The 72089-nt window shown below is 43.7% G+C and overlaps 3 protein-coding genes across 6 annotated transcripts; all 3 read left to right on the forward strand.

Annotated features, from left to right (window-relative positions):
- The first annotated feature begins 10806 nt into the window (after positions 1–10806).
- tlx2 (T cell leukemia homeobox 2) lies at positions 10807–20248 on the forward strand. 4 transcript variants are annotated; one of them, XM_067247884.1, is made up of 5 exons: positions 10807–11841; positions 16575–16796; positions 17180–17417; positions 19133–19313; positions 19866–20248. In XM_067247884.1, the coding sequence occupies exons 1-5, from the start codon at positions 11358–11360 to the stop codon at positions 19875–19877; spliced, it is 1137 nt and encodes a 378-aa protein (XP_067103985.1). In that variant the 5' UTR covers positions 10807–11357; the 3' UTR covers positions 19878–20248. The 4 variants fall into 4 exon arrangements, with proteins under 4 accessions (XP_067103985.1, XP_067103986.1, XP_067103984.1 ...); XM_067247885.1 differs by having other exon boundaries at positions 17183–17417; XM_067247883.1 differs by lacking the exon at positions 19866–20248 and having other exon boundaries at positions 19133–19349.
- A 3257-nt stretch (positions 20249–23505) lies between these two features.
- On the forward strand, positions 23506–35413 carry npm1b (nucleophosmin 1b). Its single transcript, XM_067247545.1, has 11 exons — positions 23506–23563; positions 23849–23931; positions 24305–24424; positions 24729–24822; positions 25052–25149; positions 25712–25779; positions 25880–25955; positions 27565–27657; positions 32191–32286; positions 32382–32456; positions 34287–35413. Exons 1-11 carry the CDS (start codon positions 23512–23514, stop codon positions 34338–34340), a joined length of 909 nt encoding a protein of 302 aa, XP_067103646.1. The 5' UTR covers positions 23506–23511; the 3' UTR covers positions 34341–35413.
- Positions 35414–47290: 11877 nt separating this feature from the next.
- On the forward strand, positions 47291–56954 carry fgf24 (fibroblast growth factor 24). Its single transcript, XM_067247435.1, has 5 exons — positions 47291–47410; positions 47567–47603; positions 52376–52553; positions 54890–54996; positions 55927–56954. The coding sequence occupies exons 1-5, from the start codon at positions 47379–47381 to the stop codon at positions 56197–56199; spliced, it is 627 nt and encodes a 208-aa protein (XP_067103536.1). The 5' UTR covers positions 47291–47378; the 3' UTR covers positions 56200–56954.
- Positions 56955–72089: the final 15135 nt, after the last annotated feature.

Below are 72089 nucleotides of genomic sequence, written 5' to 3' on the forward strand. Positions count from 1 at the left end.
GGTGAAGCGTTTCATCAACATTGCTGTGTCACTGTTTTGTCCATTAAGATGATCTTCCTCGCCATCAGTTTCAGGTAGAGGTAATACAACTCAGGCAGAAGATTGTACAGAGATAACTGGGCAGATGAATGGAGGCCCAGGGGGGGGGCTGCTCATTGAAATCGAGCCATGATGGTACTATTTGTGTTTCTCCAAACACCCTCAGCCTGGTCCTGGGATTACTAGAGACTGACTTCAATGGCTGGAGCCTCATATATCTGCCTTCCCATCATGCTGGTTGAGGGCTTTCTCACATCCTGGGAGGATGAACTTCCTGATCTGTATCAACCAGGTAGCAAGCCACACAGAACACACACATACAACACTAGGTATACAACTGGACTATATCTGGACTAAACCTGGCCTATACCTAGACTAAATCTGGACTATCCCATACCTGGACTATCCTGGACTATACTAGGACTATACTATATCTGGATTGATTTTAAACATGTATTTTAATTATATTCTTGTTGCTTGCTTTCCTACAGGTACACTCTTGCACTTTTGAGGTTCATGTTGTTTAATTGTAATTTGTTTAACTACATGCTCTTATGTTTCTTCCCATTGGCACTTATTTGCTTTTCACAATGTATGCTTCATGTTTTGGCTGCCCGCAATGTTTTTTGGGCTATCTCGTTGTTTATGATCGTTGACCTATGCAATTTTGGAAAGCTCTCTTTTGGAAGTCGCTTTGGATAAAACCGTTTGCTAAATGAATAAATGTCAATGTAAGGCCAACTTGGACCACTTATTTCTGTTTGGATGCCATTCATGGAGCCTGTCTGGTAGTAAACGGATGGTATATTTGCTCATTGTCACTCCCAACACTTGTAAAGAATAAGCTTCATTGAGCAAACTTGTGTGACTATCACATCAAAGTGAGTGATACACCTCTCAGTCGCAGTTTGCCAATCCCCTCACGTTCGACAGCTGTCATCGAGTGAGCCGGAGGGTGGTGGAGCCGAGATGACAGGTGGAAGAGAGCGGTAGTCGGAAAGGAATGAAAATGGCACAGCCCTGGACTGCATGGCGACAACACGTTTCAAGAGGCCTGATAGCTTGGCGGTGCAGACAAAAGACGCAGTCCAGACGCTTCCCCTTCAAGTGCTCTTTCCACGAGTCACTGCTGAGCTCATCATAGCGAGCCGAGAGAGCAGCGGTAGGAGCCTTCGGACTGGTGCTGTCCTGTCTCTATGATCGTCTTCTTGCTTTGGCTTTGCCAAGACAATGGCAGATGGGAATGCATAAATATTAGCTGGGAGCCTGGACGTGTATGAACCCGCAGTGAAAAGTTCAACAATGTCACGCTGCTGTGACTTTGTTGTCGTCCTGCCCAGTCTCAGGTGGGGCTTTCTGTGTCTCTCTTTGAAGAGAGTGATTAATTCAAAGGGTTCGCAAATTGCGGAACAAATGTTTCTCTTAATAATCCTTGTGGGTTTAACACAAAAACGAAAGGATTTTTTAAGGAATTAAAGGCTTTAGTATTTACTTGAATTTATTTTAAACGTACGCCTAAGGTATAATGTCTCAAACGGGATTTAATTACGTGGGCGAAGATAGGCCAATTCAAATATCATTGTGACAATTTGTCCATATTTTTTTTTCATAGAAGCCAGTAAATGGGCCTGTTGAAAAAGTCCAGTGTAGGATATGCCCAAACACCTGCAAGAGCTCTTGTTATTGAATGACATGAAACTAAATTTACATGAAACTTAGCCAACCAACTCATTTTAAGCCTGGACATAAATTTTACTTGTGTCCTTCATAAGGAAGTAGCATATCTGGTTTCTAGGAGGTTCACGTTTTTACGTAGTTCCATTGAAGCTAATGAATTTTCCTCCTGGAAGTCCCTACAGGCTCGACAACGGAGACATTTCACACAACATAGTGAAAACAGCGGCCACTTCACCCCGTCTTAATCCAGATATTTCAGTCTTGACACTTTTATGGACGGACAGTCAGAGAAGCATTGAAGTTGCACTACAGTGGAACAAAACAATCCCTTAGCTACAGTAGCTAGGAATTTAGCCATGGTGGAAAGACGCAGATGTGTAAGATCACATTTCAGATGTGTGCTGATACACCGATAGCTCAACAAGCCTCTGCAACAACTCTTTGGGGAGGTATGTGCCTCATTTTAGCTAGATAATACTGATTCATTACTGATTCATTGAGCAATGTCTGGTTATATGCATTATGCAAGTTTACGATAAATGTTGAATCCTAGTTAGAAAGGGATTTAACACGACAGCTGAGGATGAGGTATGGGCATGGCTGACTTGTCTACTTGATCATGGACCTGGAACGTCCTCGGCACTAAAATCTAGTCACTACAAGTGGATTGACCCCTTTGTAACGGGAGACAGAGTTGCACTGTGGAATTTACAAACTTTCATCTCTGGAGTCAAAACCTTTCATCGCAAACGGCTCAAACGGTGGATCTGCTGTCAGGGAAAAGTAAACATGCAACAACAGGCACTTTTGCGTAACAGAAAACTTGTTTGGAATCACACATATTATAAGATCTCTTTCAAATATGAAGAAACAATGTTAAATGGTTAAAACTCAGTTTTATATAAGCCTATATATTTAAAAGAGATATGGAACAGTAGGATACATCCACACTTGTGGTGTAGCCTATCTTAATCATAATCCTAACGCAATTACAGAATTTGGTTAGATAATTAATGTTTATTTGCCACAAATGACTTGTTGTTTCCTGTGAGGTTTGTTTGTACAGGTCACCTAATGAAAATGTATAGCAGAGGTTAAATATAGAGACACAGGAAACTCAATAACATTATCTTCCTGTCCACCAAACAGAATATTAAGACATATTAAAAATGCAAGTTGGAACTAGTCTGCTCGTTACTTAACCTTCTTCATCTTCCAATAATGAACAACACTCACACTCTGGTTTTGAAAGCATCCATTTTGAGGATGATTTGAGAACGTACCAGAAGCTGTTTATTCGAGAGGTAACTCGGCCTACCATTCTTACTCCAGCATCTATAAAACCCCAATCATTTCTTCATTAGGTCTTTATTTGTTTCCACCAGTTCTACTTCAGGGCTAACAGAGTTTATTTGGGTACTCTTAATTACAAAGGGGAGACAGTGCATCCCTACTCCTTCCTTCTTTATAAATGAATCACAATCAGTAGGCTACTCCTGAAGGGCACAGACTGCTTGCTTAGAGTTGGTCAGTGTGCTCCTGATTGAGTTTCCACGATTGATGAAGTTGGGAAACACTGACCAGGTCAATTTGACCCCACTTTGTTGTGCACTGATGAAGTTGTTAGATTGTGTCTTAATGGCAGTTGGTGGAGGATGAGTCTGAAGGATTCCTTTCCTTTGTGCTTTTTTTAGAGTTCTACCTGTTTATTAAAGGTTGCCTGAGGGCAGAGAACTCAGACACTATAAATGACTTACGGACGTTTTTCTGGATTGCAGTTTAGTGGGCGCTGTTTGCTGCCGCATCTTTTCATTTGGCTGTGTGTTATTAGACACGGTGATGAAACACACGCTCGGCTAAGTATTGGCGGCTGGAGGATGAGTGTGAGGGGATGAGACAGAGTTAGTCAGCCAGCAGATACTAGCCTAAGTTACACCACATCTTTATAAGAGCCTTCACGAAAAGGTTTTTGAAGGATTCCTAAATTGGGAAGTATAAATATGAAAGGAACAGGGCTATCATGTAATTTGTTAATAAATGTAATGCAAATCTTTGACTTTTTTCAAAAAATTTAAATTATATTTTTATTGTTAACTATTACACATTCATTGCTTTAACACGTATCATATACAAGTCACAATAAAACCCAGTAGGTGAGCGAGCCTTTAAGAGATAACTCGTTCACAATTGATTACAGGCATTGAGTGCAGAGCACATTAATTTAGTTTAAAACCATTAAAAGAAAAAGAATGCTTGGGCTTGCAAATGGCAAACTACAGTGTCAGAGTCTTGATGTATGATGGCTTATTACCTCCTCCTCATTATGATGAATAACATAGGAAGAACCCTCCATTCTGCTCCACATGGAAAATGTAATTATCTTCCTGTTTGGCTCTACAGCAGGATTTCAGTCTCGCTGCAGCTCTCAGCATGGAACAAAGACAGAAGATGCAGGAGCCAGTCTCCACCACATGAAGTGAACTGCCGCTTATGCATTCTGTTTCCTGACAGCAAAATCATATTTATTTCAGATTTCCTCCACCTTAAGCCTTTATTAAATGGTCTATTGACCAAATAAATATTGTTGTGCAACAGAGGTCCTTTCGGTTTTTATGAACGACAGCGGAAATGGCCCCTCTGTTGGTGTGACAGAGAGGGCATGGGGGCTGTGGGGTGGAGGGGGGGTGGGGGGCTAGGGGGGTGCTCTGGAGGGGGCTGGTCGTGGCTGGTGAGGGGTGGACGGGGGCTGGGAGGGCTGGACGGGAGGAGATTGTGAAAGAAATGGAGGGGGACAGCACGCTGTCGTCTAACTGCACCTGCGTCAGGCACCTGTGAAAGGGACATTAATAATGATAGCTGTCATTAGAACGGGTCATATCCCATCACATTACATCCCGGCTCGCCCTCTGTCCTCGGCACCCTGCGTTTTTTTTATTTACAATTCATAACCCTATAAATCTATGCCAAACACACTGTTATCATTCATTAGACTATTCATAGCTAAAGGTCTCCAGATTAGTTGCCTTGTGGTGACAGTAAGCTAAGCTGACGTTTAGCAGCCTAACAGTACATAGGACTCTTTCAGTGTTTGCTGTTTGTTGAGAGATCAAGCTACTGCCTATTGTACAACATAAGATCATGTTGACTCTTCGGACTCATGGGAAGCAATGAGAAACACATAGAAACAAACTATTGTTTTCAGCGCAGCTTGATCCTCAATTACGTTGCTTAATTGATCAGAGGAGACAGTGTCAGCTTGTGTTATTCTTTAATTTGTGAGATATTAGGTTGAGTAATGTCTTCCATGTTGCTCATTCTCAAATACTTACTCCAACTGCCGCTCCATTACATCCTGTGGTGTTGCCCTCATTAGGCCTAGACCTGCTTAGTTGATTTCTAAAAACCCTCTGAAACTCTGGAGTAAGAAAAAACTGAGAGAGAGAGAAAGGAATGAGAGACAGAGATGGAGAGAAAGAGAGAGAGAGAGAAGAGGAATAGGGAGAGGAGGGAGAGAGAGATGGACGGCAGAGGAAAAGGAAGAGGTAGGGTGAGGGAGGGAGGGAGGGACAGAATAATGAGAGCTAGAGATGGAGAGAGAGAGATACAAAATAGAGAAAGAGGGAGAGAGAAAGATGGAGGGGCAGAGTGAAACAGACAGAGAGGAGAGAGAGAGAGGCGCAAGGCTTTGTAATAATGATGTGTCCTCAGGCATCAGGACTGCCTATCCCTGTTCTATCCCGCCCACTGCCCATATTCTCTCCATCTCTCCTCCTCCCCTCTCTCCTCCTCCCCATCCTCCCTCTCTCTCCTCCTCCCCATCCTCCCTTTCTCTACTCCTCCCCTTCTTCCCCCTCTCTTTTACCCCGCTTCATTCCCCTCTGTCAACCTGCCCTTTATTTGGTTCTCACAACAGTAATACATGCTGTTTCTGTGAGATTTCACAGAAAACCTTCAGAAGGAATTCTTAGCCTGGGAGTTTACTGCTGGAATCTCAATCAGAATAAATCTGACAAACGGCACTAAACGACTTCACAACAATCAGGCCACATAGACCAGAAGCCCATTCTTGATTGAAAGACTATTTATTTATTCTCCCCCATAAGGTCTGTAGATTTGGTCCACTATATGCTGTCATTCAGAATGTCTTCCTCATTTAGGGGGGGGGGGGAGGGGGGGATATAGGGGTGTTGGGTGTCCCTTCCCTCTGTGGAGGCTGGCTGGCAGAAGGGCCCTCAGGCTAAACTCCTGCCCCAGCACCCGAGGCCCTGGGCTGGGCTGACAGCCGGCTGGTGGCAGCTCAGCTCCGTGGAGGAAATTCAATTACTGCTCGTTCTTCTCGGTTTGTAAACAACACAAAGCCAATGATACGGTCAATTACACTTCAATGCGATGCATGTGTACAACAGTGGAGTCACTGGAGTGTCTTGAAAACCAAATGGTGGCAAAGCAGTATGATATGTTTGGGTGGGAGGGTAGAGGGTGATATTTACTGACACACATGCTCCTGAACTGGTAAATGCGATGGTGGTTTCTGGGTTAATGTTCCTTGAACACTTAAATTTTGTAAAGGTGCAGACGCATTAATAATATATGCATTTTGCTTTTGAGGTTTAAACATGTCCCCTTATAACTACAAGCAAAATCAAATGTAGGACCTAAAAACAATATATACAAACGTCTAAATGCAAGGAATCCAAAAGAAGTCCCCCCAAAATACACATCCTATTATGTGACTTTTTTTCTTTTGTGTCATAAATCTTAACCTGTGTGAACTATGATCTAAAGTAGTTTCATCTGTTTATTACACTGTCATAAATTGCGGCAGCGAAACCTCAGTTTTACTGATAACATAGAAGACAGGCTCCAATCCAAACTCACTTATTTATTTCTCCAACATTTCAGCGAATAATTAAACTCACTGCATGTGAACACAATCGATTTCAATCAGTGGTCAAATAGTTTAATAAGAAATATTGCAGGACTATTCTATAGCCAAACTAGAAAGAAAATCGATAGTTCACTTTGCTACACTTTAACAGAATGCTAGTTACCAAATTGTCTAATAGTGGTATTTTATTTTAAAACAATTACATGTTTATGTGTATATAATGTTTCAATGCAAATAACTTGTTTGTCAATTCTTAAAGTTGTCAAGGGCTGTGATAGTTTGTCAAAACCTCGCAGGATAACAACATTGCTCGGTGTCGCTAAATGAAATGCATCCATTCCTCTATTAAATCACGATGCTCGCAAAAGGGAAGTCTAACACGTCCAGAAATACCAGTGAGCTATGACAGTAACCTTTTCATCTACCAGGTGCTTAATGCAAATGCTGTTGAAAACGAATACTACCAATAGGCAGGCTATAATACCTATCTATTTAACTTGTTTAAAAAAAATGTCCTTATGATGCCTAGAAACGCTTGAATAGGGCTATTATAAATATTAAAACACCTACATTCTGAAATCAACTTTTCACATGTATCAATAATGTTGATAAAAACATGCCACGCATTTGACAGGATATAAAAAGCATCAAAAAAACTGTGATGCCACTATTGTTGTTCCGGCGAACACAAATAGGCCTATACTTTGACTGTATAGGCCCCAGCAACATTAACAATAACAACAAGCCTGTGTAACAATAACGACAACAATAATGAAAAATCATCATAATACTAATAATAGCTACAGGCCTTTAACAATAACATTGCCAAATATATGCATAATTAAGATAATAATGATGATATAGATAGCCGACTAAAAGTTCTGAATGCTGACATTTAATGTGCTACTTGGTCTATAGCAACAACATAAACTATTTTTCACCTACATTTCTTATTTTTTCTTAAAATGATGACTATTTACAGCCTCTTTCCACATCCTTTAAGCAACTATATTTCCAGTAACCTGTCAAAGTACGATTATAAAACTGATCCAAACGGCTATGACAAGATCACCATCGCATATTTAACCAAACAAATACAACGTATGCTTCGCACGCCCGAGCCTGCGTCTTTGTTCGCTCGTCGAGTGGACTCATGCAGTCCAACCCGTCCAGTGTTGTCTGTTCTGCAGGCGCCAGGTTAACCCCAGGGACATGGGAAGTCAAGGACTGAAGCTCGAAATGCAGAATAATGTAATTCTATCTGGTCTGAATTCAACCTAATTACAGCAGAAAGCAAAACAGGCAGAGAGGCCTGAGAATGCAAATAGGGCGGGATGACAGGCCCATCAGCTTAATGCTGCACATGCTAGAGTGGAGAGCTTCGGAACAGAAGCAGAGAATTCTGGGCGCGAGTCTGAGTGACGCGAGTTAATGAAGGCGTCTTTCTTCTGTTTTTCCAAACAACGACGACCGAGATCCTTTAGAAAACAAAGTCATAGACGAATTTAAATGGTTAAATCCAATAAATTGTCAAATCAACTTATTTGATTGCATGCAGCCTAATGTGTGTATTTACAGGCTATTCTGCGCTATGGCCTAATTTTTATAGCCTAAGTTAATCCAGTTCAATTGAGGCATATAGGGTATTATTCGAACGTATACCCATTTAAACTGATGGTTTATTACCCATTAATAAGTCATACCTTATTATAAGGAATTCATAAGAATTATGAAGAAACGCAAAGCTCAATTAGACCCATTTGATAGAATGTGATGTTATTTAACCTCCAGAAGTTTTTCCACTGTAAAACCAGACGCATTCGCTAATAAAACGTTTGAAATGGTAGGCTATTTGTTGAAATGATTAGGCTAACTGATCACACAACGTGTGTTTAGTTTCAATGTCGCATGGTTTATTTGTCATCCTGTCATGCATTAAAACCAGCATTTGATGTGTTTCAGTGCGCAGACTCATCTTCACCCTTCAATCTGAAGGTTCCACACACACGTGCACACGAACACCAGCCGCTGGTAGGTCACTATTATTTCGAAGAGGCAACTGTGACAAATTCCTTTTGTCTCCAGTTTGCCGGTACTTTATTACCCAGACGAGCAACACTGCCTGCAGATAACGATTCATCACGCGCTTCGGCCCAGCATTGACATAGCCCCGGGGCACCGAGCTAAACCTTTCATATTGCTTGTGAGGAGACACACGCACCAAGCAGCTTGCGAAGGGGGTGTGCAAATTCGAGAGAGGTTTTGATTAGATTGGTTTCAGATCTTAAGAGGCACCATTTTTTTTGTCAAGTTCAAATATCCACTTCTATCTAAGGGGAAAAGTTGAATGGCAGTCCCATGAATTCATATGTGGCTAAGAGACCATAGAACGATTGCTGAGTGCCGGTTTGATTGGTGCCCTTCATCTGCCCATATCTCAGCTTTAAAACTAGCCTATACATGTTGTGTCTAATGAGTTTGATTTCAGAATGAGCTCTTAAATACACCTATAATAAAATGAAACTCGAGTTAAATAGCGTTAAGTTGTCACGTTCAATAAGGAGAGTGATTCTTACTGTTCAAAATGATTAGAATATAACGCAATTAAACGCTATACCGTTTTGCCTGTTCCTTGAATTGGTTTTGATGTTCAGCATAATTTGCTTTTGGCTGAAAGGATAGCCTACCATAAACGAACACCGTTCGAAACGTTGGAAATCTCATTTGAGGTATAGCCGGAAAAGAGAACTATAAATAATGTTTTTTCAAAATCTTGTATGATTCTTTGGGTCATCCGGATATCTAATATGAGAAGAGATTAATAATGATCCACAATCTCAATTATCCTTTTGGTGAGCCGCGTGTAAGACTATATTTCTAAAGCCAATAATTAGTTTTAGTCTGTAAATCGTCATTAACACGTTGTACACTTTATCCTTATTAATTCCTGTGCTTTCAGAGCTGAATTGCTAACTACTTGCTTAATATTCCATTTACGTTTATGACCTTGGCGGAGACACGCAGTCGTCGTTTCTTTGGCTCTTTGCTGCCAGGGTTTAAGAGTCGCTATTCAGAAGGAGAAGAAAGCCTCTATCGGCAATTGGGGATAATGTGTAATGCATCATGATCATATTTAAACATTCATTTTGCTACACTGACAGAACATATTTTCAAAATGTCCGGCAACATATAGGCCCTGCTGTCCTTTAATGTGATCAGGCAGGTTTAAAAAAGCAGTGGGTGATCATTTTTATTTGACACTAGAAATATCGGTCCCTCTTCATTATATTCGATCACATTTAAAAACAAACACATCTAATAGCAGGGTACGTTCCCCCTACCCTGGTCCATGCACCATTATTGATATAGCGTTGAATTCACACAATTGATTTTTATGCTTCCCTCTAGCCAGTTTGTGCTGCTGAAAGATATCTTTATTCGCACGGATACTGAAATAAGTGTGTAATAAAACGATGATATATTAAATTCGTTTTCCCTGTGTTGCGGTTTTATTATGAGACATTCTTCAATTTTATTGAATTGAGACCGGGTAATCCATCGTGTTGCTTCAGGGAGAGAAAAAAAGTTTGAATAATGTGGGGTAACCGACGCATGCGTTTTGCATGATTATTTAATGTAGGCTATGCAGCATAGGCCTACTAACAGGCGAGCCACTGTGGTTTCCTAAATCTTATAAGGGCTGGCATTACAGAACTGAGTAGCCTACCCTTGGCCTGGTTATCAAAAATCAACACCTTAGACTTATTTCACTACTGTAGGCACATCTTAGTAAAAGCACATTCAGTAGCCTAGTCATCTACCCAACGTCCTTGGTCCATTTGAAATGAAAAGGTAATTAGACATATAGCCTAGCCTACATGCGTTCATGTTTAACAGGGTTATTCTAGGCTATAAGCTTTTAATTTCGTGTTTCTATATAATGTTGATTAATGTTGATGTTCTGTTTTTATTAAACAACGTTTCTCCACTAAAATATGTTGTGGCATCGCCGATAGTATTCCCCAGCTTGTTATGAGGCGCAAGACACCAGCTAGAAAATAGCTGCGGGTTCTTTAAGAGATGGGAGCGGACTACAAAGGGTTGGAAACGCAGGGGCCAATAGTTGACCGAATGGTAGGATTTATGCAGTAGGGGTATCTCACCTGCTGAAAATCACTTCTAGACACAGTGGAACAGGACAATCTCGTGCTTTCCCAATTATTATTCATGTAGGCTACAGAACGGTTAACACTTAATTTAGTTTCGTCTTTTGATACGGTGAGGTTGAGACGTCTGTGCCCTCTGTTTTTGGAGCTCGTGCAGACTGTAGAGCACCGCCAGTGTCTTCGGGAGAACTTCGGAAGTCCCCAAATACGGATTTAGCTGTAAGTAATCGGAATAACAACTTCACATATCACCATTTATCCCCGTTTTGAATATGCCCAAATAAATTTGATGATGCAACCGGGTGCGGGATCTGCACTTCATTAGCCTCCAGTAGCTGTGTACCGATGGATTATCAATAACCTAGATAATTCAGCCTACCAAAGCATGATTTCGTCTGGACAAATAATGGAAAGGTTTTGGATGGTGTTTGTCACGTAGACTACGTTTCAAGTAAGTTTTCAGGCTTCAAAAAAGGAACATTTTCGCACACGTGGGCATCATTTAGTGCCTGTTATTGCGCCGAGGGAGACATCATCCACATCAGATCCTATACTTCTACTGAAACACTGTGAGCGTCTGTGATACAATGAATACAACAATGGAACACACTGGGATAGAAGAAGTGAACCAAACGCACCAACCGCACGAACCTATCAGTTTTGGGATCGACCAGATTCTGAACAGCACGGACCAGTCGAGCAGCTGTATGATACCCAACCGAGCCAGCGACACGGATTACCCAAACGTTTACACCAATGGGTACAACAGCGTCTATAACCCGGCTTGTTCCATGGCTGCCGGACTGGCCGGTTCTTATAACGTGAATATGAATATGAACGTGAGCATGAACATGAACGTTAACGTTAACTCCGGTAATGCCGGAGGTGTTATTAGGGTGCCCGCTCACAGACCGATGCCCCCTGCGCCACACCCGCCCCCTCCTACCCACACACCTGGCCTCGGCACTGGCCTACCCACAGTGACGACAATGCCAGGTATGGGGAATGCGGCGAACTTTACTTTTCCCTGGATGGAGAGCAGCAGAAGATTCGCAAAGGACAGATTGACTGGTAAGAATAAATATTAACATGGATCTTTATTTTTATTTTTTTATCGGTAAATATTATTGAGACTGCGCAGATTCAGTCTAAACCTCGTAGGTTTTAGCCTAATAAAACGGATATATAATGTTATTGTGGTCTATGTAGTTAAAATTGAAAAAAACATTTAACCATAATCAATTGGCAAGAGTAAAACATTTTGTCTGACTATTAGTCAGATTCTCTTTGATGGAGTTAAGCTGTGGGACTAGGAATTTAATTGATCAAGAACTTGAACGAGAAGAAAAATATGTTATGATCTTTTTTTGAAAAGCGGGTGGACAGAAAGGATAGCTAATAAATATTAGAGGATATTCATAATGATCATAATCATAATAACGACATTCAGCCTCATGTTCTGACAGAAGAGAGTGAGAAAGACTGAGAGTGAGAAATGAGGTCAACAACGGCTTTATGAAATCGCTCGGAAAACAAAAACGGCATTAAATATCTTAGCAAAGCAGAAAAGCAACACAATTCTAGGTAATAGCCAGCAGTAGCCCACTAAAGTACGGTATAATAGCCTATATAAAATAATAGGCCACTGTTAGGCTATAGGCTCTTATAGTCCCAAATCATTGTTATTTGGAGGATTCATATTTATTAATATTATTGTTGTTATTATTAGTAGGATATTAGGAGTAGTAGCCTACTTATATTGTTGTTGTTATTATTATTAAAAGCCTATTTTTGTTCATTTCGTTATTGTCCCTAACCCATGAAAACACGAGTTGAATATATCTTTAGATCCAAAGGGCATTCAAAATGAACACACTTGTAGACCTGTATAGCATATTAATCATTTACGCCATTAAATAGCCTAACTTATTTATCAATGACGTAGGCCTAAGAAGAAGGAGCCTATAGCCCTAAAATAATAATTCAGGCAAATAAGAAAAACGATGACAATATGACGCGTGTAGCCCGTGTTCCTTCCTATACTTCTCAGTGATTTTATCGATGTGTTTTTTTTTGTCTACAAAATAAAATAAAAAACGTGTTTTTGTAACGAATACATAACAATGCATCACATCAAACCGTTGACCATGCAAATCATAAAGAAACACATTAGCTTTTTATTCACCGCGGTATCTGCGTTAGCCATCAATGCTTAGGCCTATTTATCTAATGTTTCACATGTACACCAAAAGTCACTTTTGTACTGAGCTGACGTTTGTTATAGTCCTAATGTTTTTGATAATCATTTCATTTAATCGTCATGTGTTGTATTATGGACTAGTGAGTGTGTTCATGACCTATATGGTGGACAGACAGAGACAAGGAGACCAGTAGGAGCTATAATGTGGCCTCCACAGTTTTGTTTTAAAGTAAGACGAGAAATTAATATGAGTAGCCTAATTGAATGGGCCATATCGTAAGATGGACTATTTCGAGTGTATAACCTCACCCTTGCGCGAGCAATACAAGTTCTCACATGACGTCACCAATTTCAAAATGAAAATGAAGAACATCATGGATCGGCCTGCATTAAATATTCACAATGCTGTTCCTCACCATTAATTATTCAAACCAGAGAACAATATGTCAACTGCAAAAGATCCTATGTAAATATGCTTATCAATTTTTATTCATAGTCACAATGGGCCTCTCGTTTAAGTTGTTTCATTTTGGTGTAGCCTAGGCTACCTAGACCTATAGCCTATATTTTCGACGCTATCAATCACAAGCACATTTTTTCCGTTGTTTAAAAAATATTTTTGTTGTAATCACACTGGAGTGACTCTGAGGCTATCCGTCAACATTATTGAGAGATGAGACAGACATTTACTAACCCCATGCACGTGAATCTACCGACTAACGAATTGTGAAATTTATGTCGCCAAGTGCAGTAATAGGCAGGACGTTACAACCACGGGGCTGTGTACGTGCTGCACTGTAGGCTATTTTCGATATATCTTAGCTTGAAATAGATGTAGACTCATTTAAATGATTTCCACACACAGGCCAGCGCCAAGTTTCACCGCAAGTGTCACCGCATGAAATGAAACGGTGAACATGCCTCGCCTCGGAGATGCGATATTCACAACAATCCAGACATATCAAGGATAGACTTTGAGGCGTTGAAATGGAATAGGCTACCGCTGGTTTTTATGTTAATTGACTTCTTGGCAGTTTGCAGTTTTGAAGAGGAAGATAAGTCTATAAACAGATTTATCTGAAGTCAACAAAGAGACAGACGGAAAATCCACACGCAGGCCTCCTAGCAGGCCCCCATAGGCTATTAAATGATGTGTTGGAAACGTTTATGAAGAAACAAAAACAATCGTATGTTCAATGTTCTAGGCTTTTCTAAATGGGAGTAAAACTAACGTTGGGACTAAAACGTTTCTTATTATACAAAATGTTGACATTTTACATTTACTAGGCTTCCTTAAACTGTTATTTCCTTTTCCACTAATGTTCTCTTAAGTACATTAAGTACTACATTATGTCAACGACAATTAGGAAATATTAACACCATTTAAGTGGCCCTATTAAATAGGAAAATACCAGTAAAACACTCTTGTGAAAAATATGCATCTGTGTCATAATTCTGAATAATGGTATGCCTTTAAATTACTGCATAAGCCTGTTTTTTTTTTAAGCAATGGGGACCACCACATAATATTATATTTGTCAGAGAGGTTTAGCTTTCTCTCAAACATGCTCTCTCAGTTTCTGTGACAGCGGCAGGGATCCCTGCTTTGTCTCATAGTATAATAAATAGCAATATATGTTCATGTTATATTTCAATATCCCTTTAAGAATCCTTCATGGTTATATTTATTAGATTGCTACAAAGGTAATATCCGCTAAGGGGAAGAGAAGCGCTGTCACAGTGAAGTGTTATTAAGTATAAGTGGTTTTATTATAAGCCCCATATTCTCTGCGGTGCAGCTTCTTCGTTTTTGATATGCTTATGTTAAATTGTATTACCCAGGCAACAGATTTAGGATTCTTGGCCATTTCTTTTGTCATTCCACGGAGACCACAATCCTCCTGTGGACAACAATGTTTTCCTCAACAACAGTATTTGTTGGTTCATGTTTATGTGAAAAAATGTGGGTCTATGATATTCTGCTTGGTGTTGATGCTCTTGTGTGTAATATATTAGTATGCATTATTATTAATCAGATGCTCTGGGTTTATGGGAGTCTACTGCTACATAAACAATACTGGGATGTCATTGGACCAACTATAGTAATTATTTTATAGTAAATTATAATTGAGATGAGGTAAACACAAGACTTTGTGGCAACACTTATAATAGTGACCTTGGGACTTGTGGTGGAGCATTCTGTAAATCTGCCAGTTCTGTCTTCTCAATTCAGAGGACAAAATATTGAGCAAGTTCCATAGCAATCATTATTATTATGTTATATTATTATTACACCTGCTAGGGAAAAGTTCCTTGTGCTCTTATTTAAGGTTCCTGCTTTGTATTTAATTAACAACCGCACCAGAGATTTCCTAGCAAGGTCAAACTGTCTCGTGTATTTTCCACTGGTCCGCATGTCGCCTGTTTGTGTGTTACTGTTGGGTAGATTGCATACGAACGTGCTTGTATGTGTCTGGGCCATTAGCTAGCTCACAGATGTCTGTAAATAGACGTGTAATACCATATTATCTGTCTCCAGACCAGCCTGTGGGGCATTGAACAGACAGGGTCTAACCGTGTGACCTGCACACTTTTGTGCAAAAATACTGTTGATCAAACACCATCTAGTACTTTGTTATTTTGTGTATTGTTTTCCATGGTAAATATTTTAATAACAAAATTAGTTACTCAAAGTGTCGTAAAGTGTTTACCCTGCCGTAAAGTTTTATGAGTTAATGTCTCTCGTTTTTACGTGGAGATTTTCCTAACTAAGTAGCGTGTGTATATGCATGCGTGATCGTCCTGCATTTCTGTCTATGCAGGGCTTGTTGTGCTATTGTAACAGATGAGTTTTCAGGCAACTGAACTCTCAACACAATATCTAGAGTTCCCCATGGGGGCATCTTTGCACATGTTTCTGTTTCTGCATTTTAGCTTCTGGTGAGCCCGCTGACTAAACAACCAGATAAACACACTGTAGAACAACCGACAAACAGCTTGAGAAAAGCAGGAATGATGCTAATATTAGGAGGCTTCCAAGAGTCGTCCTGGATGAGGCTTCAGAGCGGATCTATAGTCAGAATATTGTATTACAAGGGAGGAGTTTGTTTATCCAAGCCTGACACAATGGCCAGTATCCGTAGATATTTCATGATAGTAGTACCTCCAACATAAATACCATTGCAATAATCCATCAGTAATTGCTATTGTCTGTTCATGTGTGGTGTATACTGTATATATGTGCCTTTACCTGCTATAGTAAAACCACCGTCACTAAGACAAAATCCCAAATACTAACCTGACTGAATAACAAAAGTAAAGTAACATCAACGAGGTCGCCCCCCCCACCCCGTTTCCCTGTGTCCCCCTCCCTGTGCTCCTGGGACACCCCCCCCCCACCACCACCACCATCCCTCCCTACCCACATAACCCCCTCTCATGCCCCCCTCCCTCCCTGTGCCCCCCTCCCTGTGCTCCTGGGACACCCCCCCCCACCACCACCACCATCCCTCCCTACCCACATAACCCCCTCTCATGCCCCCCTCCCTCCCTGTGCCCCCCTCCCTGTGCTCCTGGGACCCTGACTGTGTCTCCCTCTCTCCAGCGGAACAGATAGAGGACAGCCAAGCAGGAGAATCCGTGGGCAGGCCTGGGGCCCCCGCGTCCTTGCCCGGCCTCTGTCCCATCCCCAAGGGAGACATCGGCAGGGTCCCTGCCTGGAGCTCTATGGAGACGTTAGCCAAACACTATTACCCTGAGCTCGCTCACCTGCGAGACGCTGCAGGCCCACTCGCAGACTATCCCTTTCGAAAGGGCACATGTCCAGGTGAGTCTTTCCCTGGTCGGGTCGTAGGCAAGGCCTGTTGTGTTGTTTACCGGATAGAGTAGAGCGGTTGGGTAGTCATGGAAGCACGTCTCTGGGGTGTGGCTGAGAAACTGCAGGCGAGGTATTTTCTGTTTAATCGAACCATGGACAGGGCTGCGGTGTTGGCGTGGTTGAAAAAATCAAGGTAGAGAGAACATTTAATAACATAAAAGATAACTAGGTTGGACGACAAAGCAGACTGAACGTGACGATATCCTTTAATGGCACATGTTCCTCCAGGGTTTATAAACATATGGTGTTTTTTTATTACGATTTCTATAAATACGTGTAGGTGTTTATTGTTTACATATCAGAAAAACATTTCTGTTTCTCTTCCTTTTTAGCAGCTTTATCACCGTTTTCCGTGACTCGGCGCATCGGTCACCCGTACCAGAACCGCACGCCCCCCAAGAGGAAGAAGCCTCGCACCTCGTTCAGCCGTGTGCAGATCTGCGAGCTGGAGAAACGTTTCCACCGCCAGAAGTACCTGGCATCTGCCGAGCGGGCCACGCTGGCCAAGGCCCTGAAGATGACGGACGCGCAGGTGAAAACCTGGTTCCAGAACAGGAGAACCAAGTGGAGGTGAGGTCCTAGCTAGGTCTAGTGACTTGACGGAAGTGCTTTTTCACTCCTTCCTTGAGCGTTTAGATTTTTTTATTTGATCATTTATCAGACGCTTTATCCAAAGGTGTAGGTTTTCAGTATAGTAGAACATTTTCGTATAATTGGGCTTGAACCCTGGGGAAATGCCTAGCTTTTGCTGTTTTTGACACAGATAGACAAAAAAGAAGCTAGAACTTATTTTGCTTAGCGTGGATTTCACTAGTTTTTTTCAGACCAATTCACTTGACCAAGCACAATTAGTCCAGCTCTTAAAAGGCCTTCTAGAAACTTGCTGACTTGCTGATATTGATTCACTCATCTGGATTATTGAGTGCACTGTCCATGGCAAACACTCACTCCTCTAATTCACTTCAACTGTTGTTTATAGTCATCTTCAGATAAAAGAGGGGGCAGTTGAATTGTGATATATTATATTTACCTTACATTAAATGAAAAAACTTAAATAAGTAAAATTAAATAAGAGTATATAAAACCATATATATTTTAGATAATGCTGCACAATACATTTTACCAGTTTTTTCCACCATTTTTCATCCGATTTTTCCACCATTGATACAAACACTGTTTCCATGCAGCTTAATGACATGACAAAAATAACCACTGAATTGGCTAACCACTTTTCAGATTTGTTAGTTTTGGTGTGATTCATGTTATAGGATGTGCATGGAGAATGAATCTGTGTGACAGGTACGCTGGTTACGATCGTCTGATCAAATGAACGGCAGAGGAATCACATTACGCTGATGTAGTTAGAGAAAATGTGTGGCTAAAGAAGACAGCATGGTGTACGAAGGAATATTTGAGAGGTGTGTTTCTATCTCTGTTTGACATGCAGTCCTAAACATTATACTGTAATGTTGTTTATTGGACGACCATTTCGGCCTAGTAATGCTTGTTAGGTTAATTCATTTAATCTATAAAGATTCACATAGTTTTAATAAATATGATTGATTGTCGTAAAGTACAAGCATGTGCTCTTGTTTGAGACAGGATGTAGAACAAGGTTGAATATAAATTGTTTGTTTAGTGTTTCAGTAGTTACACCTTAGAACTGCATATAAACCAATGTTTTAATAATATGTTGTATGCACCCCAGTTTTTTTTTCTTACAATATACTGTTAATTGAAAATGTTCTACCTTTTCCACCTTCTGAGAAATATATAGCGTTTTTGGTATATGTGCATATACATACATCTATGGCATATTAATGTATTTTGGTGTCTTATATTTCCAAAGTTCCCATTCTGACTTAATGCTAGCGTTAGCATCACAGTGGTTTTCAGAAGAATATGTGACTGCCTCCCCTCAGCTGGGGACGGGTATAGCTTAGCGGTTAGAGCACTTGTCTGCAGATCAAGAAATCTCAGATTCAGATCCCCCCCTGTGCTGCAAATAGCTTTGGATAAAAGCGTTGGCTGAACGAACACCTTACGACTGGTACTGTATGTTTTGCTCCACCGTGTGGGTTCAGATGGCTGAGCGGTTAGGGAATCGGGCTATTAGTCCAAAGGTTTACCGGTTCGATTCCCTGACGTGCAAAATTACGTACTGTCCTTGGGCAAGGCACTTCACCCTACTTGCCTCGGGGGGAATGTCCCTGTACTTACTGTGAGTCGTTCTGGATAAGAGCGTCTGCTAAATGACTAAATGTAAAAATGTAATGTGTCTCCAGACGACAGACGGCGGAGGAGCGTGAGGCTGAGAGGCAGCAGGCCAACCGACTGATGTTGCAGCTCCAGCAGGAAGCCTTCCAGAAGACCCTGAGCCAGCCCCTGCAGCAGGACCCCCTGTGCCTGCACAACTCCTCCCTCTACGCCCTGCAGAACCTGCAGCCCTGGGCCGACGACCACAAGGTGACCTCCGTCACCTCCCTGGCATCCGTGGTCTGACTGCATTCAGCGTGTGTGTGTGTGTGGGTGTGTGGGAATGCAAAACAGTATGAAGGCACAAATATGTATTAAATGTTAGTCTTAAAGGCACAACTGGGTGGGCCGTTAGAGTAACCACTCCCATGTAGATGGACCATGGAGAAGCCTGTGTCTTCAGCCTTAAGTTGATGTTCAGAGACTGGTGGATTACGGGACAGTCAAAACCCGTACAGTTTGTTCTGGACTGTTTGAATGGACGTTGTCGTATAAAGGACCTACCGTGCATCGTTAAGGACACTGGGGAGACCTTTAAAGACAACTGCACTGTTTATATATCTGTGAAGACCGCATGTCCTCTTCTGTAGAGCACACTGCACTGTGTAAATCTTCTCATTAGAGACATTTTGAGTCTGTTGAAAACGTTGTACGTTTGTTTACACGCTAATGAAAAGGATGATTTTAATCTTCTGCTGTTGTTCTGTCAGAACTGAACATGTCATTTTCTTACCTTACACTAGATTTTCACTCTCCCTTCAGCTTTCGGTGTAGAGTGGGGACCACGGTTAACCTTCCCTCCCAGGGATCTAATGGATACACGCTAACGATGCCCCTTCATGAAGACTGTCCTGTTGCCCTGTGAATCCCCAGAGGACAGACTCTGACCCTGCCATATGGCAACATGGATTTGATCTCCTTTTTTTTTTTTCTTCCCCCTTGCTTTTGACTTTATACAACGTAGTAATGCATGTTTCAGACATTTGTGTGCACTTGGAATTTGCCATTGAAGTCACCAGCCGTCGATGTGGATTCTCTCCTTCCTGACTGCAGGCTGGTATTATGGGATGTCTGCACAAAGATTTCTCATATGCTACATTTAAAGGTGTTTTATATTAAATAATATTGTGACTTTTTGAAAAGATGATCAATATGGAGGCTTGTCGTTCTGTTGTCGAGTCCTGTGGTTTGTTTCACCTACATGTTGAGGTTGTTTCCTAACACTGGAGCCTGAAGGTTTCGTTTCAAGAGTTGTTTGTGAACCATGGCCACCTACACACCAGACGGCTGTAAACACAGATAATCATTCAGTCTAAGTCATAACAAAAATGTCTTATCTCAGTGCTCCTATCAAAGTTAAATCTTAAGGGAAGAGGCGCTGAATAACTGCTGTTTTATTGTTTGTTAATGAGACTTCACACTTCCCATGAATTTCATAATCTACAGAAGGAATGCAGTAATGCTTTGTTTATAATGGGATTGTCCTCAAAAAGAAAATACATAAACACTACCATTGCAGATGCCACAGTGTTTACTAAATAGAAAAGGAATACATTTAAGTATATACACAGATTAAACATGTAACATTTGAGAGACCCAAAACAAATACCCAGGATTGTTCTGAAGAATTGCTCTCAGGAGTAACTCAAATCAAGTACCGTAAACTATACAGCAACTCAATCGCAAATAGGTTCAACAGTGGTAATGTAAGCTTAATGTAACAAATTCAGAGGGAAAATTAAATATTATCTTATGATGTGATTACCCGGACAAAAATTAAGTAAAATGTACAGGCCTATATTGTAGGCTACATTCTCAAAAAGTAGGTCAGTGTTCCTTGGTGAGATTCATTCAGAATCATTTGCAAGCGGACTGATAATGAAATATACAACTCTTTCACGCCCACACTGAGCTGGCCTAAAGGGAGGGACATTCAATAATTTACTATTTCCTGTTTATAAATCCGGCCAGATTCAGTATTAATCACTATTGGATAGAAGGAATTCCTACACCTTACTGTATTTACACAACATACAGCAAATAGGCTACATTAACAAGCAATCGTCAAGCTGTACGTGGAAGACATCAGTCCTCTGACGTTAGACAGTCTGGTTCCAAACAGCTGTCTGCGAGGCATTTATGAAGACGGTGTTTAGTCAGTTTGGAAGGGTCTCGCCTGGTTGAGATCGTGTCAGTGGCAGGCTGTTGTCCAGGTGACGCCTACTCAACGCTCATTTCCTCTGCAGAGACCAGGGCGCTCTTTCATCCTGGTGTCTCACACGCCATGCAGACGTGACTTGGCCCATTTTACAGAAATTCCTCATCCTTACCGTTTTCAAAGCCGTGCATTGTGTTTTGCTACAGGTGCTTAAAGTTTTTTTTCTTTTTTTTCCCTCTTCTTTATCCACCCCGAATGTTTTCCTCAGTCTAGGTCTTATCCTTATCCAGTGCGATGTCACCACACAGAAATAGCAACGGCATGACGTTAAAGTATATCAGACTTCCTATCTGTTTTGAACAGGGCACCAAAATACTACATTTTTAAAACGCTTCGTTCTATTGTTTCCTTCTGTCCTCCACTTAACAAGAGCGCTTCCACAAACTGAGTCTTCCTGAACAAACTTACGTCGGCCTAGCTGTAGTTACGTGCTATGAGCTCTACTGGTGCATTTAGACCTAGTTTGGAAATGGATTGCCAGTTTAGCAGTAACCTTATGAAACAGCCAAATCTAAAACTATAAATGTTTATGGTTTGATTATACATGGGTCTTTGTGAACAAGTAATATCTGGCATTAAAGGCTGTTTTATTTGACTGCATAATAATCACAGATTTGAAACGGGAGATTTGGGCCTGGTGGATAAAAAGTCAACGTACGCCAAAGTAAAATACCCACAGCGGTTGAGATGTGTAACTAGATAAACTCAACCTATGGACTGTCGTTCAAGAACATAATAGCCTAGCTGTTTTTGTTCAAACGGGTATTATCACATATGTGGTCCTATATGTGTTTATTGAGAACAAATATAGATAGGCCTAATGATTTTTTAAATTATTATCTCTCCTTACTTTTACTAAATTAAGTAATATAGGCTAGTTGTGCTTGTGCGACATGAATGTGAGTGTCCTTCCGGCTCATTGCATAAAGGAAAATGCCAGTCATTATGATTTTATGTCATAATGTCAGTCCCAGTAGCCTTTGTATTCGGTTATTCATTCAGTGCAACCTGATAGTGCCGACATGTCTCAAAGAGCGCCGGGAGGAATCGGCGTTGATTGAGTGCAGAGCGAAGACCACGTATCACCTGAAAGGAAAGGCTTTTGAAACAAGCCAGAGCGGCCTTCGCCTACACAAACAATACTTCAACCTGGAGCGGTTTCACGCATGCATGCAGCCTAGCCATTCTCTTTAGATGTGTAGTAATACTACTGACATCTCTTTGCGCAACACTTACGGTTTGAAATGGGTCAGTCACTTTTAAAGTGGAAGGGTCTTTGTTGGCTCTTAGGAGCCAAAGTCATTTTTCACTATGGAGCAGCTTGAACGGTTATGAATTAAATCAACTGTGGTTGACCCATACAAAGAAAAAACAAACAATAGTGTAACACGTTCCTGATTTTTTCATAATGAACAATAGGCTATATTATTGTATTGTTCCTTTATTGTTATTTTAAATGCACGGTCTAAACAGATTTATGCTAGCACTTGTAAAAAGATTTTTTTACGACAATACGAAACCGCCCTCTAGTGGACATTTAGTGAAAGAAGCAAAAACAATTAGGCTACTGTTTGGAATGGTACTCTACCTGCTTCCGCAGTTTTTGGATTTCTTCCTCCATTTCACCCCCCGCCCTGAAAGACAGGTCAACTGCAGTAGGCTCGGGGACTGTACAGTAGTCGTGGTTACAGGACACATCCATTCCACCCTCGCCATCCACGTTCTTGTCCGTCTGATTTGTGCAGTTAGCCACTGGTCTTTCTCTTTTCTGATGATCGAAAACAGTATTCTAAAACGATCGGTAAATACTATTAGCTAACAGTATGCACAAGCTAACAGTGATAATCAAATTAGCTGTGTTCAGTGATCATTGAGGTTGGACGCGTGGGGAACTGTTGAGTTGACCGGAAGTAAACAGACGTGTCGTTTGTAAAAGGATGAACTTCACACTACATTGTGCAAGTAGACATGCTATTTCAGCAATCCCTTCTAAGATAATCCATTGATTTAACCGGTGTGTCAATAAACTTTGTGGAACTGAAGGTATAGCTACGTGTTTGCGTGTTAAGCGAGGGATTTGTCTGATGCACACTCCAGAACACAAGGTGGCGGTAGTATACAAATAAGTCGGAAACCAACCACCGTAAAACAAAGATGTAGTAGAAGAAGAATACAAAAATACGAGTAAAGATGGCGGAGGACAACATACCAGATTTGAGCAGACCTCAAATTTATTTATTTGGTGAGCACGTCTCTCCTGACACACTTCCAATTTAGTGCACAACCATAATTATTTGCCAAATATTCGCACCATTCAAAGTCAGCAGTCAGATATCCATCTGAAATCACTATACTGTAGCTTTCGATAGTCTTAATACCCGAACTCGCGCCAAATACGCGTTAGCTAGCAATCAATCTGCAAGCTAAAAAACCCAGTCAGCTAGCTGTCAAATGAAACAGCTCGTTTTAAAATTGTTGATAGTACTCTGTATTTTATAGTACTTACGTTGTTATCTGTTCACTGTAGGTTGTACACTCAAATCGGACAAAAAGGAGTTCAGAGTGGAGGTGGAAGATGTTGATGCGGACCATCAGCTGTCACTCAAAGCAGTAAGATTAAAAACGATTCTTATCCCGATGCAGTTTAGTACAGTGCAACATCTAATAGCATAACGTTATAAAGTATGACATTGATTGAACTCCATTCATCCATATTTTGTTACACATCTGCCGATTTTTACGTGTCTCACATTTGAAAGAATAACCTAATCAAAAGAAAAAACCCAGTTTGTTCTATGACATACGACCCCATTCAGATGAACGTCTTTAAAATAATCTAATCTTTCATATTTTCATTTGGAATCGTTGCTTCTATTTGAAAGCAAGTGGCACATGCTGTGGGCAGAGTTAGCTGTCAGGGGTGGCATGTTCCAGCAGGAAGGAACACACAGGCCTGGAGGAAACAGCTGTGTTGGTGTTGCAGGTGTGTCTGGGCGCTGATGCAGACGACCAGTTCCACACGGTGGAGATAGAGGGGGTCACATACGACGGAAAGACTGCCAGAGTCCCCCTCGCTGTCTTAAAGCCTTCTGTCCTTCCCAGTGTAAGTGGATCCTGGATCATCTGGTGCTCTAGACGTTTCTCTCGGCTTGCTTTAAACTGAAAACCTGACTGCATCTGAGATGTAGGAAGGTTTGAACCAGACTGATCATTACCTCAGTTTTCAAATGTGCTGCTTTCTGCAGAGCAAGGGTTCAACTTTAGATCATAACCTACTATTAATGGACTCATCTAGAAGGACTTTCTACATGCACTGTGTGTGTATGTTTGGATGAAAGTGTCTGCTGAATGAATCGCATGTCGGCAATGTCAATGTAATTCTGTGTTATTTCCCCCTCGTGACGCAGCTGAGTTTAGGAGGATTCGAGATCACTCCTCCGGTAACATTTCGTCTCCAGTCCGGCGGTGGCCCCGTCTATATCAGCGGACAGCACTTCGTCAGTGAGTAACCACTAACTGTTGCATGTACGTTCTGGACTGGTTCTGAACCGGTTCTGGACTGGTTCTGAAGCGGTTCTGGACTTCTCTCCTGTCTCACCCTCAGCTCTGACCTGTCTGTCAGTCCCAGTGTAGTGACCCTGTCTCACCCTCAGCTGTGACCTGTCTGTCAGTCCCAGTGTAGTGACCCTGTCTCACCAGTCTCAGTATATATACCTGCTCTGCCCCTCAGGTGTGAGAGACTCTGAGGAGGAGGAGGAGGAAGAGGAGAACAACTCGTCTCCAGTGAAGAGGCCGTCCAGCCTGGCGTCAGGGAAGAGACCCGCCCCGGTGAGGAACGCCGCTGCACTTCCTGTTAGAGCAGCCCTGGTCTTAATGTCATGACACACGCTTATCATCACGTTGCTGCTCTGAGCAGTGTGTCATCACACAATGTATTATATTACTGTGCCGTCACCATATGTAGGTCCTATCAGGCTATTACACTATACAGTGTGTTGTCGTGTTATCATACTGTGCAGTGTTATCGTGTTATCATACTGTGCAGTGCTATCGTCTTATCACACAGTGCAGTGCTATCGTGTTATCACACAGTGCAGTGCTATCGTGTTATCACACAGTGCAGTGCTATCGTGTTATCATACTGTGCAGTGTTATCGTGTTATCAAATAGTGCAGTGCTATCGTGTTATCACACAGTGCAGTGCTATCGTGTTATCATACTGTGCAGTGCTATCGTGTTATCATACTGTGCAGTGCTATCGTGTTATCATACTGTGCAGTGCTATCGTGTTATCACACAGTGCAGTCTGTTCAGCCTCCCAGACTGGGTCTGGGGTTGGGTCCTGTGTGGGATGGGTGCTGACAATGCAGATGTCCACTTTGCCTTCCAGAAAAAAATGAAAATGGAATCTGACGATGATGATGATGATGATGACGACAGCGAGGAAGATGATGACGAGTAGGGTTCTCCTCATCGCAGCGGTAGTGTCCACATTGTTTGAAGATTGGCAGAGAGTTCTTTAAACGGAGCATACGTTTCCATGGTTTGGTGTTTACAGTGATGATGACGAGGACAGTGATGAAGAGGAGAAGGGTGTGAAAATGCAGAAGAACACTGCCAAACCCGTCAAAAAGGTGAGGCGTCATCTCTAACACCGCCACTAGATGGCAGGTCAGACAAGGAATAGTTAGTGGGTATATGACTTCATCAACAATGTACAGTTTGTCATGTTATTGTGTTGGTTATTTCAGCTTTCATATTTTAATTTTGTACAGTTCTCAACATTTATTTTATTTAGTAGCACTGCAGTGGTACTAATGACCAGGTGTCGTGTTTAATTTAAAGGTATTTGACAGTCTTAACCCTTGTTCATACACGTGATGTTTAATTTGGAAATTCATTTATTGAGATGATCGTTTATTTTCGTCGCATTAGACGAGGTGCTTTGAGCCTCTGAACCGTATGACCGCCCGCCATTTTGAGACACGCACCACACATTGTCATCTAGCTCCTGCTCTCCCCCACCTGGTTTCAGAGCCTAAACCACAGGGTCTGGTGGTATAATGATTGTATTCCTCCTCTGTAATCTACCTGAATGCACCCCGGCTCTCTCAGGCTGGGCTGGGCTGCATGCAACAGCAGACAGGCTGTGATGGGGCAACACACACACACACACACACACACAGACACGTCTAGGGATGGGAAAATATCCTACTTCCTCTCCCGTTTCCTTGATGCATCCACGTTCTGCTCCCTCCTCCACTGCCAGGCCCTTCTTCTCATCCTCTCTTCATCCCTCCTCTCTCTCTCTCTCTCTCTCTCTCTCTCTCTCTCTCTCTCTCTCTCTCTCTCTCTCTCTCTCTCTCTCTACCTCTCTCCCTCTCTCTCTCTCTCTCTCTCTCTCTCATCTGTTGTGAGAAAGTCCCCCGTTGCACCTGGCCTCGTCTTTGAACATTGTTCGTGTGAGACTATGTTTGTGTGTGTACGGCTGTGTTTGTGTGTGTGTGTGTACGGCTGTGTTTGTGTGTGTGTATGGGCGTGTAAGGCTGTGTTTGGATGTGTGTGCCTGCCTGGTTGTGATTTGAAAGACAGCGTCCATGTGTGAGCTGTGCCAAGCAGAGATCAAAGCAGGGCAGACAGACATACCTGGAACATGACTGTGCCTCTTCCCCCATCCTCCCCCTCCTCCCCCCCTCTCTGTCCTGGGGTTAGGGTCTAACCCTAACCACACACTCTCTCGCACACTTCTCCTGTCCCTCTGTGACACAAAGACTCTACCTCTGTCACACACACTCTCTCCTGTTGTCAAACACAATCTCTTCCTCTCTTTCACACACTCTCTCTTCCTCTCTCACACACACTCTACCTCTCTCACACACACTCTACCTCTCTCATACACACTCGCTCTCCCTCCCTCCCTCTCTCACACACTCTGCCTCCCTCTCACACATTTTCTCCCCCATTGTCGCACTTAATCTCTCTTTATCTCACACACGTGCTCTCTCTCTCCCTCTTTCACACATACACATACACACACACACACACACACACACATACACACACACACACTCCCTTATACCTCCATTACACCCTCCCCCATCTACCCATCTACCTACCTATCTCTCTACCTATCTCTCTACCTATCCATCCATCCATCCGGGGTTAGGAAAATGATGTTAACAAGTTAACTTTTTTCGGACTTCCTGTTCCTGGTGTGTCACATGATATTCCTTTGTCCCACAGAGCACAGAGCCTTTGGGGAAGAAGCCTAAAGGTCCTTCGAAGCAGAACGGCTCTCCAGGAACACCAGGCTCGGCTGCTACACCCCAGGCCAAGGTAGGAGCTCTGAGGCCCTCCTTACCTGTGAGCTTCAGGTGGAAGGAAACACCACAGCTGTTCACAGGATATCAGGTGACCGGTGTTGGGGGTGGGGGGTGATGGAGCAGGCTCTCTCCTTACCTCTCACCTGTTGTCTGTTAGTGGCATGGGCAACGTATAGTGCTTAACAGAACTCTTTCAGAATACAAAGAGTTCATATTGTATAAAATAGAAATATATATACAGGAAAGGTAGAGTCAGTGATTGGCTGAAGCTATTTACGGAAGGTAACCCTTTGTAGAAGGTTTCCGTTGGCGTATAAATGGTTGCGTTTTCATTCTGCGGGAAAAGGTCATGTGATTCCACAATGTACTTTAGAGCTTAGAATGCATACAAGGATTCAAAAGACTTGTTTGTGGTTAGGCAATCCCCAGACCAGTTTAAAAGCTGATTTGTGGCCTGGTCGTAAAAACAAAGTCCTTAAAACCACATGGTGTCTGTCGGCCAGTGTAGATGGAAGGTTGCAGTGCTCTATAAAATAAACGGAGTTAGAAACAGTTGTTTCTCCCTCCAGTTTTCCTCTGTGAAACTGTTCAGAGAGTGAAATGTATAGAAACGTCAGGATAAGACCAAACATTTCTTGTGTTTAAAACGTAGTTGTTACGAGAGTATTATTCGAAAACGTTTTGAAAAATACCTTTTAATATTCCTATCATCAATGCACGGTCATGGAATAACTTAAAGGGAAGACGTACAGTACATGATCGACTTTTTACTGAGAACTCTTCACCTCAAGGTCCATGTGAGAGCACCAGCCAGCATGACTCTCTTCAACTCTTCAAAGAATGTGGTGAATCTCAGCAGCAATTAGCTCAAAGCGATCGTTAATTTCTCAGGTGGAATGTGTCGGACGACGTCCTTACGAACCCTAGGGTTGACCTCTCCCTCCGCTGAGCAAACACCCCTGACCTGTGAGCACAGCAGGAGTTAACCTTTGACCCTGCGTGCCTTACGCAGAGGGGAGTCCCTCAGGGTGTGTGCGAGCGCTAATTCTGTAACGGCCGCTGTCCTGCCGCTACAATGCTGGTTGTTAAAATGCTCGTGGGGATTATCCGGTGGGCAACGACCCTAAACCTGACGTCAGTTAAACTCCCCACCACACCTAGTCCCGAACCCCTCATCTCCCTCCCCCTCCTGACCCCCTCCCACCTCTCCCCACCCCTTACACCCCTCACTTCCTGGACACACCTCCTCCCAATTGCTCTCATTAGCAGCGTTTGATGTCTGATGCTTGGGCATGTCTGGGGCAGGTCGTTGTCCTAGTTACCCCTCAGTAGTGAGCATGTCTGGGGCTGGTAGCTTTTGTCCTAGATGCCCTAGAGGACAGAGACAGTGCAGGGGACTGGCCAACTCTGTGCCAGTACCGTGTTTCTCCCCCATCGACCAATGTCCTGTTCTGGTTGTTCTGTGGGGTTGTGAGAGGGAGAAGTGTGGATCGGAGGTATTTCCCAATGGAGTGTTGTGATTGATGGACTCTGAGGTAACGTGAAGCTGTTAGCTAGCTTCACCTGGGCTTCTTCTGCAAAGACAGGAGTCTTCTGGTGGCTGATGGTGACAGATTGATGTCCAACTCAACAGGTGTCTTGTCTGCCTGTTCAGTGCAGGGTTCAGGGTAAATCTCTCTAGTTTTCTGTGGTTTCTGCCTTGCTGTCAGCCATGGAGCTAATACTTCACCTACATACCACACGTCTTCAAGGTGAAGTTTACCTTAATACCCCAATCTACCTTAATACCCCAATCTACCTTAATACCTCAGTCTACCTTAATACCTCAGTCTACCTTAATACCTCAGTCTACCTTAATACCCCAGTCTACCTTAATACACCAGTCTACCTTAATACCCCAGTCTACCTTAATACCTCAGTCTACCTTAATACCCCAGTCTACCTTAATACCTCAGTCTACCCCAGTCTGACTTAGTAGTCCCAGTCTGGAGTGTCACAACTATGTGTTTTAGCCAACGCTGATCGGAGACAAGCGATTACATCAAATGATAGCGTGCAGGTGATTAAGCCGGGCGTCCTGTGCCATCTGTAATCAGTGTCTGGGCCAGATGTAGGAGCGAGTTGTCTATGTGTGTTTATCAGCTGTTCCAGACCCACAGCTGGCCCTGGGAGAAACACCCCCTCCATACGGAATACTCTGGGCTTCCTGGCTAGGAGCCAGAGGCATGCACCAGTTTAGGGCGTGAGGAGTGTGTGTGTGTTTGTCTCTGTGTGTATGGGTGTGTTCTTGTGTCTCTTGTGAGAGTGTGTCCGTCCTCTAATTTTATACCTTTTGATCTGAATGAAAAAGCTGACAATATGTTTAGAGGGAAGAGAAGATGACTGTGGTATCCAAAGGAGTTATGGCCTATGCTTGTATCCACTTGACATCATTTGACTTAAGAAAATACATAAAGTACAACAAGTTTACTACAATCACTCTTTCTTTAAAGCATATCTATCTCACATAGGCTTCAGCACTTCTAGTGCACTTGTCTGGTGCATTGTGGGTACTTGGAAAGCACCCCTCGATTTCTCTTTGGACAGTGTTTTCTACAGAAAAGTAGTCCTCAAAATGTAAATACTGAAGTATTCTTAACACAAATTTAGTTGTAATCAAAAAGTGGAAAGATTTGGGGTGGAGAAGGGTGACCAGAAGTCTCTGAACTCAGGTCAGTTTAAGCAGGTCAGCGTAAGCAGGCATCTCTGTTTCCTGCAGCCGTCAATGAAGACCTTAAACCTGGAGCGGATTCCAGCTTGGCGTGGCATGTAGGGACAAGCCATGTTTGTTGTAAAACATGGTCTTGGCGTGTGTCGTCAGTTACAAACACACCGCTAATAGAGGAGCTCTGGCCTGGGCTGGATTCACCTGTAGCTCTGCTAGCCCCATGTTCTCCTCTAACCTCAGCCTCACACCTGTACCTGGAGCTCTGCTAGCCCCATGTTCTCCCCTAACCTCAGCCTCACACCTGTACCTGGAGCTCTGCTAGCCCCATGTTCTCCCCCAACCTCAGCCTCACACCTGTACCTGGAGCTCTGCTAGCCCCATGTTCTCCCCCAACCTCAGCCTCACACCTGTACCTGGAGCTCTGCTAGCCCCATGTTCTCCCCCAACCTCAGCCTCACACCTGTACCTGGAGCTCTGCTAGCCCCATGTTCTCCCCCAACCTCAGCCTGGAGCTCTGCTACTCTGGCATATCAGAGCGAGGAGTTGTGGATGTGAAAACTGGTGTGTTCATGTGTTACCGTGAGCATTTGAGGAAGACCTCAAATGTATATTCATGAAAAAATCCCTCTCCCACAACTTTTCACCTGAAAGCATTATTTGAAAATATATACACAAAGGTGGGCAAAGTAAAAATGTCCATCGTTCTAAATATATACTAGTTTGAATCCTTTCAACTTTATTGCCTCTTCATGTGCTTATGCAACGTAAGCAACTAGACAACACTGCCACACAGCTCGGTTTCCTACTCTGGAAGGGACAGCGTGAGTAACTGAAAAACAACGTGAAAAAAAGAAACGTTTCTCTCCTCTCGACAAACAACCCTGCCCCTTTGTTGCTCAATGTCTTCTGTGTCGGAGTCTGGGCTTGCCCTGCTGGGAAGCAATAAAAGGATAATTTGTACCCAACATATTTGTAAAAAGGTGGTGTAATTAGGGTAGAATTTGCTGTCCTTCTTTTCTTTTATCCCTTTCCAGCTAGTTGCTCACGCGGGCTTTGTAAGCCCTGCCCACCAGACTGAATCGTTTAACACAGGCTGCAGTCCAACTCTGGGCCCCATCATCGTCTCCTAGACTAGCATCCCCTGGACTATCATCCCCTAGGCTGTCATACCCTGGACTATAATCCCCTAGACTGTCATACCCAGGACTATAATCCCCTAGACTGTCATACCCAGGACTATAATCCCCTGGACTATAATCCCCTAGACTGTCATACCCTGGACTATAATCCCCTAGGCTGTCATACCCTGGACTATAATCCCCTAGACTGTCATACCCAGGACTGTAATCCCCTGGACTATAATCCCCTAGACTGTCATACCCTGGACTATAATCCCCTAGACTATAATCCCCTGGACTATCATCCCCTAGACTGTCATACCCTGGACTATCATCCCCTGGACTATAATCCCCTAGACTATAATCCCCTGGACTGTCACACCCTGGACTATCATCCCCTAGACCAGCGATTCCCAACCAGTGGGCCGCGGTCAACTAGTTGTCCATTATGGTAATACAGGTGGACTGCCAAACCAATGAATGAATGAAAAATGAATCAATATCAAAATCTTTATATATATGGTTGGTAAATGATTAAAATCGTTTTTTCCAGAACTTTACTGCAACATTTTTTTCACCCTTTCAAAACTTTGTTTTAGTTTTGTTTTTTTACTTTTTTTACTAAAAAAATATATTTTCAATTTCCAAACTTTTTTGGAAGTAAACTGTCATCCCCTTTACTGAACACCCAATTAACATACATTTTTTTATTGAGTTACAGAAAATGGGGCTGGCGAAACAGAAGTCTGGGGCAGGTCCTTCTGGAATTCTCTCTCTCCCTGAGGTCAAGAGCAAGCTGACAACAGCCGCCAAAGAGGTAACATCAGAACCAACAACTCTTTCATGGCTCTCTTAGAATTAAGATTGTTCTGTTGTATGGATCACATGTTGTACCCTTCTGTCTCTCACCAGGGAAAACCTCTACCCAAGACTGAGCAAAAGTTTGAAAACTTTGCTAAAAGTTCTTTCAGAATCACAGATAAAAAAGTGAGTATTGAATTATTTTTCAATGTCATCATGTATGAAGTGATATGATGTATAATATAATAATTTATTAAATTATGCATTTTTCTAATTTAATAAGAACCTACTTTTGATAGATATACACCCTATTGATGTCACAGCAGATCCACATGATTGCATTAGGCCCACATGTTTTCACACAAATTACTTTCGTCCAGCTTGTCCATTTACAATAGCCGCTAATGCTTTGTTGCAGAGAGAGAGTGAGTGAGTGTTTGAGGTGAATTATGTTAGCAGTATAGGTCTCTGAGCTCGGTAGAGATAGAATGGGAGTGGAGCTGTCGAGCAGTGGTCTTCCTCTGATTTACCGGTTAGTTCTCTCACAAGTGTGTCTTTTGTAGCTCTAATGAAGGGACAGGAGGTATGTGGATGGTACCAGTCTCCTGTTCAAGGTCTTACACCAACACAAGAAATATATTTTAAAGATAGATTAACGGATTTTGTAACACTGCAAAGACCCCTGCAGTAGTAAAAAAAAAAATCGAAATAAAAAAATCTTTATTGTGAGATTGGTCATTTCAAAGCGCTTGGGCGTTTTGTCCTCAAAAAATCTTCTTGATGTTTGAAAGTTTCTTGTGTTATTTTCTGAAATCATTTCAGCCAAAAGTAGCATATCAGTGACGCACACCAGTGTCTTCAGCCTTGTTAGATGAATCACCAGCTACATCACACCCCATAACCCCCCTCCCCGTGCCCTGTGTCATCATGCTCAGTGGTGGGATGGGGAGGCAGGAGGAGGGGGGGAGGGCAGGAGGGGGGGAGGGCAGGAAGGGGGGGAGGGGCAGGAGGGGGGGAGGGGCAGGAAGGGGGGGAGGGGGGGGGGAGGGGGTCTGGAGTTAGTTTTTCATGTTTGTAGGAAACATATGTGTACGTGTTTAGAGTTCACAAGACCAGTTTAAGATGTGTCAGACCTGTGGCTCTCGTCACACACTGTAAGGGTTTACTATTCCCCCCACCCAAACCCCTGTTCTACCCTACACATTCTTCTACACGACACCCCTGTTCTACCCTACACATTCTTCTACACGACACCCCTGTTCTACCCTACACATTCTTCTACACGACACCCCTGTTCTACCCTACACATTCTTCTACACGACACCCCTGTTCTACCCTACACATTCTTCTACACGACACCCCTGTTCTACCCTACACATTCTTCTACACGACACCCCTGTTCTACCCTACACATTCTTCTACACGACACCCCTGTTCTACCCTACACATTCTTCTACACGACACCCCTGTTCTACCCTACACATTCTTCTACACGACACCCCTGTTCTACCCTACACATTCTTCTACACGACACCCCTGTTCTACCCTACACATTCTTCTACACGACACCCCTGTTCTACCCTACACATTCTTCTACACGACACCCCTGTTCTACCCTACACATTCTTCTACACGACACCCCTGTTCTACCCTACACATTCTTCTCCCCCTACACCCCTGTTCTACCCTACACATTCTTCTCCCCCTACACCCCTATTCTACCCTCCACCCTGGTTCTACCCTCTACCCTGGTTCTACATCCTGGTTCTACCCCCTGTTCTACCCTCCACCCTGTTAAACTCTCTGCTCTTCAAGCAGATGTGTGAAAGCATGGTATTGTAAAAGTGAGTCATGCATCTCTGTAATGCAACACGTCATTTACATGCTTTATAATTAGTCTTCTCTCTTTTTTTTCTCATTCCCTCCCTCTATCCCTCTTTTTCTCTGTTCTCTCTTCTCGCTCGCTCTCCTCTGTCTCTCATCCTCGGTCTTCCTCTCTCACTCTCCGGTTCACAGGTGGTTAAGGACCTTTGGGGCTTTGTTCAAACCTTGAAGACAGAGAAGAAATAAGGTTAATTCTCCAAGTGGATAGTAGATCTGTGAAGACTGAGGAGTGAAATCAGGCTATGGATGGTTTGGAACCACTGTGTTTGGTTTCACATGACACAGAAGTGCAAGGTTACTTATGTTTCCTAACAGACTTAAGGAAATGAACAAATACATACTTGTTTGGGTTGTAGACGTTATTATTTCTTGCTTTTTCGCAGTTGTTAAATTACATTTTAAGATCAGTAAGTGAAAACTTTGTAAGCATTATAAATATGATTTTAATCTGAAAACCACACTGACATCCCAAGGAGACAGATGAAGAAAGGGAATAGAACCGTTGTGTTATGTAATTAGATTGTACACACTGAGGCAATACACACTTGGCCTAATGTGGACAAAGTCTGATCTAAAAAGTTACACAAATCTGTATTTTTGCTATATAGATTAATGTTGATTTGCAGAAGAAGAATTCTGTCCTTTTAACTCCTACCATTGTCCTGCAGTGACAGGCTGCCTGTGTGTATCTCACCTCAGGTACGCAGTGCTCCAGGGAACCTTCTCTGCACTATGGTGGCGATTCGAGTCATTTAAAAAAAAATGTTCAATCCGTCTAAAACTTGAATTTGTTCTTTGAGACTGTGGCACATGTCGTTATCTGTAAACGGTCATAATCATTTTTTCATATGGTTTTGTGGCAGCTTTAAGGTTCATCCCCTCAATCTTCAGATCATGTGGTGGTTTGGATTTGTTATGAATTTGCCGTTGTTGTCCAAGGTGATGGATAATACAGAATATATTCTGAATGCTCGGTTCTAATGCCCTTTGTGGTCCCAGCCTGTTTTTAATTCAAGATATCCATAGATGTATGTTGAATTATTCCGAAATAATGTATTATTAATATCATTTTTTTATGTTTGAGTTTGGTCTTTTTACTCTTGTTAGTGCAGGCAAATGTCTGTCTCTTAGAGGGTTAATCTGTGGTCCCTAACAGTAGATATACTACTGCTACATAGCCAGTTTGTTTGTCATAATGTCTAAAAGATGTAGTCCATTCCTGATGAAATGTCCCCTTTCATTAAACCTTCACTTTGTTAGTCATTAGTTTGCTTCTGTTTATTAAACTCCTAGATGAGAGTCGTCGTTCAACCGCATCTCTCAGATGTCCACATGTTTTCCTGTGCTGTCTGTTCAGTGCCCTGGTTATACAGCTTGAGGCAGTACTCAGTAAGATTTACACATCACACATCACAGCATTGTATTCATTTTGCGGACGCTTTTATCCAAAGCGACATGGAAATAGCGCATATAGAAATAGAGCAGATCATCACTGTGTTTGTCATTAGTACTTCAGTGCTCGTACGATGGTTGACGGGTGATGTTGATCGATGGCTTGTTGATATGAGCGTGTCCATCTTGTTCTCCCATGACTTCCTTTTAATAAACGTTCTTCTGAACTCTGACCCTCAACTCCTCACTAATGTGCTCCATATTAGGAGGGAGCAGTACCACTGCCAGGTAGGAGACATCCAGTCCATATTAAAGACCAGAGATGGCAACACACATCTTTCTCTCAAGTAGAAGTACAGATACTCACTGTTTTTCACACACAACACAACGCAAAAAAGTTTCTTGCAAAATATTTATATATATGCAATAAAAAAACAACAAAAAACATTTTTGAACCTTTGAAAAAAATCTACCTTTTTATTTTTGAAACCTTTCAAAACTTTTTTTAGAAAATATTTACAAAAAACTTTCAAACTTCACACACACCACTACACAAAAAAGTACAACATTATTTATAATCTTGTTTTTATAAAATGTTCTTAGATTTTTGTTTTAATGAAAAAAGGCATGCAATGACAATAAATAACATTGATCATGTCACCAAATACAGATTAAAACCAAAGTAATGAGCCTGGCTTTAAAATGTAAGAAGTTGAAAGTACAGATATTTGTGTAAAAAATGCTTACATTGCTGCTGAGTATCTGTGTTTCACACAGTCTTCATCTTTCGTTGCTCCAGCAGTGGAGCAGCGCTGGCAGACGTCAGTACTGGGCTCTCACAGCCTCCAAGGTCAAACACAGGCCTTCACAGAGAAGCCCCATTTAGGCGACACAATGATGGATCCTAATTGAGGTTCAGATTGCTATGTCATCCCAATAAGAAGCATAACTACATTCATAGCGCTACTGTATAGAAATAATTCACGTCCGGCTAATGGAATATAATGTATGCTGATGTGTGGATCGCATTAGTGAGAATGTATGAATCTTTTTGACAAGTTAATTAGGGTATGTATCATCGTGGTTGCGCTGGTGGATATTACGTCAAGGGCAACATTGATAAATTCCATCTTCAGCTTTTGGTGGGTGGTCAAAAAAAAAGAAGAAGCTGAACTGGGTGAGAAGTTATTAGTCCAAAGATTGACCAAGAACTCCAAAGTGAGAAGCCTGTCATGTTATGGCTCACCGTGAAGTATATTTGTGGATCATCCTCTTGAGAGGAGTTTAAGTCAGACATTAATTCCAGCCCTAAAATTTTAAATGCATTCCCCATTATTTATGAAAAATTATTGATATTCATCAATAGCAGTCACCACTTGGTGGCAGTCAAGTTCAGCCCCACAGCTAAAGCCTCCTGTCGGTGTGCTGCACAGGTAAGAAGAAAGGCACGATGGTGGAAGGATGCCGCTTGGCTTCACGGTCCGAGGAGATTGCTGCTGGGCACCTGGAAACCCCCCTCTGTATTTAGACCTGTGTGGAGGTACACACGAGAGAGGGGAGGGGGGAGAGGGAGAGAGAGGGAGAAGAGGTGGAAGGACAAAGAGAGGGGAGGGGGGGAGAGGTGGAAGGAGAGAGGGAGAAGAGGTGGAAGGAGAGAGAGGGAGCAGAGGTGGAAGGAGAGAGAGATGGGAGAGGTGGAAGGAGAGAGAGGGAGAAGAGCTGGAAGGAGAGAGAGAGGGGAGGGGGGGAGAGGTGGAAGGAGATAGAGGGAGAAGAGCTGGAAGGAGAGAGAGAGGGGAGGGGGGGAGAGGTGGAAGGAGAAAGGGGGGAGAGGTGGAAGGAGAGAGAGAGCGGAGGGGGGGAGAGGTGGAAGGAGAGAGAGGGAGAAGAGGTGGAAGGAGAGAGAGGGGGGGGAGGTGGAAGGAGAGAGAGAGGGAGGGGTAGAGACAGGGAAGGAGAGACAAGGAGATACGGGTATTCAGAGAGGTATGGTGAGATGGGTGTGAGAGGAGAGATAGAGGAAAGGAGAGAGGAAGGGTATAGAGAAGGAGCCGGAATGAGGAAGAGTAGGAAGGTGACAGATGAAGAGGAAGGAGAGGGTCGAGGACATCAGACCTGACTCACGTCTGACCATCACGCTCCTGCCAACGAGACAAAACAAAAGTACCCATTAGGGAAATGTCACCTTTTACTGTCACACGATCTGGAACGTGATGGGATAGGAAGGATGCTGCCAGTCTGTGAGGACAGAGAGGACGTGCACAGACTACCCAGCTGCCTCGCACCTGTGGATGTCTCCTCATCAAATCAAACTTGATTTGTAAAGCCCGTTTTACAAGAAATATCCCAGAAAGCTTCACGGATTCCTTCAGACCAGCACCTCTCCATTATGTAATCTAATCGATCAACACAGCCTGGACAACTTGTAATAAGCCCTGAACCACAACAAAGCAGAAACATGTTTGAACTGTAGCACATTTCCAATGCTTTGTGTTCACTCCATCTACCTCATATCCTCAGAAATGTGCTGTTGAGGGGTACTTATTTTAGACTCGGTGTCTCTCCCCGGTGTTGTGTGAGGACAGAGGTTAAGGACAGAGAGTCAGGTGGCTGAGCGGTTAGGGAGTCGGGCTAGTAATCTGAAGGTTACCGGTTTAATTCCCGGCTCTGCCAAATGACGTTGTGTCCTTGGGCAAGGCACTTCACCCTACTTGCCTCGGGGGGAATGTCCCTGTACTTACTGTAAGTCGCTGTGGATAAGAGCGTCTGCTAAATGACTAAATGTAAATGTTATGGGAGAAAGTGCTGGTCGGTGGAGAGCCTGGCAGCCAGTGTGTCTGTGAGCCTGACATACTCAAGCATGCAGCCATTACGAATTGGTACGAGGTGAAATGTCAGCTATGTCAGTCAGCCAGGGTACGGCTGTCTGCTAACTACGGAAATAACAATACTTCTAAGAGATCCCGCCGGGATTGGATACGGTCAGGGCTCTTTCAGGGTGCAGTGACTCCACACTGCCAATGGGGGCGGTAGAGATGACATAGTGTTCAACACTGCAGGGTTGAAGTGTACAAGTCATCTTGGTTGAGGTCGTATCACGTTTATTTCACTTTCAGCTGAGAGAGACATTAAAACGTCAGGACGCCTGCAGAACTTGAACTTGCAAATAGAAGTATCTTGGACTTGAGAAATATGACACCAATTTATTTTCATCTCTCAAGTTCTGGTGTTGCTGTCAGAGATTGAAAAACCCCTTTGTGCGATGTTTACATTTTTCATGACAAATGTGTTACTTAGTGGATTATTTTTCCTGATTTCTCAGCGTGATCATTGTATCTGTGTGAGACTTTAGACTAGAGCTGTGAGTGATAGATTATGTAACCTCACCCTCTTCCCCGACCTCCCCCTCTTTCAACTTCACCCTCCTCTCCAACCTCCCCTGTCTCCAACCTCTACCTCCCCCTCCTCTCCTTCCTCCCCTACCTCCTCCCAAAGCTCTATAGTCTAATTCTTCACCTAGGTCCTGACAATGGCTCATTGGGGTTATACAGTTCATCAAACACTGTCAAGAAACTGAATATTTCCTGCCAGACTTGAGTGCACACGTATTGTTACTCATAGTTCTGTAGCACGTCAAAGAACAGTGTGGTCTCTCCATCCCACACTCCCATCAGATGTTTTGACCTTTGCTTTGAGGAAATAAGGAAATCGTATAGCTGAACTGACAGTTTGGCACATCACCTGGATACAGGCAAATAAACGAGGAGAAAATATCAAGGGAACATTTCAAGCATTCACAGAGAGCTTTCAAAATGGAACTGGAACAATGACTTAGCCTCAGGGGGGAAAAGTGATCACTATGGCATGTTTATATTAGACAGAAAGGAAGCCATCATTGTCCTTGTCAGTGATTCTCTTTTTCACAGTACCACATTGACAGTTGACAGTATCTTTACAACAATCCCCAGAATGTATGTGTCATCGAGCAAAGTTTGCTGTACATCAAAAGAGGCCGTTCTGTAAAGTTTGATCAGCGAATCCCTCCCAAACCTTTCTGCAAGTGAGATTTTCAGATGTTCTCCAGAGCAAGGGTTATCTAAGGATGTGCACTCTTAACCAGAACAACTTCACAAAACACCCCTTAGGGGAAGTGAAATCCTTAACCGGAGGAAGAGATGGTGAATGTGTGTGTGTGGGGGTGGGGGGGTCAGGGGTACATCATTTCTGTTCCCGTAAGCGCCCCAGCCCGCTAACTACAGCGTTGGTACAGCGATGGGCTGCGGTTATTAATATGAGGAGGGAGGCGTGTCTGTCAGACAAGCGCCAACATGCGGACACATTACCTTCGTGGCTGGCTATGGCAAGGATGTGCTCTGCATTCCTCTGCCCACGAACCCAGGGATCTAGCTCACCCAGAGGAAACGCAGCATCTAGACGGGGCTCACGTTAAAACACACGAGATGTTTTCACCTCCCGCATTAGAGCTGTGGAGAACGACTGGTCCTGCTTCTGCTCTGTGTTTCTGAGGCCCTGGAAACTTGTCTTGCAAGTGTTAGTCCTCCTCTGTAGGTTGAGTTAAAATAACGTATTTTCTAAGTGAGGGTCACGCTTCTTTTTAGTCACCTTTTGCTGTCCGACTTTCCAATTGGACGGTTACATTTAGTGGTTCCCTAGATGTTGAAAGCATGAATTAGTGGTTTGAATGACATTCCTGAACAACATGCTATCCAGGACATTTCCATTTGGGGATGAATTCAATATCTGTCTGTTTATCTATTTATCTATGTATCTACCTCTCTATCTATCATGACCAGCTTGAGGAAGTATGATTACTGTACTCAGCACGGGGGTATTTTGAATGTGAAAGAAGTGTGTCAAATGTTTAATCAAGTTGTAGCAGTCGGAGGAGTAAACAGGCTCAAGCAAAAGCCATGCTGATTAGCAATTTCCCCTCCAGAACCTGAGAGGTCCGGAGGTATTTCTGTTCCCCTGACTCACTCCCCTTTCTTCTCTCCCCTCTCCTCGCTCCCTCCCTTCACCTCTCACCCCTGCCTCCCTCTCCTCTCCTGTTGCCCCTGCCTCTCTCCCCTCTCCTCTCTCCCATGCCTCTCTCTCCCCTGCCTCTCTCCCCTCTCCTCTCTCCCATGCCTCTCTCTCCCCTGCCTCTCTCCCCTCTCCTCTCTCCCATGCCTCTCTCTCCCCTGCCTCTCTCCCCTCTCCTCTCTCCCCTGCCTCTCTCCTCTCTCCCATGCCTCTCTCTCCCCTGCCTCTCTCCCCACAGAGACACAGAGCAAGCCCTTAGGGCTCCAGGCTCAGAACACTAACATGCCTCAATCAAACCAGAAGGGTTCAACAAAGCAATTTGTCAGGTCCCAACACTTTCAAAATGACGATAATAATGATTGCTGCCCTCAAGCTGCATGTGAGGAGGTTTCTCACCTCGGATGCGGTCTGGCTGTGCAGGGGGCCTTCAGAGCTGTTTCAGATCAACCGTATCAGCGCAGCGAGGGTTTATCAAGATGTATCACAACCTGCCGGGGGATCGATGTACATGTGCTGTCTAAGCTCCGTGTTGTACGGTGAAAATAGGATAGCGTACAAAAGTAACATACGACAGGATTGTTTTCTAAAAATAAAACAATTATGATGTTCCGGTATTAACTATTAAAAAGGGACATTCATCTCACAGCAGGATATTTGTTCTCTGCATTCATTGCGTTCTCAGAGAGGAACCCAATGTGAACATGGGAGGAACATGCAAACTCCACACAGAAAGGCCCAGGAGATTGCCCACCTATGTGGTGGTAAGCTCCACTTAACTTGCTGTCCACTCCTGTACAACTGGGATGAAACCCGGGTCTCCTTCTAACGAAGATCGCCCACAACATCGTTCTGTTATGGAGAGTGTGGGTGAGGAATCATGACTGAAAATTAAGGTAACTCATCTCCCTTTACACACAGTACATTATCAAATGAAGGCTTGGATTGGACTGAGTCTGTCATCATGAAAAATATTTATATTTAGGGTGTGTAAAATAACTATAAAAAATAAACAGTTGGTGTTCAGAAAGTTAAAAAAACAACAACATGAGCACTTCCTGGGAGTCGACGGTTTCTGGGTGGACGTACCAGCCCGTTCTCTTTTTAATCTTAACCTCTACATCTGGAAGGGGCACATTTTTTCCTTTTTCAAATAACATCTGCAGCTAAACAGCCAGACAGGTAGTTAGAGTTGATTGGTCATGGATGGATTTCCCCCCCCCCTCCCTCTCTCTCTCTCTCTCTCTCTCTCTCTCTCTCTCTCTCTCTCTCTCTCTCTCTCTCTCTCCTTCTCCCCCCCCACCCCTCTCCACCCTCTACAAAGCCTTGAGGCTAGTATTTCACTGATTACAGAGTGCCCCCATTTGAATGGCCGCTTGTGTATTGTCAGAACAAAGGCCGGGCGGCTTCTAAAGAGGTGCTAGACAGGGGAATGGATTGGAGTCAGCCATTAGGCAGAGTGGAGCTACAGGTTGAGGCTAGCTGGAGAGATTCCTCCCCAGTACCCATGGCTAACAAGCCAGCATCTCTCTCAAGCTCGTTGGGGAGACAAGGAGAAACCAACACAGGGGAGGCCCCAACCACCCACCAGACCCACACCGAACCAGGAAGCCCTTCGGTGCGACAGTGTGATACTGATTAGACGGGATGAAACGAGTCCCTGACAGGTTTTACCTTTAAACACTCACTAAATACTTCTCACCCTCGGACTTTAGGGTAATGACTTTAAAATCAAAGTGTGTGTGTGTGTGTGTGGTGAGGTGTTGAGGTGGTGGTGGGCGCTAGGTGGGCCACCTTTTGACTCTACCGTGGGAGGCCCCAGCAACAGAACATTCCAGGGGTCCTTTTCAATGTGCCGTTGAATGAAAAACACAAATATTTATCTGTGGAATCCGCTAATTCACCTAGGGACAAAAACTAGAATTGGGTTGCGTTTACCGCAGCTGTGCAAGAGTCTTGAGTTTATAGTCTTTTTTAAATGTGTGAAAGAGGTCCTCTACAAGCTAGTTCTAATGCACTGTGTGTTGAATTGCAACCAGCGCCTTCTTCTTGCAATTACAGCCATGCAACAAACTATTACAGGGTCATGCAAATTTGAAAAATGACAAGAAAATGGAGCCAACGAAAAAATCTCTGACATCACTGAACAGAAACTTTCACACATCCGCCCAGTTTGTAGAATTCATGATGTCATCACAGCAGAACTCGAGCAAGAACAATACACGTCTTAAAGCATACTTACAAAGTTTAAGTACCGACATGCTTACCTAAAGTTTTCAAAATGTGAATATACTAAATCTGTGCATTTCAATTACACTTTCCGATTGTGTTGAAAATGTAAAAAAAAATTCAGCTTTCATTTAATACATTTAAATTCGATTCAAGTAAACTATTTTTCCGGCCTGGGAGCGTTGGTTACAGAAACACAAAAACTCAAGAGATCATCTTGTGTTGTCCAAGTTATCACTCATCAAGCAGAAACAGATAATGGCCCGATATACCAGATGCAGTGATTAAAACCGACCAATTAGTTCTGACTGGCTGCCTCACATTTACCTGCATCATGACATTTCTGGGTCATTTTCCCTCAATCCATTAGTCTCCTGTCTAAAGGTGATAGTTATGGAATCATTAAGGCAAGAGGAGTTTAGTGAGGCGTGTAAAATACACGCAGTCCTGAAAATTATAACATATGTGAGCAACGTGCCGCGAGGGATCAGGCTTTATGTTTATGTTTTCAGACAACTAAAGACCTCTGGTGAGCCTGGAGGAGGAAAATCATCATTAACGTCAAGGAAGTGAAGTCAATGGATATGTTAATATGTTCTGCGTGTATCACAGTGTTCAGAGATGATTTGTCGAGGACAAACGCTTTAATTATCAGACACACTCCCATGGCTCTCGCACTCAAACTCGCTCCGAGGCCCCTGACTTCAAGGCAGAAACTCGGATGCCCTAAATGACTCCATCCTAACAACGTGTGTCGGGAAACAAATTACAAATCACTTCCTGTCTTTTCTTCAGGCAAACCTTGAAGCGACGAGGCTCTGGGCACTCTCTCCGTCACCCTCCTGCCTGCTGAGGGGGCGTGACCCCGGCGTGACCCGGCTCCCGACTAGCTAGTGTTGGCGTTGGGACTTCAGGGGCCCAGAACGAGACCAAGACCAAAGTGTAAAGAGGAGAGAGAGGAGGGGGGGGCACCAAGGGGGGGGGGGGCAACAGGGATGAGGCACCATGGGTAGGGCAACAGGGGTGAGGCAACAGGGATGGGGCACCAGGGGCGGGGCACAGGGGCGGGGCACCAGGGGTGGGGCACCAGGGGCGGGTCTGAAGAGATGAGAGAAAGAGGCTGTTCTCTTTCTCCTCTTCACACAGTCGTTGGCCTGTGACTTGTGCTCATATCAGCGGGGTGGAGGGGGCTTACACGAGCCGGTAGTCCTCTGCATGTCTGTCCCCTCACCTTGGACATTCAATGGGAAGCAGATGCTCCACCCCCACCTTCCCACAGACACACACAAACACACACTGCCACACACACACACACTGCCACACAGACACACCCACACAAGCCACACACACGAACACCCACACATTCACACACACACACTCCTCTGCCAACCCCCTCCCCCCCTCCCCCTGTTTCAGTCGATATGTCCACGTCGAAGATGAAAGTGCAAAGTGGGAGGGAAGAAGGGGGGGGGGGGGGTCCTGACACTAATGTAGTTCACTGGGGCTTCACTTGCGGAACTGCCAACTTCTTTTGTCAGGCTTAAAGGCCGAGCAGGCCCTTTGAACCTGTGACTGACTGCCCTCACACACCTTCTTACACTTCTTCAACTCAAGCTTCAATAAGATCCACCGTAACACACCCAGCGTAGCCCACACAGGGATGAGAGGAGGTCGGCCAGTCACAGTGTTGAGGTCATTTCCATCTTCTAAGATTTTTTGGGGAGGGGAGGGGGCCAAAATAGTCAAATCTGTCGCTTTTAAATTCTGGAAATGAACATTTCAGTTGTGTGTCTCTGATTAAATAGCGTTTGCTGCGTTTGCATATGAAAGACCATATATTTTACCAGAATTTTTTCTCTCTGATCGCTAATCTCTGTAGGTAACCTTATCCCAGCGGTGCCCCCCCAGCCTCAGCTCAACCCATTCATGAAGCCCCCCTGGTCATTGTCCCCTAACAGGCCACTCTCCACATGCTGGGGCTCTTAAACTTCCCCAAACTCAATTCTTTAGTTGGTGCAATCCATCTAAATGAATCTAACAGACAGCAGGGTTGCTGGTGTGTCAGGCTTCCATGATGGAGCGTGTAAGGGGCAGAGGGACACCGCTGAGGTGTCTGGGTGAGCGTATCGCTGAAGGACAACACCTCGACGCATGTCTCAACTCTTTTTATCCTTCTCACCCTCCTCGTCGCATTCCTCCACTCCTTTGATGAGTGTGTGTTTGAGGCTGGTGGTTCTGGGTTCACTGCCGCTGTTGTCGATGCAGTGTGTCACTTATCACAGCACCTAGTCCCTTCTCATAGCAACATCCAGTCCCTTCTCACGGCAACATCCAGTCCCTTCTCATGGCAACATCCAGTCCCTTCTCATAGCAACATCCAGTCCCTTCTCACGGCAACATCCAGTCCCTTCTCATAGCAACATCCAGTCCCTTCTCATAGCAACATCCAGTCCCTTCTCACGGCAACATCCAGTCCCTTCTCACGGCAACATCCAGTCCCTTCTCATAGCAACATCCAGTCCCTTCTCATAGCAACATCCAGTCCCTTCTCATGGCAACATCCAGTCCCTTCTCACGGCAACATCCAGTCCCTTCTCATGGCAACACCGGGATTTGGAAAGCCAGCGTCTGGAAGTTGTTTTTATTCAATTAATTTGATGTTTTTTGGTCTTCGACTTAATTTTAGATGACTGGTTCTTTCTTAGATGATTTTAATGGAAGTCGTTTTGTTTACTTTGTCCTCCCCTTCCCTTTCTCTATGTCTCTCTCTCTCTTTCTCTCCCTTTCTCTCCCATTCTCTCTCTCTCTCTCTCTCTCTCTCCCAGTCTCTTTCCCAGAACTGCTGTATGTGCAGGTGTTTTGTCTTTAGAGGCTTGCCACAAATATCCCAATTATTGTAACTAATAATTTTGTGTCATAACTGATTTAGACTCATACCAGACACTTCCCCATGTTGGGGTAACGAGTGACTACACAACTACACGCTATAATTGTTGATTACTATCTTTATTATTCTGGTTGTTTTAAACACTTTTCCAGGCATTTCTTCAAACATTTTCAACCGTAAGTACTTTGGATGTTCCCCAAACAGAAGCCCAAGGTGACTTCAGTCATTAAACAAGCCCAGCATGTGTTTGTTTATTCATTCCTTCAGTAAATCGTATTTCCTGAGCTTTCTCTGCCAAACAGAAGAGTTAGAGCCTGTTATTATTGCATACTTTTATTATGATGCACCCCAATAAGCATAAAATAAATGCAAAATTATACTGAGCCTTCACAACCTCCAGTGAAGTTATTTATTTGATCAGTTTTAATGCAAATAGAATACTGGGACGCTCGTTTTAATGGCACAATAAACGAGAACCGCACAATGGTTGTAAGTTGCGCGAGGGATGTGAGATCACTTCGCTGCGTGCTCGGAGGCTGTTGTAAAGACATTCACACCTAGTTTTCATTTAAATGCAGGATAAGTTATAGCACATTATGGAAAAGGCGAGTTCGACAACAACCTGCATTTCAATACTGTCTGGGAGAGCGAGGCCGAATCCACAAACGCAGCGTCCTCTGTCGTTTTAAGAAAGGGAGGTATGAGTTGAAACAGCTTTGTTTTTTATTTATTGCCTAATAATAAAAATGACGGAAATTAAAAATTAAATGCAAAGATGGGTTACAATGTTACAATTATTCCACTTTTATACGTTCACCCCAGCAACTCTTATTCATAAACTGGCCGAAAACCCCAAAATAATTTCTAAATTCAAATTATGTTCAATTTTCAAATAAATAACATTGGCCTAAAGGTAAAAGTTTTTGCTCAAAACCCTTCCTATATAATTTTGTACTGAAGTAAAAATCTTCTCCTACTGATGGTCGGTGAAGATTACCCTATCAGGTGCAAACCGCTGAAGTTTCCACCCACCACTAACAAAAAACCTCCCCGTGCCCAAATCCTGAGCCACAGACTCACAGTGACAGGCACTAACCACACCATCGCCCTGCTTCAAGGATCTGTCCTAGTGTTTTATACAGGCTCTAATTTAAACACTTCGGATAACGCTGAAGTTATATCAAAACGCGAGGTCTTTTCCCAAATCCTTTTCTACTTGTCCTCGAGCTCTCGGCAGATAAAAATGACCCATGCAAGGAGTAGATATCCCCCGCAGGCACGGACGGAACTCAGAGCCCTGTAATCCCCGTAGCAGCACCATTGTAGGGATAGGGTGCGCGTACTGGATGTTTTCAACAAGGAAAAACCTGTAAAGCAATGGTTGCAAATTGAATCATTCCGCGCCTGGCAAGAAACCGCTTTCAAAAACGGACCGTGAGAGCATCGCGAGGAGATTTGTTGGAGAGGACGACACAACACTTTATTCTTGTGGATAATTTCTAACAAGGAAGCACCTAATGTTGCACTCTTTTACATTATTCTACTCCAGTTATTTATCACGCTGGGATTCAAAGGCACCTCCGGATTTGTTTTAGTAAGGACACTGGTGGACTGTCCCCAACCTCCGGTCTCAGTGGTCTAAAACTGTGGAAACAGGTGTATTTCAGCAGTTCAAAATGTCTCTGCTGCCTTCAAGGTTCATATACCTGTAAGGATTTCATCTTTCTAATGCTCTCGTTACACCTAGGTCTTACATTCTTACCAATAGAAGTCGCTAAAAGCTACATATTTCTTCATCCAAGTACGTTTATATTTCATGTAATTGCTTGCAATTCACCGCTCTCCCCTTTTTCTGTCTTTCCAGGTGTTTACATTTTCTGGTCCTCTACTTCCAGCTTCAGGTAGGTTTAAACGGCTGTCAAGTTATTATGCCCGTGTGAGTCTGTCCGTTTTTCTGAGTATCTGTGACTGGTTTTTGAATTCTACAATTGATTTTTCGTTATCTCGGTGGTTAACAGGTGCTGCTGGGAACTTGCGTAATGACTTGTAAAGTGATAGTCTGACATTTTTTATACGTATTTTAAACACCTAAAACACCGCGCATATTAACAATATATTATGCATATAATTTAAACTGATGTTTTATAATTCGAAATGTTTCATCTTCTGTAAACGCACGAGAAAATTGGGTTGTAAATGAAAGGTATAGCCAACATTTACATGCTCTGTGAACGCTGTAACCGCGGTGAGAAATGTTTAAGTACATGCTTTCAGATGACGTTATTCGTGTTACACATTGCATTGTAGATCACTCACATAGCAACCAACATTTCTGTAATTTTAATCAATAACTGAACTTTCCCTGGGGCATTTATACACATGTCATTTTTTTCAAGTAGCCTACAACACAGCAAACTTCTAATATTAACGTGATTGAGGAGTGATATTTCTTAAGCAGTTAACAGTATGACATCACAATTAATAACAGAGCTATTGCAGATGTGATATGACAGAGCAGGTGAGATCATGCGGGAATGTTGATCTGTTTTGCTTTATAGAATAAGTGACAGCAGATATTTCTAACTCTGAACTGTACCCACCCATTGAAGTTGCCGTTGCAGTCATTTTTGTATCATATAACACGCTGGAACGAGGTCAATGCTAATGGCTGCAATCCCAGTTTTTTATTCCTTAAATTGGGATGCTCGATAGGCTATCGGAAATAAATATTTTGTACATGAATTATACATATTTGACATTTAATGAAGTGTCATAGCATGATCAGAGGCGTGTTGCTTAAATCAGATGTGCAGTCGTGGAGGAATCCTGCCCAAATCTAAAGTCAATCTACATGGAGACTGTTTTAGACCTACTCGGTTAAAATAACATAACAAGGTCAAGGCTATTATAAAACGTTTCTGTTTGCATTTCATAATAAAAGGACCACCTTACAAAGACACCCCTCAGGAATGAACAAAGGCCATGGTCTCAAAAAAGGAGACAAAACTAGGTTATGTAAGGCTACGAGTTCTGATTGTTCCAAAGCAGTTGGCACAAACAACGCTATACTGTTGAGTGTGATTCTCCTCCATTCAAAGCACAACCTACATTATCCTGCTTTGGGACTTGAGAGTGGAGCACAAGAAAATGTTTAACCAACACTGGCGAACTTTAGATTCACAAAGCAGATAATATAATATAGAAGAACAATATATTATTGCTTTGCATAGCAGATGATACCTGTGTAGAAGTATGTCGTTGTGCATGTTTAGACGATGCAGAAAACAGAATTGAAGGCAGATACTACCTTCACACACCAAGCAGGCGGTTAGATGTTGTGAGCCCAGTGTGTGGGTCTGACAGTGAGACATATCAGGTGGCTGAGTGGTTAGGGAATTGGGCTAGTAATCTGATGGTTGCCAGTTCGATTCCCGGCTGTGCAAAATGACGTTTTGTCCTTGGGCAAGGCACTTCACCCTACTTGCCTCAGGGGGAATGTCCGTGTACTTACTGTAAGTCGCTCTGGATAAGAGCGTCTGCTAAATGACTAAAAATATCTTAAATGGAGGGCTAACCATCCCCTGGTGAGAGAGCTGCTGTACTTTTCTACTTTTCACATCCGTTTTCGTCTTTTGCCTTTGAAGGAAGAGACAGATCGATAATTATTTTGTTGTCTGTTTGGGTTTTGGTCAGGCCTTCACTGAGGCATGCTGCCCCCTTCATGTACGCTCAGTGAAACACATCGTCGTGTTTGTTTAGAGATAGGGTGATTTAAAACAAATCCCTCCACCTATTTATTCATTGAGCATTCACCTCTGTGTGTGTTGGGTACTTTGTTACCTTGTGGTGGAATGTATGATGGACAGCTGGAACAAGATTTTGATATTTAATCTTCAGTTTGTTTCAGTTACTTTATTGTCCCGCTGGAGGGGAAATTCGGTTTGCAGCTGAGTACAGATGAATAATGACAGTACACACATAACAGTACAACAAGGGATAAGGATGAAAAGACGGGTTGTGTAATAATGACCTTTTCTGCAAGTTAAGCGAGTTTGGGAGTTTTGGGATAGATAGATGAATGGATGATAGTGGATGATAGTCTGAGCATGCTGGTCTGTCATGTCCTGTACGTGGTCTTTACGGATGAGACGCTTCACACCGGTACTATCACACCGGTACTATCACACCTGTAACTATCACACCTGTACTATCACACCTGTACTATCACACCTGTAACTATCGAATGTTTGTCTACTTTCCTTCAAGCAATAGACATCACAAAACACCTTGTTTGTGCATTAATAGAGTCAAGGTTGTGGTGGTCTTGAGAATTTCCTTTCTTTTGAGGATTCTTTTTAACAAACATCAACAAAACAACGTTTTTTTTTATACATAGATCCAGACTGGACTGCTAGGGCCATAGACTGCAAGAGAACAAATACAACTGATGTAATGGGCAACTACAGCCATTGGTGACACAGGAGGGGTGGTGGAGAGAGAGAGAGATTTACATTTAGTCATTTTTAGCAGACGCTCTTAGAGAGATACTGGTTTTAGACAGGAGGGGTGGTGGAGAGAGAGAGAGAGATACTGGTTTTAGACAGGAGGGATGGCGGAGAGAGAGAGAGATACTGGTTTTAGACAGGAGGGATGACGGAGAGAGAGAGAGAGAGAGAGAGAGAGAGAGAGAGAGAGAGAGAGAGAGAGAGAGAGAGAGAGAGAGAGAGAGAGAGAAATACTGGTTTTAGACAGGAGGGGTGGCGGAGAGAGAGAGGCAGATATGCTGTATGATTAGATGTTCTCTTTAAGAAATGTCTTTCGTCTCCTAAGGTTCTGTGTAATCCCTGACAGAAGGCTACATTCAGGCATGTTCATGCTTTATCCAGTTAGTGCTATTTATTAACTGCTTGATTGCTTTCTTTTTTAAACTAACGCCTTGAGATTGCCTCGACAATGAATGGTGCACCATTAAGGAAACACATTATAATTATTATTGTTTGGTTCTGTGTGGAGGTGATATGTGTGGTCCTGAGGACATGTATTAGATTGAAAATGATTTATCTTAGATCTGCCTCACTCTATAAAACGTTTAGAGACTGGCTAGTGCATGTGTCACAATCAGATTATTTTGTTCTCTTTTGATAAATGTTTACACCTATTGACCTATGTGCAAGGGTTTCTGCGTTTCCCTCGGTTCTTAGCCAACACCTGGTTCAAACTAGCTATCATGTGAGTTCTGATGGAACTGGGATTGCTTTTCAGTGGTAGTCATTAGTTTTCTTTTCTGTGTTAAGGATTTGTTCAACCATGAGCATATTTCCCCTTTCATTCACTAAATGTCATTAATTTGCTGAGGTTAAAATAACAAGGAGTCAGTAATGTGTATATAATTAGCCACCTGAGAACAGCCACATAAAAGGCCATTACTGTGTAATTACCACGCCATACAGCTGTGGAAATGGGATCTTGGCTCGAATCGAGATTCCAGGGGTTTCAAAAGTATACGTTTTCTTTCTCATCCACATACGGGGTTGGCTTACAGGCGTGCACTCTGACGTGTTGTCACTCAGTTATTTCCTCTTCCTCCCTGTAAGCCTGAGGTGTCTGGTAGGCTCTCTGGAGCACCCCCCCAGCCCAACCTGGGGGTGAGGGTCTGCCCAACTTGGGGGAGAGGGAGAGGGTCTGCCCAACCTGGGGGTGAGGGTCTGCCCAACCTGGGGGTGAGGGTCTGCCCAACCTGGGGGTGAGGGAGAGGGTCTGCCCAACCTGGGGGAGAGGGTCTGCCCAACCTGGGGGTGACGGAGAGGGTCTGCCCAACCTGGGGGTGTGGGAGAGGGTCTGCCCAACCTGGGGGAGAGGGTCTGCCCAACCTGGGGGTGAGGGAGAGGGTCTGCCCAACCTGGGGGTGTGGGAGAGGGTCTGCCCAACCTGGGGGAGAGGGTCTGCCCAACCTGGGGGTGAGGGAGAGGGTCTGCCCAACCTGGGGGTGACGGAGAGGGTCTGCCCAACCTGGGGGTGTGGGAGAGGAAGTCTGGGTGCACGGTTTTCCATCTGCCTAGTCCTGGGGTGAGGGAGTGGGGTCTGCCCAGCCTGGGGGTGTGAGAGAGGGGGTCTAGGTGCAATGTTCTCCCTCTGAGGTTGTTTTGGCGGTACAGTGTTTCTCTCTTCACCACATCCACATATGCCACTCTGTGCGTCTGTGATTTACGGCCTCTGCGTCGCCTGAAGGCAGATATTTGTTTGATGATAGTGTAACAGGTCTGGATGCTTCAGGTGTATAATTGCTAGTGGCTTGTGGAAAGGGAATACAGGTTTCTCAATCCTGCCCCAGGCTACAGTGTGCTATACAGCTGCCTCGAGAGTAAGACATAACAGGCACACCGTACAGCAAGCTACACTCAAGGCTTTGTCCTTGCTACGAGCACCACAGGTGTGCGCATTGTATGGACAGTGTTGTAAATGTAATGTCGCAACAATGTAGCCGGTTTTAATATGAAAACACACCTAAAACGTCAGCTACATTTTTTCCAGCTTGTTATCTCATCGATTCTATGCCCTGGAGCACAACCTCCTGACAGAAGACTCATAAAGGCAGCAGAATACTTTACTATCAACACCTGTGTCATTACGATCTCTCTCTCTTTCTCCCACTCCCCTTCCTTCTCCGCTCCAGGAATCTCAGCAGAGCTCAGCTGATTTCCGGATCTACATCGAGAACCACACCCGGAACCCGGACGACCTGAGCCGGAAGCAGATCCGGATCTACCAGCTGTATAGCCGCACCACGGGCAAGCACGTTCAGATCCTGGGCAAGAAGATCAACGCCAACGGCGACGATGGGGGCAAGTACGGTACGGGATGATTCCTGTGCACCTTCTCAGACGCGTTAGCCCACGGGACCAGGGAACGGGGCTTCCACTTCTGAACATCCCACTGAATTAGGAGAGCACACATCAGAGAGTACCATGTGGGGGCCACTTTTTCGTAAACAGTTTTGCCTTTGCCGGGGTGTGAAACGTTCGATGGCCGACGAGCGGTGTGGGCTTAGAGACACTTGATGTTGGAAAATGATGTTGCTCAGACATGTGGACGGCCTGGTTCAGACTGTGGCCAAGAAGGACAAATCTGAGCTGATTGTAGTCATGGTAACGTAACTGCTTATTCAAATAGTGTTGGTCTGCTGAGTGATGGGAGTATTCACAGTGGTGAGGTTGTTGTACACAGCGCTCTGGAGACACTGGCTGTGCTAAGAACTGCTAGAGGTGCCGACAAGACACACTTCCACTGAAAGTGATGCAGGTCGCTGTCTAGGCTGCATATTTGAAGGAACGTTTGTGTATTTTGCGCGTGTTTGTCTGTCAGATCCGCCGGTTGTCAGGTGGCGGTTGATGTGCGTTGAGTGTAGCTGCATGTGCAGTCACAGATGAGGCGAAGGTTTCCTCATGGCTTGTTAGAGCATGAGTGGAAGCAGATCCAATGTTTCCCATGAGGCCTTGCCAACCCTGCCCCCTCCTCCTCCTCCCCCTCCCTCTCCCCTCCTCCCTTCCTCCCCCTCCTCCTCCCTTCCTCCCCTCCTCCTCCTCCTCCTCCCCTACCTCTCCTCTCCTCCCCTCCCCGTCCTCTCTTCCTCCCCCTCCTCCCCTCCCGTACCTCTCCTCCCCTACCCCTCCTCCCCCTCCTCCCCTACCTCTCCTCGCCCTCCCCTCCCCTCCCTCCAGCCCCAGTACCTGGCACCTGTGAACTCTCTGACACTGACTAACGTGGAGCCCAGGAAGACTCTCTCTCTCCCTGCACTAATCCACACTCAGTCATAACATGGAAACTCTTCCAGTAAAGAGTCCCTCTCACGGTTGAGGAATAGACCTGCAGCTTGTACCAGGGCACTCGCCCCCTTTACACAGAGCAGTCACTGTATCATTCCCACTTTGCCCACGGTAATACTAATATGTTAGCATGCTTGTTAGCAAGATAAACATACTAGTGGTCACATGTAATTACCCTGTAATCAGTTAAATATGACCGTTGAAGGTCCGTTACTAAATGTATACTTGCTTGTTGTGGTGTCAGGCTCTGGTGTTTGTTAATATTTTGAGATAGTTCCAGATCTGTTTACAACATTTTAATTATTAGACAGTCAAATTAAAACACAAAGAGATTACTTTCACAACACTATATTTCAGTATATTTTAAGACTTGGCCAGGATGCCAGAGGTAACCAGGCCAATAAGACTGCAGTCACTTTCTTACTTCTTTTACTCGGGAAAGGATAGAAGGAGAGCAGAGGTTGACTTAAGTGGGGACTTGTGCCTCCACGCCCCCCCTCCAGCCCCCCCACCCCCCCACCCCCACCCCTGAGGACCCCCAGCCCTCCTGTGAGAGGAGAGGGAGCCTCTTCAGCCACCTCCCTGATCCTGGCGTAGAGAGTCTGGGGTGTCTTCCTCCCCTCCACCACCACCATTTACTGGATAAACCCTGCAGCTCCCTTGCCCTCTGGGCTGGTTTTAAAGGACAGTTTTAGAGATGTCCTCTAATCGCCCCACCTCTTCCTTCATTCACTTGAGTGCCACTGAATAGTCCCAGTGTGTTAAACAAATGGATCATCTTTAACTGTTTGATTGAGTGAGCACAGACTAAAGGGAACTTGAAACCTAATCTGAAGGGGAGCGTAGCCGCTGTGTTTGGTTGATCCTTCAGCCCGTCAGGAGCAGGTAGAAACAAAGGTGACCCCACAGGGGTTAAGGTTCTGACTTCTTGAATAAAGCTTCTGCTGTGTTTGTTTAGAATGGGTCGTTTCAAATGTAAAGCCTCCTCACAATGTTGTTTTGGCTTCTCTCTCTCTCTCTCTCTCTCTCTCTCTCTCTGTCTCTCTCTCTCTCTCTCTCTCTCTCTCTCTCTCTCTCTCTCTCTCTCTATGTCTCTCTCTCTCTCTGTCTCTCTCTCTCTCTCTCTCTCTCTCTCTCGTTGTTTTGGTGTTACCGCGGTTTGGCCGGGATTTCTCTGCTCTGGTGTCGTGTTGTGGCTAACACTGTGCAACGCATGTGTTTTTGTGTGGGAATTTTACGCAATCATCTAGATTATTTATATATTCAGAGATGTTTTGTTTTGTTTGTTTGTTTTTGCTAATTTGTTTTTGTAAGTTGTTCTAAAATGACTGACAGTTTTTTTGTTTGTTTTTTTTACCTTCCAGCTCTTCTTGTTGTGGAAACAGAAACGTTTGGGAGCCATATTCGACTAAAAGGGAAGGAGAGTGAATATTATATCTGCATGAACAAGAACGGGAAAATTGTTGGAAAGGTAAGCACCTCTTTATGTAAAAAAATATGCTGCATATTTACATATTACATTTATTAATTTAGAATACACCTTTCCCCAAACTGTAAATATGTATATATCTTTATTTAATTTTTGTATCCAATGAGATGAGTATTACACTTTGAAATGCTGTATTAGCAACCCAAGTTCTTGAGAAATTCTAAGCAGAAGCTTTTTTTGTTGTTGATGGTAGCACTTCCAACTGAAACCAATGTCAGCTGTGTTCAACAAGCTTGGCTAAAAGGTTAACAGCTTCCACAGTCAATTTTTCAATAACTATAAAGTGGATTTAATGGATGTGTCCACAGCACTGTATATGAGACCTAAAGATCCCAATGTCAGTTAGATTAACTATCCCTTTAATCCACACAGAACTGAGAGCATTTGCAATGCTGTTGCTGTGAAGCTCTGACAAAACCCTTTTGATAACTCTGGCATCCAGTTATGTAACACGCTCCATCCTTTTGACAGCCGATCAGTCAATTACAGACCACAATCATCATCGTGCTCTGAATGGCTAATGGCCTCGGAAGATAAGCGCTACTGCAACTATATGTTTGGTTCACCAGGGGGCGCTAGGCAAATCAACAGCAGTTGGATGAATTAAATCTGCACGAAATGTCTGTCAAAGTTCGGTTGTTTTTAGTTTTTCACTTTTGCGTCTCAATTGGCAATGAAATAGCAGGAAACGACTCCATTAAGATAACCATGGCAACCAGGCATGACCTGAGATGACCTAGCCAGCCGTCTCACTAGCTAGCTTTCATCCTAGTTCACAAGTTCACACGTTTCATAGGTCAAACTTCCTACTTGTCTCCTACGTTTGTGTTAGGATGTGACAGTTAACACCTCTCTGACACATGTATTTATCAAGGAAGCACCTAAATCTGACATCTTGCACTTCCCTCGCAGCGCAACGGCAGGAACCAGGAATGTGTGTTCGTGGAGGAGTTCCTGGAGAACAACTACACAGCGCTGGTGTCAGCCAAGTATAAAGGCTGGTACCTGGGCTTCAACAGGAAGGGGAGGCCCAAGAAAGGCTCACGGACCACGCAAACCCAACAGGAAGTTCATTTCATGAAACGCCACCCCAAGGGGAAGGTGGATCCCCTGGAGGAGTTCCGTTTCACCACGGTAACTAAGCGGACACGCAGAGCCCGCCGCTTGAAACCCAAAACAAACTGAAAAGCGACGGATGGGCAGCCAAGCACACTGTTTTCCGAGGAGAGCAAAAACTCAACGTTTCTCGCAATAGAACGACGTAAAGACTTCTGCAAAAGAAACAACGACAGGAAAAATGAACAAAACTTTCAAAGATGTTTTATTTTTATATTTCAGGAACACTGATAATCTCCCAACTGTTGGATGTTTCTGGGTCATTATAATTGTTATTATGTGTTTATTTTATTTATACTGGACAAACTAAGGACGACAAAAACCTCTTGTCATCGCCATCTTCTGCTTCTCTGAACAGTGAGCTGAAGGCTTATATTTTCGACAATGAGGGTGGAAACAGGAGTTGACTGTTATAAAAATCATCCACTAGAGTTTATTGGAATACCTGTTTTGTTTGTGTTACCCCTGACAACATGGATCCCATATTTTCCACTGGAATCAGATGGCATGGAGACGAAAAGGAGAGAAGTGACAGTAGCAGGTCACACAGTCAACTAAGATATCAACATGTGTAGCTTTGAGTGCAATATTTGACAGACCCCCCTCCCTCCTTTCTTTTTCTTTCTGTCTCTCCCTCCCTCTCTCTCAGTTGATAACTCCAGCTTGACTCGTGGCCTACTGTAGGTGGAATGCACTGTGCACTATGTGATTTCTTTGACATTTTTGTGCAACCTATGATTCGGCAGAACACAACATGCTTTGACTAGCCAGGCGTTAGCTGGGGCTGTAGTCTTGTTTAAACACAAGAAAACCCAGTCGACTGTTTTCGGACGACCACAGGTCTAGGGGGGGGGGGGGAGGTTGAAGAATTGATTCGTACGGGATGAGTAGGAGCTCATGCTTAACTTGCTAGTTACTACGTTTTAGACAAGAGTCCGTCCACCCCAGGCCCTACACCAACATCTGCTGGCCTATCCAACTGAGAAATCAAAGTGGGTTTTTTGACAGACACGACAACCCTTCAGACACAGGAGTTTATGAATTCCAGAATACCAGCATTTAGGATTTGGGAGTAATACTACTATACTCTGACAGACCAGGAGACCCACACTAGACAACACAGCTTGATGCTTTGGTGGAGCAGTATACTCATGAGATGCTACTAACAACATGACACATTTATGTTTTTTAAATGTATGCAAATAATTTTATGACTATTATATGATATTTATTGCCTTTATTTGTAAATATGATGTGATGATTTTATCTGGCCTCTATTAATAAAATGAGGACTATATTTAAAGATACATATGTCTTTACTTGCTTACAATGAGTGGTGGAACCATGTAAAAAAAAGAAGCAAAAGAAGAGCTTAGTGAGTTCAATTACTTGATAAATATCATCAGCCTTCAAGATTAACACTGAAAGCAGATTGTGTTCAACAGAAAGTACATTCCTTTCTCTGCATACTGCCAAGGTATGCATTTTCATACACAAACTTAAAGTGTCAAGATTGCTTTTAATGCCAGATTTCAATGTTAAGATACAGGAGTTCTTTATTTGTTGCAGCATCTCAAAAGCTATTTTTAAGGAATGAACATTTCTGCTCTGGGCAAAAGTGAGTTCGCTTTAGGTCTTGTTGTAATATTGGCATAGAGAAAATCCAGGCAGAGCCGTCTCTTTATAAACACACAGTTATCTAACTCATCATTCATGTGTCAATGTTTTACACATTCATGTGATTATGTCCTCTTCATATCCCACTGTATTAAAATATGAAGAATTTCGCAAATCTACTCACTTCAGTGCTATATAAAACTTCTCCACTAAACTTGTAGGCACTAGTTAGGAACATCATTCGTTTTTTGTCCACGTCCTTTTCAAGTCTCTCATCCATCTTGTAAATGTGCTCGGTGATCTGCTTAGTGTCCTGTCTTCTGGATGGCATCTTGAAGAACAATACTGTGTATTTTTATATCATAACATTTATCTTGTTTTCTATGTTGAGTTGTTCAAATGTCTTCGTTGTAAGAATATAACCCTTATCTGGTGTTACTTCACTTTCAAAGATACAACTTTCACACAAGTGTCTGTTTGGCAAACATAGTTTAGACATTTTTCAGAAAAAAAAGGAAAGGGTTTGGAGGAATGTGGAGTAGCATGTCTTATGATGCTGGAATGGTGTTTACAGTACCCGTCAGACTGAAAGATGGCAGTTTTGAGGAAAAAACGTCTTTTGTTTAAGTTCCTACTGATGCTATCATGCAGCCGCCAGTGAAGACACCTACACCAGACCAAGATCGCAGTCCAACTTTAGATTTACAAGTCCTGCTTGCTTTTAAAGGTTTAAAGTACCGTCTGATGTCTGACTACCTGTTAGCACCATGTGTGAGCTTAGGGGTCCCATTACTCAGACCAGCAGGGCCAGGAAATTAACTAGTGTGTGAACGTGGATTTCGGTGTCTACTATCGATTGTTCTCCATAATCCTGCTCGACGTTTTTTCAATGTACATGAAGCTACTAACACAGACAGATGGAATCAGTCCCTCTTTCTAGATGCAGTATTAATCAGCATCAAAAGTATCTTTCTAGAAACTGTACAAATGCAACATCTTTAATATTTTTTTATTAAATAGAAACACTGTAGTTTTTTCTTCTTCTCCCTTTTTCATTCTAACTAATAATTATGCTAGTGTTAAAAGCAAGCTATATTCATTTCAAATACTTCTAATTCAATCAAGCATATCCAGTCCTGTCCAGGCTTCTGTGATCACCAGCACCATAGTTCTAAATGCATTGAACGTCCTGCGATGAAAGGAAGACATTTTGCATAAACCTCCTGCTAGTCCTTTCTCTTGTTCAAGCTTTGATCATTGAAGGATAGTCTTGCAACTGAGGCAAAAATGTCCCAATGAAACATTTTTCATTGTCCAAAAACCCTTTGCAAAAATAAAAAAAAAACGTCCTCAAAAATAGTACAAACCAAATTACTTATTTAGCTCAATGTTAACTCTTTAACATAGTCAAATGTATTCTAACTTAACCACACCCATAACTATTGACTAAACAAAATTATATTAACATCATAAAAGGATATGTCTCTCAAGAAATAGTTTACCGTTTGTGGTTGCATAGAAGTAAAACAAATGCCAATGGAACGACCAAAGTGTTTCTTAGAACTCAAACTTCAGCAACCACACATACTTAATAACTAGCCCTGTCAACAGAAATCTGGTGGCCTACTATTTGAGTCACACAAAACAATCTTTGTCTGCTCAAATATTACTTAACTTGTCGCCAGGTTTGAAAAAAATTACTGTCAAAACAGCACACCACTGTCTCCTCGTGCTCCATGTTAACCACAACTAACTGATCCTGACTGAAATGTCCACAGGGGAATATCCAGAGATTCCCAGTGTGACGTATAACAGAGCAGTGTTTTTATAGTATTACCGATCTGCTTATAGACGCTTTTCTGGAGCCAGACACCAGTTTGAAATTTACACATGCATTTATGATATTTTTTCCATGCATTCGGCAACTTATACATTCTTAGATCTTTGAGTTACTGACTTTGTGTTGCTTTTAGTTTTGTTGAGTCTCCCTTAAATACATGTTCTCTCCTCCCTGCAACTCACAACCTGCCCTCCTCCTCCAAGGATGGAAAAAGACCTCCACGGGGACATCTGCAGCCGTGATACATGTGTACACACACACACACACACAGAGACACACACACACATGCACATACACCCACAAACACATACAGACACACACACACACACATGCACATACACACACAGATACACACACAGAGACACACATGTACACACACACATACACACACACACACACACACACACACATCCCTCCACCCCTCATCAGCAGCTGCCAGGTGACACACTCATTAACTTGTCCTTTCTCCTATTCTCTTGAGATATGAGATGAAGCTTTGTGGGGCAGACTTCCCCTCTACTCCTCAGCAGGCAGGTCCCGTAATTAGTGCTTTGCTCTGGGGCGTACTTTCTCACAGGGATACGACACAATTAATCAGCATTTTCCCACCAATGGGCAGCAGCCTGCTTCACTATCTCAAAGCCAAATGTTTGTCTCTTAAAAGAGTTTCAGCCATCAAGACGCAAGACCCTGTGAGCTGTAAATGTATTTAAAACACAATTAATTTAACAGCCTGCTGTTGCCCACCTGGCCTCCATCAAGATGTTTCTGTTTATTTAAGGTAAACGTTCTGAAGTGATTATAGCTGTCCGTCTCACTTACTAGATCATAAATAAATAAAAAACCACATGAAACATTTCTTCACATTTTATTTATTGTGACCTCATTTTTTTTTTTTAAGGAAGTGCATTTAAGTTATTTTTGACTTTTTAAACCCTTGCTTGTTATGTTAAAGAATCCTTAGTTGGTATTTGAATCGCGTCACCCGTCATGACGGTGAAAAGGTTTGTGTGCCTTGTGTCGAAGGGAAGTACGAGTCTGGTCATTTCAGAGTGTTATTAATCTAATTATCTCAGGATCATTACTGGCTTAGCATCCACTCCCATCGTTGGCACCTTACTTAGGCTTTTACAATGTCTGTACTGGTATCTTATTGAAAGGAAAAAAAATATGTATTTGAAAGAGAAGATGCCAATCATTCGTTGCAGCAGAGTTGCTCTCTGGAATGATTGAAACTGCATTGAAGTTCAGATTTTATTATTGCAATGTAGTATTATTTGTACTGTAGTATTTTTGTTCACTGAGCCTGGTAGCTACGATTTGGGTACTTTGCAATGTGACTAATAAACTTGACTCTGACCAGTGAAATAGAACTATATAGTTTAGATACATGATCTTGACACACTATTTGCTTATTGCTTTTAATAAAAAGAAGACAAATTCTTATCTAAAAAAATTTAAAATATAAAAAAGTCTGAATTTAATTACAGCATAGCGGCAAGGTTCATCAGGCCCCAGTCGTTCACACCAGTTAAGTGTGAGGTCGATGAGATCAAGTCAATATCTTGATCATTTCCGCACTGTCACCTGGTATAAAAGCCCATCTTTGGTCAGTGAACCTCACTCCAGCTCCCTGCTGCACAACAGAGGCTTGTTGTGACGGCTCGTGTGAGAGAGCAGCGGCCGTTAGTCTGGGTTCAGATCAGCAGGAAGATTCTGGAAACAACCGTTTCCTTACAACTGCTGTTGCTCTAAACCCTCAGCAATTGTGGGAAGTATAATGTATGTATCTATGTATCTACAAATCTGTATATATATATATATATATATATATATATATATATATATATATATATATATATATATATATATCTGTCTGCCTATACATCTATCTACATTGTGACTTGTTTGATTTAAGTAATTAAATAAGGCCACCCCCCCCTCTCTCCATCCATCCATCCATCCATCCATCCCAGAGGGATAGCAGTGTCTGACCACTGATAATTCCTGCTATATTTGTTACACCTAACCAGCCCCCCAGTGATTATAAGTGAGGGAAAGGCCGGGGTTGCTTTTGTGGACAGTGTCCGAGCCAGGGCAGGGAATGGCAGGGGGAACAAGGGGGGAGAGGGGGGGTGAGGGGGGAGAGGAGGGGAAGGGAACAGAGGCAGTATACAAGAAGACCAAGCCCAGACCTTTCACCTGAGGTCGGAACACTGCTCCGCCCGCTGATCTGACATGTGTTTTCGTTCGCCAAGACAAGCAACCCTGTCATGGTGGCCGCTCTCCAAAACTAATGATGTCAAGCGATCCCCTCGCGAAAAAATCTCCCTTTTAAAAAACGGAATAAAAGAAGGGGGTGGGGTGGGCGAGGAGGGGGGACAGGTTGGGGGGGAGACGAGGAGGGGGGGGGGACGAGGGGGGGGGCAGGGGGGTGGGGGGACGACACAAAGCCTGAAAAGTCCAACAAAAACCAACTTGATGTGCCTCACAAAGACCCTCACAGGGTTTATGTCTGCCAAGTTTTACCCCTCGCCACTATCATATCATTGTACAGAGAGAAAAGGGCTCACTTTTTATTTACGCGGGTGGTTACTGCCAGAATACTGCTTTTAATTGCTGTCCTGGATTTCCCAGTGCCGTAAAGGCAGAGTCCCAGACGATTAATCAAAGTAATGGAGCATAATGATGTCTCAGAGAGCCATCCGAAACTCAGGTCAGGGGTTGGACAATGTGAACATTCAGCTACTTAGCTTCCTTTGCAACTTTGTGACAAAATCTGTTTGCCCAACACCAATTAAGATGCCTCTCCGTGTGCTTTGGTCAATGGGTTTGACGGAGGGAGCTGTCCAACGAGTTGACATGTCCCTGAGCACGAACAAACTGCCCTGTGTCCTCCCCTCGATAATTGGTGTCCCTTGCAACGAGCCGCTTCCCAGGGCTGTCCTTTGTGTCCCTGTGGAGGTCCTACATGTGGGGAGTCAGGGCTTTAATGGGACTCTTGGAGGTTTTAAACAAACAGAACGTGACCCCCTACTGTTCAGCACGGTGCAGGAAGCAGAACGCGACCCCCTACTGTTCAGCACGGTGCAGGAAGCAGAATGCGACCCCCTACTGTTCAGCACGGTGCAGGAAGCAGCAGGGAGCCTCCGCTCTGCCTGCTGGGCTGCAGCAGGCTCTTCAGAATCAGAATCAGAATGGGATTTATTCGCCATGAAAGTTTGCACAGACAAGGAATTTTCTTTGGCAGGAAGGTGCATACAATAAACATATACCTACAATTTAAATATGTGGACTATCTATACTAAGGGTACATAAACTAGCAGTACTAAGTGGGATTAGAATAGAATTAAATATACAATAAAATAAAATATAACTCTTTCACATGTACACACACACACACATACATGTACACACACACATATGTATACATCGGACATCAGGCCCTCTCTTTTTTCTTTCCTTGTTCATCACTATGTTCAGAAATGATGTGACTAGAGACAGTGTTCTTGGGACCCCAGTAAGAAATCCACATCAAATATTTCATGCATCGCCACCAAGGGGGTATTATGTAGAGGAGGTGACACACAACCGACATATCTGTGATGGAAATACAGTTGGCTTGTTTACTTTTTCATGGTGGGGTCAGCGGTTAGGGAATTGGGATATTAATCAGAAGGTTGCTGGTTTGGTTCCCGGCCGTGCCAAATGACGTTGTGTCCTTGGGCAAGGCACTTCACCCTACTTGCCTCGGGGGGAATGTCCCTGTACTTACTGTGTCGCTCTGGATAAGAGCGTCTGCTAAATGACTAATATGTAAATGGATGATTTGACGTGAGCCTGGATTGGGAGAGGGTCTCCTGTGAGGCTGTTCTGAGGGAACAGCGGTCTGATGCCTCCTGTTTCGCTGTGAAAGCTTTAAGGATTAGTCAATGAGTCTCTTAAGTGGCGTGTTTCTGTTGTAGTCCTAATGTGTCTGTGCCGGCTGATAAACAGGATCAGTCACTGTGTATCACACACTTCCGGACGCATGAAAGCATACTTGCCACCTTACTCATGTGCAAACCAAAGATCTTAGAAACCGTTCTCTCAACGTGTTGACTGGTTGACCCCCCTACCCCCCCTACCCCAGTCCCTGTCGCCCTCCCCCCCATACACACACACACACCATCCCCTGCAGCCTACACCCACACACACACACCATCCCCTGCAGCCCACACACACATACACACACACACCATCCCCTGCAGCCCACACACACACACACACACACACACACACCATCCCCTGCAGCCCACACACACACACACACACACCATCCCCTGCAGCCCCCACACACACACACACACACACACACACACACCATCCCCTGCAGCACACACACACACACCACCCCCTGCAGCCCACACACACACACACACACACACACACACACCATCCCCTGCAGCCCACACACACACCCCAGGTTCTACTGTGATCATGTTCCGTAGGTCGTGCCAAGTGTTTGCACAGCGGCTGGGGTCAAGGTGAGGAACGACACACACCAAATAAATCTTTCCTCAGGTGAGCGCCGGCTAATGATCCAGGGTGTGCTAACCTGAGGAGCGTCGCGTCTGTCAGAGATAAGACTTATAACAACAGAGCTTCTTTAAGAAATGGAAACATTTTTTTTACCTGATAAAAACTCATAACCACCGACCCAAATAACCTGATGGCAGTTTCAGCGATGTCTCTCAGTGTCTTCTACACACTCCCTCACACACACAGAGACATACACACACACACACACAGACATACACACACCCTCTAGGGTGCCCCTGCCCATATGTGTTTACAGTAAACCAGAGCAGTCTCCTGGTTGTCAGCACAGCTCCTGAGGGCCCCTCTCTCTGTAGGGCCCCTGTCTCTGTCTCCACACTCCTGGGAAACTCGACAACAGGAACACAGAGATACCAGGGGCTAGGGTTACCCCTAACTGCAACGGATAAACACGACTCAATCACAACAGCACAGTCCACTGCTGGCACGCTCTGCTACCCCCAGGACCTCACCCGAAGACTCGTCACCCGAAGACTCGTCACCCGAAGACTCGTCACCCGAAGACTCGTCACCCGAAGACTCGTCACCCGAAGACTCGTCAACCGAAGACTCGTCAACCGAAGACTCGTCACCCGAAGACTCGTCACCCGAAGACTCGTAGATGTGAGTGTGGTATGGTGTCCCCATCTCTGGGAGAGGAACCGAGGGGCATGCTGTTGCTTTGTTGTGACACGTTTTCTCGCAGAACCGAATGGAAATTGTATCTGTTAAGACCAAGTACTGGGTTTGATTCAGTTGATTATTTCATGAGAAGATGCTTCGGCACATTTAACAGCACAACCGCAAAAAGTGATAGAAAGCACTATCTACACGTGGTAAAATAAATAAATAATACATCTCCAAGTTTAATCATTCACTCACCAATGGATCCCATCTACCTCTATGTGGACTAGGTTATCACCTTGGAATGTGCCATGTCAAACCAAGTCAAAGCTCGATTCTTTTCTGTTTGTGGCTCTGGGTGTTAGTAGTGCACTGTCCTACTCCTGCTGTTCCAGTTTGGCACGGGTGCAGACAAACTGACTTGAGGGAATTCCCACAAGCGAATTCATAACTTCAACACCTTATAGGGTAAGCAGACAGTGCTCAGTCATGTAAAGTTTTCACAGATGTCTTCTCTGTGTGTTGGAAACAGAGCTTGACTGTCTTCAAGTCTCAATTCGAATGGTATTCTTCTATAAAGCGTAAAGTTTTTTTTTTTGCGCACACCAACTCTGCAGAGGAAACACGTTTATTTGCAGGGATATATTTTTTAAAGCAGCATTGTTCCTCAAAGGTACTTCAACAATCATCCCCCTAATGATGTGAGAAATAACTCCCCCGTAACTCCATGGTCACTGTGGTGTCTGTCACCGTGGTGTCTATCACTGTGGTGTCTATCACCGTGGTGTCTATCACCGTGGTGTCTATCACCGTGGTGTCTATCACCGTGGTGTCTATCACCGTTGTTTCTATCACCGTTGTTTCTATCACTGTGGCTGGTGGTTGCTGTGCCTTCACCAGCAGCACATCCTGTGGAGGAGTGTGGAGTGATGGGACACCTATCCTCACCATGCTCCTGCCACAGGCCGGGAGGGCCTCTACGTCAGCCTGGACTGGGTCTCAGGGTCTGGCTGGGCCGGTGTTCCTGGTCTGGGAGTCAGGGGGAGTCAGGTGGCTGAGCGGTGAGGGAAGCCGACTAGTAATCTGAAGGTTGTCAGTTCGATTCCCGGACATGTCAAATGACGTTGTGTCCTTGGGCAAGGCACTTCACCCTACTTGCCTCGGGGGAATGTCCCTGTACTTACTGTAAGTCGCTCTGGATAAAAGCGTCTGCTAAATGACTAAATGTAAATGTAAATGTAAATGTCTGGTCCTCGGAGTCTGGCTGGGCCTCTGCAGACACGGGAGTGCCATGTTGGGACACTTTCCTCCACTGACAGGCTTGATGTGGTGTGGCTCAGCGGTAGAGAATTTTGACTGCAGATCAAGGGTTCACCCCCCCTCTTCCTCCCACCCTCCCTCCCCCTCTCCCTCCCCCTCTCCCTCCCACCCTCCCTCCCCCTCTCCCTCCCCCTCTCCCTCCCTCCCTCCCTCCCCCGTATGTTGCTTTGGATAAAAGCGTCTGCTAAACGAACACATTATTAAGCCTTCAGCTGCACCTCCAGCAGCACCATCCGGGCAGGATGAGACCCATCCACGCTCCGGTGCAGACGTCTGCAGGACTAACACACCCTGCTTTACCATCCTGGATGGCCTTTTGGGGATTAATAACAACAATGTGTTAACTTAACAGACACTTTTATTCAAAATTACATACTTGATCTGCAGTCAAATGCTCTAACTCAGAGCCATACCCCATCTCTGACTATGAAGTTTGCCATTTCAAACACCTCACCATAGCCTCTGGTAGGTTATTCAACAAGGACTACGATACCCATGATGCATTTCTCAGGAAATGTGGTATTGATGATAGAAGCTGGAGGACCAAATGTATAGAACATGGATGTATGGTTGATCGTGTCATAAACCGCTATACTCAGAGTGCGAATTATACAATGACAATCGGGGGGGTCAACTTCTTCTCCAGGGCGTGTATCGACCCCCACGACCTGTTGTTTTTACCTCTTTTGGGGGGGTCCGAGTCTTAATTTGGGGGGTCAGACCCCCCCCAAACCCCCCCGTAATTCGCACCCTGGCTATACTGATGTGGTAACAGTCTCTAAGCACACGCTCAGGAATTTCAAGGGGGATTTCCCTCAAGGTGTGCTGTTTGTGAATTTTATCAAACTGAATGTTCAGAAATTATTAAACCACAATCCTGCATGACAAGGCTTGGCTGCAGATGAGCTACAATCATTTTCTGAAATGATTCAGATGTTACAATAATAAACAATGACATTCCGATCTTTATCTCACTATCAAGAGAGTTTTAAATCCAGTCTGCCAAAATGATCACAAGTTTGTTGTCGGCATCTAAAATATGGTCCAAAAAGACGGATTATCTAAAACCCTGTCAGTAGTTAAAATTTGACGATAAAGTTCAGCATCTTAATCGGGCTAGATTACGAGTGTGATAACCTGGCTCTCTTTATTCGCGGTCTCTTATATGCTGTGCTCTGGTTAATTGCTGTTACTGATGTTTTGACACCTTGAAGTTGGTTAGAATTATGTCTGAAGGATATACAACTTTCAACCTTGGGTGGTAGTAAACAATCTCACACTCTGGTTACAGTGGAGTATAGACGGTTGCAGTGAGCCAGCATCGAGGGAAGGCTTTGATCAGCAAAATCAACACACCGGGAGTCTGTCAGACTGCCTGGACTGAGGGCACGGGAAGTTTTACATTGGAAGGAATTTAATTCTAAGTGGGACGATACTGGCATAAAGCTGATGATTCTTCTAAGAAGCTCATTATTCACGAACCACAGTTTATTTTATTTTGAGATTTAAAACAACACAGCATCTGAGGGAACAGCAAACTGAAGTTAACAAATTACAAGGCAGTCAAATCAACCAGCTGCAACATAAAACCATAGTACACTGTGCATTCCAGCTACAGTACAAACTTACAGCTGTAACAGCTGGGTTGTTTTGAAGCGGGTTACTGTCAGAAGACAATAGATTTCCTGTTATTTCCTGACAGGCGCCCAAGGTGGTCAGCCTCTCACAGGCCAGGCCCCCACAACAAGGCTGTTCATGGACACATGGGGAACGAAAGCACCGTCACAGCTCTTAGCAACCGTCTCCATCCAAGTGAAAAAATATTGTACTTAAGGTATAATTACAAAGTATGAGTCCAAACATAGGCTACTTACATATAGGTCTAGTGAAGTTGTCAATTGCGGATTATAAATTGTGAATGTGTAGAAAAAGAGACATATAATGGAAATGTATAAAGATCTCATTTAATAAGTTTAAATTATATTTAAGTATACCCTTTGTCTGCTTGGGCAAACAGGCAAATCGGGACTTTCCACCATGGCTAAACTCGTTAATCAACCGCTAAAGCAACGTCTTACCTGCTGCTGTCACTTTTCAATGATTCATTCCTCTCAGGAGAAAAATCTGTTCCCTGAAGCTTGGATTTCACCATTGACTAATTCAAAGGCAATTTGTAGATGTTGCCTTGTCATGTATTATGACGGTTTGTACAGATAGTGAATGATCATGGCCCATTTCGACGTTTTGTTTACACAACGCGCACAGTCATCCCAGGCTTCTGCGTGCTTAAAGGATCTCACTCATCTGTAACATGTAATGTAAAACTGACATATAGTATCAAAGTATATTAACATGAAGCAATTAAATACTTAATTACATATTCTAATCATTTCTTTAATCACAACGCAAAAATTCATTTAGCAAAAATGATTCAGGCATCAACAGCTCAAATGTGTTCTTCCAGACAATTCTTTTTTTTTGTTTTTTTTTATTTTTTTAAGTATTGACTCCGGATAAAAAAAAAAAAAATCTATATATACACATTGAGATCTCAAGAGTTTAAATGCATTTACTCCAACTCCTTGGAACAAATGTTAGTCTAACCATAACATGTTTAATAGTAGGCTATCACTTAACAATGTCAGAAAAGCATTTCAGATGTGTCTCTCTCAGGTCCTGAAGTAAAGGCAAGGAAAAGATTAAATCGATTTTTTTTGTCTTGCATCGTGGGTTAAGCCATGTAATTTGTAACAAAGACAAAACAAGAAATCTGACGCTTATTGTTCCTGAAGCATTTTTCCTTGTTTCACCACCAAGTTCATAATCTTATAAAAGTATGGTCTGCATTCATGTGTACTCAATAAAAAAACTCCCACTTTAACTCAACTTTAAGTTGATGTCAAAATAACATATCACACCATCCAACCTGTTTCAAAGGCTGTCCGCTTGGTGGTTTCATGCTGTCTGGAGGAGCAGGGAGATGAAGGAGGAATGTCTGTTAGTGGGAGAAAGCCAGGTGATCAGGAAACAAGTTTTTTTTCTCTCACTTCACTTGACCTAGTATGTAAAATGAAAGGACTTGGGGGGCAGGGACTTTAGGTGTTCTTTCCAGGGTAACACCACAGCTGCAGGTGTGTGGTCTGGCTGGCCACAGGTTCCAAGGCTGGGAAGTCATGTCGAGGGCCTGCAGATCTTGTTGGGTCGTGTCCAACGGTGACATTGTGAAGGATCAACGAGGATCAAGATCATGGAGAGAGCTTTGATGAGGATCTTATCTTGACAGGTCGGTGTAGAAGTGTTCAAGTCTGAGGGAGTCTCTTGACTCTCTTGAGGGAAAAAAACACAGGCTTCCCCCCCCCCTTATTCTCCATCACATGAAGAAAACTAATAACTTGTGGACAATTGCCAGGTAGAGCTTATAGGGAAGGTGATGTCATGTTTATACAATATGGGGATATTTCACCTTCCTGTCAAAGCAGCAACTCACCTGTGTTTATCCAATCCCCAAAGAATCCTTTTCTGAGAACAGAGGTGGAGACAACGATGGGCCTGTGACAGAAGGCAGGTCTTCAGGCTGCCAGCCAATTAGAAATGAGGCTGCCTCTGACAGAGGGAGGGCCATCCGGCAGCAAGCCATCAAAACGAGGCTGCCTGTGACAGGGGGCGGGTCCTCCGGCTGCTGGCCTATCAGAACTGAGGTGTCAGTCTGGTCAGAGGCTCAGGCGTCAGGAGGCCAGATCTGATTGGTCAATCTGTGGACTGGGCTGAACTGAGTGGGCATCGTCCCTAGAATCCACCAGTCCCTGCTGAACATGGTTCATGAGGGACAGTTCACAGATGAAGCACCCGACCATACTGACTGTGTGAACATGTGTGTGTGTGTGTGTGTGTGTGGGGGCACGAGCACAAACAGCCCGTGTTCTTTTGCCAGGCTGACAAAAGTCCTCGCTTCACCAACCCAACTTCCTTCAACAGACCTGCATTTGTGGAGCCGCCTCCGTTAGGCCAGTATGAGAGAAGGTGAGAAGACGGCCCCTCCCCCACCGCGAAACCCTGACAGCCCCGACTGGTATAGTTAATACCAGATCTGGACTGGGACTGAAAAACGGCCTGGGACTTTGAAACGCAGACCGGTCCACGACCGTGTATTATTATTATATATTGTTGCATTATGCTGCGGCCGTTTGACCGGCCGTTCGGGAAATCTCCCGACTCTCCCAACGGCCAGTCCGACCCTGCTGACAGCCCCGGACGGTCGCTTGGACCGGTTTGTCCCGGGGAAGAGAGAGAGAGAGAGGGCGTCGAGGGCCTGGCCTGCCCTGAATGGCTGCATGTTCGCAAGCGAGAGAAAGCAAGCAAAAGGGGTCAGAGGTGTTGCATTGCTCAGTCATGTTCTCATCAGGCTCGCTGCAGGCGGCCCATGCCAAGTCCAAGTCATGCTTTATGTAACACAAGGAGGAGGAGTGCTCTGCTCTGCTCAGAATCAAATCCGCCTTTGTTTAACAAAACACCCGCTAATCTGTGACGTCAGACTATCTTCGACTATTTTCGATGGAATCAGCTGGCTGTCAGGTAAACTCAGACGCCCAAATGTTTTGACAGATTCCAAGGTTACTGAAATATTTTGATGAAAGTTGGAACAAAAATATTTTGATAAGGAAAACCCTGGAAGATAATATTAATGACACATTGTTGAGCTGATCTTTCATGGGTGTGATGGTATGTAGAACAAGGTAGGGATGAGCACTGTGGCAATTTTAGGCTTTTAAAGATCAATCTTGATCCTCAAACACAAATTTGATTACAACCCCTTAGCAACATATCAGCCATTAGGTAACACACACCGTTACCAGATAAAACATTTGACAGAAAGACGTGCTTGTCTGAGACAGGGGATTTGCTGTGTAATGGGCTGTGAGGTGAAATTGCTTAACTTTATATACATACTCATATAGATTAATCTCTTGATCGTGCTGTTCAAATACACCATCAAGAGACAGAGAAAACTGGTTTCTCGGTTTCCATGCAGCTGAAAATCTCCTGAACAGCTTTAACGTTCACAACAACCCATATTCTTGTGTGGCCAGCATGAGTAAAGCATTGAGGAATCCTTTTTAGGTGTCCTTTTAGTCAATCAGTGAGCATGTGCCGTATATCTTTGAAATTGCCTTTTGGTGGGGTTCCTCTCAGCGGTGCGTTGAGAGGCCTCATATATAACGAACTGTACGCAACATAACAAGGCTTCCAGAGGGCTTCCCTTTGAACAATGAAGACAGATGGGATCCTGCGCTTCCCCAATGGGAAGCAGCTATTTGTTGGGCAAGGGTGTGTTTCAAGGATAAACACTGGGTGATAAAGATACCAGATAGCAAGAATGATGTCTCTCTAAAAGCAACATAAAGCATTAAGGATTTAAGTGGATCGTTTAGGTCTTGATGGACAGAAAAAGTACAACTCTAAAGAAGAAGTATCGTGTTGCACACAGACTTTGGACTTATTGACGGTTGGAATCGTGCCCGGCTGTGAACTTCTTGTTGTTGTAAATTTATGTGGATTTTGTTGTTGTTTTGACCTTCTGTTTGATTTTGGGGAGTTGAAAGAGCTGTCTTAAATCTAAGTGTATCTGCATGCAAACAGAAAAAACGGATACTTGGTCTCTCTGAAACGCAGATGTTGTGAGGGTAAGGTATAGATCGGGAAGCTTGCCATCATTAGCATACATTTGAAAAGTGTTTCTGTGGATCCGGGCTGAACGTTTGGTGCCATGCCTTGGCCCAGACCATGCTTGAAACTTCATCATAGGATTTAAATCAAACAGCCTTCAACATCCTTTTCAATTACATAAATGTAAAATGTTATCTACAGACAGACTCCTCTCATATAAAATGTCTGGCTTCTTCTTTTTTTTTTTTTTTAGCAACTCCCTGGTTCTTCCCTGATTCTTCAGAACGTTGCTCTGGCACACAGCAGCTTTTGTGTG

This window comes from Osmerus mordax, chromosome 12 (assembly GCF_038355195.1).
Source record: "Osmerus mordax isolate fOsmMor3 chromosome 12, fOsmMor3.pri, whole genome shotgun sequence".
Lineage (NCBI taxonomy): Eukaryota > Metazoa > Chordata > Actinopteri > Osmeriformes > Osmeridae > Osmerus > Osmerus mordax.

Bases quoted from the DNA above. Each gene is read 5' to 3' on its own strand.
- fgf24 (XM_067247435.1), top strand. From the start codon at position 47,379: ATGTCTCTGCTGCCTTCAAGGTTCATATACCT. The intron at 47,411-47,566 runs GTAAGGATTTCA...CTGTCTTTCCAG, and splicing joins CCTTCAAGGTTCATATACCT to GTGTTTACATTTTCTGGTCC. The intron at 47,604-52,375 runs GTAGGTTTAAAC...TCTCCGCTCCAG, and splicing joins TCCTCTACTTCCAGCTTCAG to GAATCTCAGCAGAGCTCAGC.
- npm1b (XM_067247545.1), top strand. From the start codon at position 23,512: ATGGCGGAGGACAACATACCAGATTTGAGCAGACCTCAAATTTATTTA. The intron at 25,956-27,564 runs GTGAGGCGTCAT...TTTGTCCCACAG, and splicing joins CTGCCAAACCCGTCAAAAAG to AGCACAGAGCCTTTGGGGAA. The intron at 32,287-32,381 runs GTAACATCAGAA...GTCTCTCACCAG, and splicing joins TGACAACAGCCGCCAAAGAG to GGAAAACCTCTACCCAAGAC.
- tlx2 (XM_067247883.1), top strand. From the start codon at position 11,358: ATGAATACAACAATGGAACACACTGGGATAGAAGAAGTGAACCAAACG. The intron at 11,842-16,574 runs GTAAGAATAAAT...CCCTCTCTCCAG, and splicing joins CGCAAAGGACAGATTGACTG to CGGAACAGATAGAGGACAGC. The intron at 16,797-17,179 runs GTGAGTCTTTCC...CTTCCTTTTTAG, and splicing joins TCGAAAGGGCACATGTCCAG to CAGCTTTATCACCGTTTTCC.